Below are 58,690 nucleotides of genomic sequence, written 5' to 3' on the forward strand. Positions count from 1 at the left end.
GTGAGAATTGAGTTTTGAAAGTTCTTGGAGTGCTCAACAAGAACTTGTGTCTGAAACTCCTGTGGCAGGTGCTGTTTTCCTGCGTCTGACTTCTCCCATTGCTCCAAATAATAACAGGCTGCAAACAAGTGTTCTGCATCCCCAGGGATTTGAGAAGTTCAGAGGAAAGCAATAATTAAAGGAGTTAGGATTGTTATTTGTGTCAAAGGCTGGAAAAGGGAAATTATTATGTATGTAGATATCAGAAAAAGGAAATTCAGAATTTCTGTTACTCTAGGTCTCACAACCAAACAAGCAACAGGCATTCAATAAAAAAGGCAACAGTATGTCACTGAAATGTAAAAATCAGCAAGATCCCCCTCAAATGGTCTTTTATAGAGAACTAAACCATCAAAAATACATTAGCAAATCACTGTTTTAGGAGGAGCAGGGCCCCATGTCTTGGGTTTCAAATGAATATTTCAATATTATATACCTGGATATTATATGCTCCTATTTCTAGAGCATCTAATCTGCCTGCAAGGATATCAGATCTCATTTGGTGCCCAGGTTTCAGCTGGGAGTATCACATCCCTGCTGAGCAATTTGAAGCTGAATATTTCTGACACCTCAGCACCTTCATCTGTTCAGCAGGTTCTGCCCATTCCACCCCTCAGCAGGTCCTTGCAGGAGCAGCATGAGAACCTCTGAGGACTTTGATTAGATGAAGGGTTCAAAATAATTAGTTTCTTAATATAGATTCACTTCAAAAATCTTTCTACAGCATGGTAAAGTTGCTGAGAGTAGTGTTTTACTGAGCCTAGTAGGAAAGGAATAAAAATAAAAATAAAAATTAAAGTAATAATAATATAGTAATAAATGGGATCTGCAGCCAAAATTCAGCTTGTTCAGTATCAGTAACATGAAATCCAAGCACTCAGTTGTCCCTTTTATGCACCTGCAGCCACCTGACAGCATCCATACTTACTTTATTTATTCAATTTCCCTGAAAATCATCAATGACATGCTTGAACATGTGAACAACAGCTTATTTATGAATTTTTAAAATCCCTGCACATTTCCTGCATGTCATTCCCAGCAGGATGCTTTTAAGAAAGGCCAATTACAGACTGAGGTTCCCTCTCCAGTTTTCTGGTAATCTGTAGCTACCCTAAACAAGATTATTTCAGAAGAATCCTGTAAATTTTGTGTTCATTCATCCAGCAACTTTTCCAGGAAAGGAAAAATAAAAATATTACCATCAGGCCAGTGTCTTTTGTTCCCCTTCTTCCCCAGCTTAGTGACCCTGAACCCAAACCACAGCAAGGACAGCAGAGCTCTCCCCTGGAAGAGCTCGGGAAGGAAACTGCAAAAGCAAAGTTTGAGGATGCTGCCCTTGCTTGTTCCATTCTGCTTTTCCAGCTCTGGTAACAGCCCTGGAAGGGAACAGGAACAAATCTGGCTTTGGGGATTCAGCTCAAGGCAAGCTGAGCTCTAGGATTGATTTTGGAGCTGGTTTGGGGGATACAGTTAATTCCTCAGGATGAGTTTATTCTCGTTTATCATCATTTCACCTTTGATCTGTTGTACAATAGAGTTCAGCACGTTTTCAGAGCCAGAGCAGCACAGCCCTTCCCTGTGTGGGGATGAATGCTCGTGGGTACAAAGCACGTCCCGTTCGTGCTACTCACTCTCCTAGGAGGAAAAACAACTGTCCTGATGCAATAAAAATGTGTCCTTGTATCCCTGGGTCCCTGCCAGCACTGCTCCAGAGGAGGGACTGCTCCACACAGAGCCTGGGGAGATCTCATGTGGGCTCTAAAATGTGGAAATCCTCTCCACTCAGGTCCTAAGGAGCAATTTCCAAAAACAGAGCAACATCTTCACCATTTTAGACACTGATATCCCACTACCAAACATCTGTATACAGATTCAGTCGTGGAACAGCATCATGACAAAATCTTCAGTCAGTGCTACGTTAGTGTGAATATGAGACAGAAATGTGAGAGTCCCTATCCCACCCTGCATATTCTGATATTTACAATATGCACCTAAGCCAAGCTCAGGTATGTGTATGCACAGGGATGTGGTGTCAAATACAAACAGTGTGAACTTGTTAAACAGTTTGTTGTGTGCTTTGCCCCAGTGTGAAGGCAAGAGGAGCAGCCAGAACCTCTCTGCTGTGGTTGTGTCAGAGTAAGAAGTGTGAGGGAAGAGGCCCTTGGTGAGTCCCTGCCTCAGCTTCATTACATCTCCCCATCTCATCTCTGTAGCAAAGTTTTAAAAGCTCACTTAGGGATAAAAAAAGGAAACGAGTTTGGAGATGATGCTCCCTGATTAACACCTTAAGAAAGATCTACTATTCCATTCTCACCGTCAAAACAAACATATTTGGGGGGATATTTTGGAACCACAGGACAGACTTAGCAGCAAATTTTGCCACATTTGTCCAAAATGAGCTCAAGAAATATCTCAGCCATATGGAAAATACAATGAATTTATCTCTGCTGATCACAGTGCTTTGACAGTAGGAGATGGAAACTGCACATAGGCACAGTGAATGAAGATTTTACTAGACATTATTTATGCTTGTATATACTTTTTTTCACTTAAAACCTTTTAGCTTTCCCTAATTTTGAAATACATTTTGAAATAAAATGTCCTACAGTTTATATTTTCCCCCCAAAACTGAGTTAATGCTACAAACCAGCCAACTGACACATCTCAGGTCTTCTCTATTCCTCAAAGAGAAATATAAATTAAAGGTGCAGGATCCTGTCTCCACACTGGCTGGTTTTACACCCATGAGGGGGCTGGTTTTACCCCCATTATGGGGCTGCTTTTACACCATGAGGGGGCTGGTTTTACACCCATTATGGGGCTGCTTTTACACCCATTATGGGGCTGGTTTTACCCCCATTATGGGGCTGGTTTTACACCCATGAGGGGGCTGGTTTTACACCCATGAGGGGGCTGGTTTTACACTCATTAGGGGGCTGGTTTTACCCCCATTATGGGGCTGGTTTTACCCCCATTATGGGGCTGGTTTTACCCCCATTATGGGGCTGGTTTTACCCCCATGACTCACACTGCAGGGATGGACACTCAGCTTTGTGGGCCCTTCTGGAGTCTGAGCAGAGGAAAGCCCAGCAGACACCACAGGAATCCTGCAGCCTCCATTATGACTCAGTGAAACCCCAAGGCCCAGCTTTGTCCAAGCTCCTCCTAAGGACTCATAACAAGAATTTCTTTGGTAATTCATCTCTTCCCAAAAGCCACTGACGAAAACATGACCAAGTGTATTTCTGACAGGAACTCCCAAGGTTGGCTGAGCCAAGTGCAGTCAGAAAACGTCATTGAATACTGAAATAAGTCACTGCAGCAGTGTGCACACACCAACAGATGGCAAATCTACCACAAGCAATTGATCCTTTTTTAAAAAAACTGAATCTCACATACTTTTGTCTTTTTCCAGAACTTGCTTCGTTATGGTTGTCCAAACCTGATTTATCCTTGAAGCTGAAACCAAGCCTGAAAAATCCAGCTGGAATTCAGAGCGAATTTCGCCTCGGAGCGCAGAATAAACCACCATGGTGTTCCAATATGCAAATGTATCAACAATGATGAATACTTAAGGGATTGATTGCATCCAAAATCATCGTGATCTCCATCTTCAGGGTAGTTCTTGTGACAGCAGAAGGTGTTACTTCTGCAGCGAGAGAGAGCCAAAGATGTTGCCAGTGCCTAACTTTAGCTAGGAGCCCACATACCATGCCTCAAACCAGTATCCTAATCATCCCAGGTGAAAATTCTTCCCGTTTTGGAAGATTATAATTAACTTCCTACTGAGCCATGCTTAGAAAAATGCCTCAACCTGAAAGATTAAATAGGAACTTAGTATCTGTCAGAAATAATTCAGCAGTAGCTGTTTGTGTCTTGCAGTATAAAGATACCAATTTAAAATTATATATTTAGAAGTTGTTTTCTCCTTATTGTGTAACAAAAGGACTTGACTGGATGAGTAATAGCTGCACTGCTGGAGCAGGGAGGAGGCCCTGAATGCCACTTGAGGGATATCAGTTTGGCTCTTCAGGTAATTTCTGCAGCAGCAGGGAGTGCTGAGAGGGTCCCATGCTGGAAGGGCAGAGATCCACAGTGACACGAAATGCAAGCTCTCACTTGCCAGCCCCTGCTGCTCTGGGGCTCCTGGGGGTCACCACAGCTCCTCTGCTCCCTCTTCTCCACCACAATCAAGGTTATTTTCCAGCCGCCTTGACTTTGCTCCTGCTCCAGTTGGGGCACAACTTGACTCATCAGTTCTTTATTTGGAACACACATCACATTTCTGCACTTCATCAGTTCTGCTCCCTGTGAGGTCACTCGTTTGTGGCCATTCAATACTTCCAGCTCTCAGTTTCACCCTTTCCCACTGCCCTGAGGCTGGAGCCACTCTTCAGCCAGGGATGCTCTTTGTGGCCCTGTGACTTTGGGCTCAGCAGGACACAAGCTGAGCACATTCTGGAATGTTTCAGAATCAGTCTCTTAAGCCCAACTTCTTTTCCCATTAACTCTGGTGACAATATTCATAATAACTTCAATGGGAGCATGATAATTCTGTAAGTAATTGCTATCAGGAATTTAATTTAAACCTCATTTGACTGACATTTCTTGTTTGCAAGATATCTATTTTAGGAACAATGTCTTGCTAGTATATCTCTCTTCATCTTAGTCATGACTGATAACAGAATAATCATCTCAACCACTTTTCTTTTCCTGCATAATGGCTTTGCTGCATTTTTACATAGCAAACACACAAGAATAGAAACAATTAGACAAATAACAGTATTATATGCAGATGAGCAGGTAAGTGACTAGAACTAACTTGAAACTCTTTACTAGGCTGAGAAGCCTCTCGAGCCATGATGGGGCTGTTGAAAAGATTAAGGAATGATGCAAGTTGTGTTTCTCTCAGCTGGGCTTGCCAGGTGTATTAAATACAGGATGTCATCATGCCAGAACTGCAGCCTGCTCCCGATTTCACTGCCAGAAAGACACTGAGGGGCTGGAGCATGTCCAGGGAAGGGGATGGAGCTGGGGAAGGGGCTGGAGCAGCAGGAGAGGCTGAGGGAGCTGGGAACGAGAAAATGAGGCTCAGGGGGGACCTGGTGGCTCTGCACAGCTCCTGACAGGAGGGGACAGCCAGGGGAGGCTCTGCTCCCAGGGAACAGGGACAGGAGGAGAGGGAACGGCCTCAGGCTGGGCCAGGGGAGGCTCAGGTTGGAGATCAGCAGGAATTTCCCCATGGAAAGGATGCTCAGGCCTTGGAACTGCTCAGGGAGGTTTGGAGTGCCCATCCCTGGAGGTGTCCCAGGAATGCCTGGATGTGGCACTCAGTGCCCTGGATCGGTCCCAGGCTGGATTCCATGATCCCAGAGGTCCTTCCCAGCCCCAGGGATTTTGGGATCCTGTGCTGCTCTGCAGGAGTTCACTGCCCATCCTCCAACTCTATCCAACAGCACAGCAAAGTCAACGCTGTCCCAGCCACATCCAGGACAAACCTGAGGCAGCAATTTCCAGGCAATGGATCTTTGATCAGTGTCTTTGCTACAGGGAAATGCCACAAAACACTTTGCAGGTCATTGCCTTGTTCTCAATAACCAGCAGCAGCCACGGGGGAGTGCTGAGCAAGGAGGGACAGGGCTCTCCACCACTGCCACTTCTTTGTCAAATTTCCTCCTTTGCTGAAAACCTGCAGGGATGAGCCAATTATGAAGAGTCTTCTACAGGTTGACTTTGACACTGGAAGAGTTGCTTCTCCTGCCACTGAGGAGCTGTCCCAGGCATAGGTGGAGCTGTGAAAGGGGTAAAAATTTGAGAGACAAGCAGACTTCCAGGGATCAGGAAAAAATCCAGTCCATGCCTTGTGAGAGGCAGATCCTCACCGCCCTTAATGGAAGGGTTTTTAGTAGATGTTGTGAGTTGGCTTCAGTGAGAAGCAGAGCACTCAGTGGAGGAAACGTCTCACAGGATGAGGTCAGGCTTGCAAAGAATGGCTCAGCCACAGCCCAGCCCAGCAGCATGAGCAGAAATCACCTGTAAGCAGCAAGGATAATTCCAGTGGGGCATCTCAACCTCCCTAATGAAGCTACAAAACCCCAGCTCCAGCCTAATTGCATTTCACCACTTTTGGGTGTTTTGAAGCAAGTTCAAATAATTTAATTCTGAGCATCAATATTTACCTTGTAAAAGGAGGAGGAACAATCTTTGATTTTTCTTCCTGCAACAAGCACAGTGTAGTACCTCCCCTGGCAGGCCAGCAAAAGCACCAGGGCAGGACTCTTCCAAAGAGGAGGATCTGCTATTTTAACACAAAAAATTAATAAACCTCACTTTAAAAATCTGCTAACAGTAATCTCGAGGAAAAAAGAAATAATGCTGGGTTTGTGTGGGAAGGAAGCAGATTTAAATCTCAAATGAATGACGTACCTTGTAATTACAGGAGCCATTGAAAGAGATAGTCAGAATTAAAATACTTCCAATATTCACAGCGAAATATTACTTAGAAAATTTTCAAGGATGGATAACTGCACATAAACAGAGGCAGATGATCAAGGGCTGAAGATCAAATTAACTCAGAGAAAGGAGTCAGCCTTGTTAAATAATGATATCTAAAATTGTCCCTGAGCTCAGCAGCCAGGGCTGGGGGAGCAGCAACTTGGATTTACTGGGAGACTGAGCCTTTGTGAGTGCCACAACTGCCTTCCAACAATGCCTTTCAGCAGCACATGAACTCTGAGAATGCCTCGAAACTTAAATTAAAACACCTTTCCAGATTTTCAATCACCAAACAATGGGTGATTAAGCACAATCATTCAGCTGGCAGCAACAGAAGTAATGTATTTCTTCCGTTATGACAAAGTCCTCATTGCTTAATGCATTTTAATAAGACAATTATAAAGTGTTTTATGTTGCACCTAGCTATTAATATTGGTTCTTTAGCACTCTAGGTGGAAGGTGTTTTCACTCAGAGATGATTCCATCTGTATTAATGCTACAAATAAAACTATGAACCCATTTTATATCAATTAATGGCAGTTTTTTGGACTCACTTGGCCCAATGGACTCAATTAATGGCATTTTTTTGCACCCAATGGACTCAATTAATGGCATTTTTTGAGTGAGGGAGATGATTACCTGAGCACAGAACCAGCAGGAGACCCCCAGACCCCATAGATAAGATTTTAATGGGATAAAACACATGGTATCAAGTTTCTGTACAGAACCTTTTGCCATAAATATTTTCTCCACAGAGGATTTTTCCTCCATGAAATGCCACACTGATTGCTCAGCATTTCCCTGTGACTCCCCTCGTGTCACTCTGATGGATCTGCTGAGAGCTGTGCAAAGCTCGGGGGAGCCCAAAATCGTCACTGCCTGTTTGTCTGCCCGTGTTTCGCTCCAACCCCGCCGTTCTGGCTTCCTCCAAATTCCCTTGCAGACTCTGGGGGAGCTTTCTCAGAGCTGCTGGCTCCTCACAGTGACACCTCTGCTCCATTCTGCTCCTTACAGCTGGAAAACAGGGAGAGCTCCATGCACACACCTTGGCTGCTGCTCCCGTTCCTGGTGAGGAGCTCACACGGGCTGGGAAAAGCTCTGTGGGAAAAGCTCTGTGGGAAAAGCTCCTGCCAGAACAACTGCAGCTCGACAGCCCTGAAATATCCCAGCGTGGTCAGAGGGATGGAGCAGCTCTGCTGAAGGAAAGCTCGGCAGAGCTGGGGTTGCTCAGGCTGCAGGAGAAATCTCATCGTGGCCTTCCAGAGCCCCCAGGGAAGATGGAGAGGGACTGGATGGGCCCGGAGTGCCAGGACAGGGGGAATGAATGGAATGAAAGGCTTCAGACTGCCAGAGGGCAGGGTTAGCTGGGATATTTGCAAAAGCTGGGATATTAGCCAAAAATTCTTCCCTCTGATGGGGGTGATGCCCTGGCACAGGGTGCCCAGAGCAGCTGTGGCTGCTCCATCCCTGGCAGTGCCCAAGGCCAGCCTGGGCAGCGCTTGGAGCAGCCTGGGACAGTAAAAGTTTTCCCTGCCCATGGCACTGAATGGGCTTTAAGGTCCTTCCCACCCCAACCTATTCCTATAGACCCCAACCTGTCCTACAGACACCTCCCAAGGACCCGATTCCCTCCTCCCTCAAGATGTTTTTGAGCTGGAAATCGTGGTCTGAACTTTTACAGGTGCCTTTAACCCCTCACTGCCCAGCAGGCTGATCAGCCCTGAACACGTTTATAATCCTCACTGGTTATATTGTAAATGACAACACACCTTGAAGCAGTTCAAGGAATCACCCCAAAAGCATGAATTAAAGTTATCAAAGGTCAGAGCTTGGCATGAGAAAGCTGGAATGACTCAGTTTATCCAGAGCATGAGTAGGATCTGTTCAAGCTCTCATACACTGGACTCTCATACATTTTCCAGCAAAAATACTCATCATTGTAAAGCCTTTAGGATATAAATAAAAAGAGTAACTCAACATTATTAGTAGATAAAGGTAAAAACAGCTTTTAAAACCTCTTAAGCAGTGGATTTTCTAATGAATTGTATTTTAATTTTTGCTTATTACTACACTGCTTTTAATACAAATCATCACTTTGTGCACAGAGCTCCCTTTCCTCGCGTGCATTCCGCTCCTAAAACATCCCAGTGAAAACTCCACAATATGCAGCTCATAGTGAGGCTTGAAGCAAACAAAAAAAAAAAAAAAAAAAAAAAAAAAAAAAAAAAAAAAAGCCAGGTTGGGTTTATTTTTTTCCTGGTTGAGCTAAAAACCACCCGTGATGGCAGCCCACAGCTCCTCCCACGGCAGCGCTGGCAGCGTCACACATCCCCAGGGTGACACCAAGGGACACCGAGGGACACCGAGGGACACTCCAGGTGACACCCAAGGACACTGCAGGTGACACTTCAGGTTACACTCCAGGTGACACCAAGGGACACCTCAGGTGACAGCTCCGAGCCCTCCGAAGGGTCAGCCAGGGCCCCCCCAGCCTCGCTGGGCTCTGCTCCCATTCCCATTCCTGCTGCTCCTCTCTCCCCCAGAGGAAGGGCAGGGACAGCAAACACAATGACAAAATGTCCCTCAGCTGGCTGGACCAGTCACAGCCCCTGGGTGGGAAATCTGGAATCACTTGTGGGGGGAAATCTGCCATCAGTCTCTGGGTGTCCATGGTGGGCACTCTGAGCCTTCCCAGCTCTCCTCCTTGTTCTCCAGTTCCCCTTTCTGTTTCATTTTAACCTTTGTCACCTGCAGTTCCCCGCTGGATTGGTCCTGTTCTCTTCCTGCTGTGGGCTCCTGAGGCTGCACACAGCCAAGGGATGGATGAGAGGGAGATTTCACAGAATCCTCTAGGCTGGAAAAGAGCTCTGAGTCATTGAGTCCAGCCTTGGGCTGATCCTGGCTCCTGGATCCCCCTCTAAGTCCAAGTGGCAAAGTTGGGAGGCCACAAATCCAAGCCTTTGTTTTATCTCCGTTCTTGGTGTATTTCACAGCTCGTTTTGGGCTAAAACAAGGAAAGCTCTGCATTGCCCAAGCCGGGCTCATGCCAGGCCTCAGGACTGGGGTGAACGCTCCTCTTGCTGAAGGAGCCCAAAGCAGGAATTTGGGAACTCTCCAGGCCCTTCCAGTCATTGCTGCTCAGAGCCACCCCAGGATGGGGCGAGCTGTGTGTCCCTGTCCCTGTCCCTGTCCCTGTCCCTGTCCCTTCCCTGTCCCTGTCCCTGTCCCAGCCACCTCCCAGGGCACCTCTGCCCCTCCTGCCTGCTCAGAGCTGTCCCCTCTTGCACATACACAACTTTTCTTTCCAGGCATTGAAACCCTGAGCTCACAAGATGTGTGTGCAGCTCCAGGGCTCATAATGCTCAACCAATTTCACCAATATTTCCACTTTTTTGGTGACTCAGAGGGGCCCCACTGCCAGAATTCCCCCTCAGAATTCCAGCCACACACACACCCTTCCCTGGGCAGCCCTTCCAGAGCCCATCTGAGCTGGCTATAAATACACACCCGGCTCATCCATCGACATTTAAATTTAAATATAATACCCTGCCAGGGAGAGAGAGGGCTTGGAAATATCTGAGGGATGTGGTATCTTGGAAACCGATTGCCTCGAGCTGCCCAAATCAATTTCACAGTGAATCAACACATGGCTGCGGCGTGGGAGCAGCGAGCAGCTGCTGCTGCCACCCCTCCCTGTCCCTGGCCCTGTCCCTGTCCCTGTCCCCAGCCTGTCCCTGTCTCCAGCTCATCCCTATCCCCAGCCCGTCCTTGTCACCAGCCCTGTCCCCAGCCCTGTCCTCACATCCATGTCCCTGTCCCTGTCCCTGTCCCCAGCCCATCCCTGTCCTCATCTCTGTCCCTGTCCCCAGCCCTGTCCTCACATCCATGTCCCTGTCCCTGTCCCAGCCCTGTCCCTGTCCCCAGTCCTGTCCTCATCCCTGTCCCTGTCTCCAGCCCCATCCCTGTCCCCAACCCTGTCCCCAGCCTGTCCTCACATCAATGTCCCCATCCTGTCCTTGTCCCCATCCTGTCCCTGTCCCCAGCCCTGTCCCTGTCCCCATCCTTGTCCCCATCCCTGTTCCTGTCCCCAGCCCTGTCCCCAGCAGGGAGGGCACATCCGTGGTTTTATATCAGCTCAGCTGCTGAACTAAAGAGGGGAAAACCCATTGAAAATAATCTGCAAAGGTGACAGGTGTCACTGACACATTTGATGAAAAATCCCTTTGGCCAGGATCTTTTCTCCTGAGAAGCTTCATCTTCTCCACAATGTGATTTGGAGGATTGTTTACCCAGCATGTGAATTGTTTTTAATTGATGGCCAACGACAGGCACCTGTGTCGAGGCTGTGAGCAGTCACAAGATTTTATTCTCTTTTCCCTTTTCCTTTCCTTTCCTTTCCTTTCCTTTCCTTTCCTTTCCTTTCCTTTCCTTTCCTTTCCTTTCCTTTCCTTTCCTTTCCTTTCCTTTCCTTTCCTTTCCTTTCCTTTCCTTTCCTTTCCTTTCCTTTCCTTTCCTTTCCTTTCCCTTTCCCTTTCCTTTCCTGCCTTCTGATGAAATCCTTTCTTCTATTCTTTAAGTATAGTTTTAGAATAGCATTTTCTTTTAATATAGTATATATAATAAAATAATAAATCAGCCTTCTGAAACATGGAGTCAAAATTCTCATCTCTTCCCTCATCGTGAGACCCCTGCGACACCACCACAGATAGGAGTCTTAATTTGGGAATGTTTGCACAAATTGGGAATTTATTTGGGAACATTCCCATTTATTTGGGAATGTTTGCACAAATTAGGGGGGTTTACTGCTAATTGCTGGTGTTGTTTTGTATTTTCTATCTGTCTCCAGGCCATCAGCAGCACTCTGAAAATTGCCAGTCCTGCTTCTTGCTGAGGCCACAGATGAGAGCAGCCCTGAGCCAGCTCACAGCCTCCCAGGGCAGCAAGAAATGGCATTTTCAGCCACACACTCTGGGGTTTTGTATGAAAAAAAAATAAATAGATTAATTAATTAATATTTTAAAGAATGGAAAATCATATATTTCTGAAGTGCGGTTGTAGAACATGCAAAAATGTGTCCATCTTGTTCCCAGATGAGGCAAAATCCCATTCCAGTGGGATTTTTCCCAAAAAGGGCCAAACCAGGGAGCTTGGGCTGGGGCAAAGACTGCAGGTGTCTCAGGAGGAGCCACAGCCAGATCCCCACCCAGGAGCTGAACTCCTGCAGCTGCTCCATTCCTCCTGATCAGCTTTGGTTCCTTGGCCAGGCTCTGTAAAAAGCCTGAAATTTTAAATAATGGTCCAAAAATGGGAAGATGTAGCTGGGAGAGTGTGGGCTGCTGAGAGAAGAGAAGGCTGAGCTAAATATTTGGCAGAATTAAGCAAACCAGGAAAGACATGTGGGCATAGAGAAATAATTCAATATTCAATTTCTGGCAGAATTCATGAAATCTGTTTATAGTTCAGATCACAGTGAGCCATTTATTGCTATTATGGGAATGAAGCCTGGGGGGGTTGGTGGGAATGGGTTTGTAACTGTGAAATGATTAACAGAACATTAAATTCAGGTTAATTAACCCGTGGTCCTTGACCTGATGGGGTGTCTGTGCCCAGGTGCCACTCCAAGGATTTGGCCTTCCCAAAATGGCTGTGGTATTTTGGAAAGGTGTGGTTGCTGCTCCCCTTGCTCTGTCCATCCTTAAAGGCTGGGACCTGTTGGGTGACTCCTTCAAATTCACTTCAAATTCCCCTGAATTCTGATTGAGCCCAAAACCTTCAGAAGAAAGAGGGGGTATAAGCCTTTTAATTGAAAAATTCATATTTAACAGAAAAGATGAGACTGCCAGGGAAGATTGAGGCTGGGCAGAATTTTTCCTTCAAAGAAAGCCAAATGAGCTTTGTCTAGTGAAAAAAATTCCACACAGTCCCAGATTATTCCAGATTTCCAGGAAGAAATAACCAAAAAGCAAGATCAAATAGTAGGTGAAATGTGAAAATTTTCCCATTTCTTGCCCTTTCCTCCCCCTTCCTTCCCCACTAAAATAAAAACTACAAGTAAATAAGCAGAAAACACCTTTTTTCCTCAGTTTCTTTCTCCTCTCATGGCTCTTTCCTTTAATCCTTGCAGCAGGAACGTGGATCTGGAGGGGCCACCCCAGCTGTCCCTGCTGCTCACACATCACCTCATCCCATGGAGCAGCTTTGGTGCTCCCGAACTTAAACCCACATGGGGAAATTAAACTGGAATATGCTCCCGGTTTATGGCTGCACCTTCAGTCTGATCTCAGTCTCCTCTTTCCTAAATGCCAGATTTATTTCAATATTTGATTTTTCATTGAGACCAAAATAGTTGTTCATTCTGAAATATGAAGTTATGGGGACAGTTCAAGGCATTTTTCTCCAGTTCCTGGGGTTTTTGCCACCAGGTGGCAATGGAGCTGCAGCACCACCCGACTCGCTTGGCTCCCAAAAACCCGACTCGGTTTTTTCCCAAAACACCCGAGTTCAGGGTCCCCGGAACGTTTGTTAATAAATCTTTAGGGTCAGGCAGATTTAACTCCTCTCCACCTATGTCCTCTCTGGTTTGATTCTCTCTCTGCAGCCGGAATTCCAAAGCTGGGTGGGCTGAGCTCGGAGTTTGGGTGACTTTGGAGCGTTCAGAATTTAATGAATTAATCGGGATTGTGGAAATCGGCAGCGGAGGAGAGGAGCCAGGGGAGCTGCTGCCACCAAGGGCGGCCGGGAGCTGCGGGACCCGGGAATTGCGGGATCGGGAATTGCGGGATCTGGAATTGCGGGATGCGGAGATGGCGGCATGTGCGAGTAGTGGGATCAGGGAATTGAGGGATCCGGAAACTGGGGAATGTGGGAGCTGCGGGATGCGGGAATTGCGAGACCCGGGACTGCGGGATGCGGGAATTGCGGGATGCGGGAATTGTGGAATCCAGGAATTGCGGGACCCGATAATTGCGGGATGCGGGAATTGCGGGATATGGGAATTGCAGGACCCGAGAATTGCGGGATCCGGAATTTGCGGGATGCGGGATTTGCGGGATATGGGAATTGCGGGATGCGGGATTTGCGGAATCCGGGATTGCGGGATCCGGAATTGCGGGATCCGGGATTTGCGGGATCCGGAATTGCGGGATCCGGAATTGCCGGATCCGGGAATTGCGGGATCCGGAATTGCGGGATATGGGAATTGCGGGATACGGGAATTGCGGGATATGGGAATTGCGGGATCCGGAATTGCGGGATCCGGAATTGCGGGATATGGGAATTGCGGGATATGGGAATTGCGGGATGCGAGATTTGCGGGATCCGGAATTGCGGGGCCCGGGAATTGCGGGACCCGGGAACTGCGGGATGTGGGAGCTGCGGGATGCGGGGGCTGCACCTCGCTCCCATCCCTGCCCGCACCGGGCCCTTCCCGTGCGCTCCCTCCGCTCTTCCCCAGCGCTCCCGGCTGGAATTGTTCCGGTCCCAGCCCCGGCTCCGGGGACTCTCCCCAGCCCCATCCACGCGCATTGGGGCACGGGCTATAGGTCACGGGATTTCGCTCTGGAGATGATTAATTTAGGGAATGCCAAGGGATGGGATGAACAGAGCACAGAGAGCTCAGGTTTAGCTTTAAAAAACCCCTGGGGTGAGCTGAGCTGAGCTGGGCCAGCGCTGGGTGTGCAGCGCCTCCATCAGCAACAAATCCCATTTTGGGAAGGGACATTCGCTGCTCCTGGGACAGAGGGCTCCAAGTGCTCTATAAAATTCCAGTGGTCTCTATAAAATTCCAATCCTAAAAAGCCACTCCATAAATAATAATTTATATAGTGAGAATAGAAGAATTAAGGCTGAGCCCCGATGTGTATTTAATTCTTGTTGCTCTGAACAGAACCGAGCATTTATAAAGTCATTAATAAAGACAGAAACAGAGAAGTTCATATAGGAAAAGGAGTTAGTTCACCTTTATTTCATTTCTCCATAGTCCCAAACTTGACAGACGTAGAAAAATATCCTTGAGTCAGTAGACAAATTTACCAATGCTAAATAGCCCTTTTCTCTGACCATCTGGGCCACCCTAAATACATTTGTACAAGCATTACTTCAGGGGGTTTCAATAAAAGGTTCTTCTAAACTATAAACAATAAACTACAGAGGAAAAACTTGAGCTACCAAAGCATGCAGATGAAGGGATCTTCCAAAAATTAAAAAAAAAAAAAAAATTAAGAAAGCAAACCAACCTTGAGATGCATTTGGAGGAGAAAACAAATCAGGACAATTTCAGGAAAAAAAATTAATTATTAATTAAGAGAAGTCAAAGCAAACTCTGTAAAGGATCTGTGGATAAGTTAAAATATCTATGGCACAACTTTTCACCAAAAAAAAAAAAAATTAAGGCGAAGACCAACGTTTTATATAAAAATAGCTGAGCAGGCTTCTAAAGCAGGAAATCAGCATTTCCAATGATGACTCTGTTAATACAAGATTATAAATACCCTTTATATACAGAAAAGCAACTCAATACAAACGTCTGGACTGTTTCTCTGGGCACCTGGCACTGGCAGTGCCCAGATCAGGAGTCCTGGACCATAGTGGAGGTATCTCCGTTGAAGGTTTGTAGTAGTTTCTTTGCTACACGTTCTGATACAAATCAGAAAAATGAAATATAAATAGTGATTTTCACACAGAAACTTAGGAATATGCTCAGGTTACAAAGCTTAAGGAATTGGCCCAAAAGGAAATGATAAAAGATTTAAAATCATCAATTATTCTGTTTTGCAGGCGAAGGAAAGCATCCAAGTCATACAATAATATCTAAATTTTCAGAATATTTTTTTAAAATGAAACGGATTCCTACAGTGAAAATAAAGCAGAAATTATCATTATCTCTTCATAAATACAGCAGTTGGTTTATTTGCCAAGATAACTTCAAAATATCATTATTATGGGCATTTTCATAAATTTCCAAGCCTAAAAGTTACCAGTTGCAAGGACATAACCAATAAACCATATTTGTATGGGTGTATTTGACTAATTTTCAGAACTATGCAATTGATATGCAGCAAGACACAAAAATAAGAGCAAATGAAATATATTTGAGAAGAATTCCATTAACATTTCAAGTTAAAATACCTTTGTAGAGCTACTGTGATCAGTGTATCTGTGCACATTGTAAATCTGCATCTGTGTGTTCACACACACTCAGTAATTCCAGAAATAACCCCAGAAATGATAAAATTCCTACTGGAGAACACAATTTTCCCCCAGTACAACTCAGTGGATTTGCCAATGACTTTTTGACCTGTATTTCACAAAATCTGCAGATAAAGCAGAAGCTCTTGTTTTCCACAGCACAGAAACCTTTTAGTTTATTGAAATTTTCCTGATTAAAACCCAGAACCTTCATTTCTGCCTCCTTGTGCCTCATTCCCTCCATCCCCCTCGTGCATCCTCCACCCTTCCCTGAGCTCCAGGGAGAGAAATGTGATGGGGGAAATTCAAGGAACTCTTTTCAGATGAAACTTGAATACAAACATGGTCTAAATCTACATTTGACCTCAGTTTGTTACTGACCCATTTTCATTTAACACTTCAAAATTCTTTCTACAAGGTCTCTATAAAGTTATGACAAAAAAGGGAAACAAGTGAAACAAAAATCTGTGGAGGTTTTTATGAACTGGGATGTCTCAGAAAGTGTAAAACCTTTTTCTTACAGTGCTGAGATCACTGATTGCTCTCTCAGATTAACTCATCTGATGCACTGAGCAATGTTCCAACAATCATTAATACCAGAATTAAGGATTTCACTCATTTCTCACAGGAACTGCACCAAAACCAGCACAGCCACCCCATCCTTCAGCTGTAACAGAAATATTTTCTCCTATTAACACATGCTAAGCTTTTCTCCCTAATATTCCATTATTTCCTTCTCCACAGATTGTGATGAGCACAAATACAGAAAAACAGCATTAAAATAAAAGCAAAGTAATGGCTCACACTCAGCAGAAACCAAACACAAACTGAAGGATGCATGTTGGGAATAATTTATTGCCTATAAAAGGTTAAAAAAAATTTCCTAAGTTCACATTTTCTGTGTAGGTTTAAGGGGTGTCACGTTTCAGAGGTAGCATTGTGTAAAATGTAAAACAGAGCTGGAAAAGAGTTCATGACTTAGTTCAGTGACATGGGGAACTGTCCCAGAGCCAAAGCACTGACCTGAACTGTTTCCCTTCCAGAGCATCCTTGCACAGCTCCTTCAGCCAGGAGGATTTGCTCCTTGGTGGGAACAGAGCCCCACAAGCCCAAGGCTCTGCCCGGTTTCTGTTGCCTTCTGACCAAAGCAGCTGCTGTTTCTCAGAGCAATGAACACTCACACTCTAAACTCCTGTTCTTCCATGGAAAACACCCGTTCTGCAGTGCTGCTTTGACTATTTTTATCCCCCCAAACTTTTCAGATTTCACATTTGGTCATTGTGAAAACATTCTTGATTAAAGGGACCAACCACCACAACGCAGCCAGGTGGAATCTGCTCACTGACCAGCCCAGCCAAGCTGGAGGATTTGGGGCAGAAAAGGCAGAACCTGGCCAGGCTCCAGCCCTGCAGCCCCTGCTCTGGGGGAGCTGGGCAGGGCTGGAGGTTGGACACCAGGCTTTGGGTGTGAATTGCTCCAGGAATCCTGTGCTGCTCCCTCGGGGCACATTCCTGTCCCCCCTCACAGGCTGTGCTCAGTGCAGGGACACACAGCACAGGGCAGATCCATCTGCAGCACAACTCCCATTCCCCATTCCCATTCCCATTCCCATTCCCCATTCCCATCCCCATTCCCATCCCCATTCCCATCCCAAGCAGGATGCCCAGGGTGCTGCTGGTCTGTTCAGGACTCACCTGAGCCTGCAGCACCCCCAGCCTCTCCCCCTGGAGAACAGGCTCTCTAAAGCTGCTGCCCAGCTCAGGTGAGGACAGAACCAGGACATTCTTCTCCTCACTCCCAGGGCTGCAAAGCCCCACACTCCTCATTTCACACTTTTTATTGCCTTAGTGAAAAGAAATACTTGGAGAGATTAAAGTGCAGAGCTGCCTCCAGGGCTGGGGACTCCAGAGACCTCATACAGTTCATCTGCTCAGGTGCCTTTAAACCTGCCCCAAATTCACCTGCTGGAGTATTTATTGGAGTATTTCCTGCCACTGTTACTCCTGTCAGACCTGTGGATGTGACTGAAGCATCAGCTGCAGGGAGAGGAAAGCAGGCAGAGCTCCAGGAAATGGGAATTTAACCATGAGCAAAACTTCCAGCATCCAAACCCCAGGGAGAGCCTGTGCTGCCTCTGGTGAAGTGTCTGCTCTGGGCTGCCTTCCCACCTTCAGAAAAACATCACTGATGCTCCCATGGGTGCTTTAGGGATGAACAATGCCAGGGAAGTCACTGTTCATGGACAAAGAGACTCTGCAGGATGGTCAAACATTGATACCTGGCCACAGAAAGGTGATAACACCACCAACAGGAGGCCCCTGATAATTCACATTACAGTCACTCACTGGGACAGACAGGGGGCTGATTTCTGGCACCCTGAGAAGCACAGCATGAGCTTCATCTCCTGTGGAAGGTTCTGGAATGATGAACTGCACTTACTGCAGGTGTTTGTCCATCCTACAGACAGGGAAACACCCTGAACCCAAACCCACCCCAGAGCCACCCCCATGCTCTGCACCAACATTGAACCACCGCTAATGGTCACAGTCATTCAATTTCTGAAATACCCACTGCTACCAAAAAAAAAACAGCCAAGGAGCTGTGGAGCATCTCCCTCCCCACATTCTGTTATTCAAGGATAGAATTTATACTCTTTTTTTTGGTTTTTTTGTTTTTTCCTGGCTGTCCTGTGGTGTTGTCAAGTGTGCCAGGCTGTGTTTTGTCCCCCCACAGGCCATCCCCAGGAATGGGGTGGCCCTGGGTGCAGCTCACCTCAGCTGCAATCCAAGAGGATCCCAGCTCCCTGGAGAACAGGGACTGACATCACTGCTTGTGTCCAGCAAACATCTCATTCAAAATCCATCCCTTCCATTTGTTTGGGTATGAAATAGCAGCAAGACAGCAAAGTAGGAATCATCAATGGAAGTTTTTCCTGCAGGAAGGCAGATGATTTAATTGACCATGAAATTGAGAACTCCTGTTAAAGAGTGTCCTGCTCTCTGTCATGGGAATTCAAGTGGAAGAGGCAGAAAAACAGGGTCCAAACAGTGGCAGCTCCCAGCACTATTTTATGTTAATTTCACAGAAAACAAGAGGTTTCATTGTCAGTGGCACAGATTTCCTGTCTAAAGAGAACAGCAACAGAAACCATAGCATAGAAAACCCTTTATAAATGAGTTTTGCAGAGAATTCTAGCTCAGCCCTGTGTATCTGTGCAGGACAGCACTGTGAGCTCTGCTCACAAACCTCATTCCCACTCTGAGTTTTAATGCCCCAGCTCACACACAGGCCTGGAACTCTGGATTTCCCTGTGGGAGGGTGGCTCTGCTGGGAACTTACTGAACTGTACAGGGGGCAGAACTGTGAGATTTTGGTTTCTCAGAACACCTTTTAAAAGCATTCCTGCCCTTTCTGCAGCTGGTGTTTAACAGTATTGCTAAAACCTCCCCGTGCCCAAGGAGAGGAGAGACTGAAAACCTGAAAGATCAGAGCTCACTACTGATAATAAACAGAAAGAGCTGTACAAGTGATTAGGGAGGAACTGATCAGGCTGAGAAAACCCTAAAACCTGAGTTTAATCCCAGTATTAAAGGAAAAAAGGTGTTATTTCCCCAACACTCTGATTTTCTGAGCTACACCTTGGACCTCCCACTGAAATTAAGGGAGTTACTCACTGCATGAACAAGGATTCCCCAGAGTCAATTATTATTTGGCATAAAATGGGAAGATCAGGTTTTTTACCAGACTGAAGCATCTGTGTGTAAAAATGCTTGCTGAGGGATATCCAGGTTGGAATTGGAGCATCAATGCCATGGGCAGGCACCTGCAGCATCCCACAGACCCACCCTGGAGGAGAAGAGCTCCAGGACTGACCCTGTCAGCTCAAGCACAGCACCCCTGCCCTGGCCAGGCATTCCCTGGACCCCAACACACCCCCTGAACCCACCTGGACACCTCTGCTCAGCCATCCCACCACAGGACTGAGGGGATTCAGTGCCAACAGCTCTGGGAAAGAAGAAAATTCAGTTCAGCCCCTGCCTGCAATCCAGATCACAGTTTAGAAATGGCATTGGCCAAAAAATGCACCAGGCAGGGCTTCAAAGCAGATCTGCAGAGCTCACCTCCAACACTGGGAAACCTTGCAGGGTGCAGTGACAGCTGGGGAATTCTGACAGGCTTGGTAAACTGGAGCAAAGTTTGTGGAGAAATATATACCCAAGAATTAAAATAATAAGCAGTACTTTAGCACTGAGGCTTTGACAAATAAAAACTGAGACTACAATCATTAAACTCTAAAGAGTATAAACATCCAATCCCATTGCTACTGTATTAGGAAGCTGTGTCCTGCAGCTATCAGGGTTCCCATTTCCACCTCATTTCTTCCAACACTTATCACTGCTTCTTTGCATTAATAATTTATTCATGATAATTCAACTTTTTCAGTTAGCCTTTCAAGGTTTTTTTCAGCTATTTTGGTCAGAAAAATGGAAGATTTAGCAATCTCAAATCAGAAAACAAAAAACACTTCAGTTTAATTTCAGGTTTTCAAGCACAACTCAGAGAAAGCCCGTTATTCTATTTGGATCCCCAATTTTTAGTCCACCTACCTGAGTAAAAATGGGGAAAAATATAATAAACAGGCCTGGGGAGCACATGGAGCTGGAGAATTCACTGGGTGTGTTTCCCACTCTTGCATCCCTGCTCAAAAAAGACTTTGCTACAGAGCCAGAGTTGTTCTGGAGATCAAAGTTAATCCTACCCAGGCCAAGCTGCTCCCGGTGCACCCTTCCCTCACCTCTTCCATTTCCCAAAGCCAGCACTGCCAACTCCTGGGCACTGCAAGGCTGTGAGGAGCCAGGCTGAGAACACTGCAGAGCAAAGCCTCTCTGTGTCTGTGTCTCTGCTCTGCACCTCCCTGGGGTTTGTGCTGGCTCTCCAGGACAGAGCATCACAAACTGTCTGAGGCGTTCTTCTCCGACAGCGACGAGAGGCTGAATGAGGTATCGTCGGGCTCCGGGGAGGTGTGGTTGAAATCCATCTCTTCCAGCTCAGGAGGTAAGTCTGAAAGCAGAGCCTACAAGGGAAAAACACTTCTCATATCTGCTATAGACACTTTTAGGTGTGGTTTTTGTGTTAGCAGTGATTTAAACAAAGCGTGAGAAAATTATTTGAGTTTTTCCATCATAATTTGAGCCTCTGGAATAAACCCAAGAGACGGACACGACACAAAAGGACAAACATCTTCTGATATTAAAGACAGATATTAAACCTGCTCCAGGATTTACCTGCTGCTGTTCCTTATCATCTGCTTTAATTGCAAGTATCAAACTGCGGGTGAACGTCTGTAGCTCAAAGTATTTCTGTTTGTGGCTCTCCAGCTGACTCTCGATGAACCTGACTTCTTCATTCTGTGGGGAAACCAGAGAGTCTGGGGATGATCTCAGAACCAAGGAATCCTTTGGGCTGGAAAAGCCCCTAAGGCTGAGCCCAGCCATCCCCCAGCACTGCTAAGGCCACCACTGTCCCCTTACTTGGGGACAATGCTTTGTCCCCAAGTGCCACATCCTTGTGTCTGTTAAATCCCTCCAGGGATGGGGACAGGACAAAGCACTGGAATAACCACACATGCACAGCCCTGGGTTAAAACTCAACTATTTTTAGTGACAATGACAACCAAAGCCCAGATCTCTTCCTAGAAGTGATCAGGGGGCTGTGAGGAGAGACAGCAAATAAATTCAATTATTACAGCAGAAGGCTTGACACAAAAATCAGGGAAAATCACTTGAAAATTCCTCAAAGCTACCACGAATTAAAAGATAACATCCTCCAGCAGCTGGTTTGATGTGGATCAAGTGTCAGCTCACCAAGCTCCTCAGCATCCCTCAGGTTACAGAATAAACAGGAATATCTCAGAGTGACAGAACAGTTTGGAAGGGACCTTACAGATCATTCAGTTCCAACCTCCAGAGTTGTTTATGTGGCTGGAACTGAATGTAGTATATTACAAAGTAAGGAAATATCAATAATTTGTGTGCTTTGGCTAAAAAGCATTTTCCCAATCTATACTTGCAAATCTCTTAATTAAAAATTCAGACTTGTTAATTATTTCAATTTATTCCAAGTATCTCCTCTCTTTCAAACTTATTGGATCAAAATGCTGAACCTGTTGATTAGTGCAGAGCTAAAATTCATTTTCTCTGGTTACTCACTTTTGCAAAGATCATGAAAATCAAACTGTTTATTTAGGTTACAAGATCAAAGGCATTTCTCATTTTTTACAGAAGGGCTCTGCTTAATAGGACCAACTCATGAGAGAATAATGAAAAAATATGGTATTCATGGTCACACTGGCTGGAATTCAGCTTTAGGTGACATGAAAAGCTGTGACTACACGATGCTCTGAAGGTTTGCAACAAACCTTTAAAAATGGTTGTATTTTTGTTGTTTTTTCCCAGAAAATTCTCATTTTTTCAGTGAAAGCACTGCTCACCACACTGTTCCAGGTGATAACAGCTCTGAGAATGAGAGAAGAATATTTTGGCTGCAATTCTGAAGCTTCTATAAAAAATCAGCTGAGTTCTTCCCTACGAATACTTTGCAGTTGCCTGTTTAGCTCTGGATTTTGCCCAGCCCAGGAAGAATTCAGATTTAGGCAGAAAACTCAGGGAGTAATCAGTGCTGTCAAATAAAGGACTGGCTCTGCAGGGCACTGTCACAACAAGGCTCTCACTGTGCTGACAGGTGACATTAAGAAAAGGTCATTCCCTCTCCTGATTCATTCTGCACTGCCCTTCCCAGGAAAAAGGAGGAATTTCTCTTCTGAAGAGATGATCTGTTCATTATTTTGGTAATTGATTATTATCAGGAGAACAGATCTGGTTTCTTAGGGGAAAAATCAGCACTGGAGGTGAAAGCTCAAGGAGAGGTGGAATTGTGGAGACTCCTGGGAGAGCAGCACAGACACAACCCCAGCCTTGGGCTGGAGCTGGCAGGGTCCAGCTGCTTCTCCTCCCTCCCACAGGCACCACTTCCAGCATGTCCTGGGGAATCCTTCTCCTCAGAGCCCCCCAATCCAGCAGAGGATTCCTTCCAGCTGTTCAGTCCCTTCCAAGCTGGCAGCACCACACTGCAGGAAAAGTGTCACAGCATTCCCAGAACAATTCCAATGGGGTGGCTCCATAAATGCCTTTGTCCATAAATGCCTTTGCTGGGACACGGGGATGGAGCTGCAGCTCTGTGGAAATGGGGTTTTCCTGCCTCCATTGGGGTTGAAACATGGATAAAGTGGCTGGAGGTGGGATGAGGGCATGATGTGCCACTGGGAAAACGGCAGAGCAGCTCAGGATCCCACAGGCTTTTGCTGAATTCCTGACAGCTCCACCCCCTGAACTCCCTGGGGATTGTCCCACTGTCCCTGACGTGGCCCAACCACTCACCTTGTAATCCAAAAGAGAACTCATCTGATCCACTTCAGAATTGCTGATCAGATCACTCTCCTCATCATCTAAAATTTCTATTTTCTGAAACAGAAACAAACAGTTCATTCCAAGACACAGAGGAGACAAACAAACGGGGACCTACATCCCAAAGGGGCAGGAGGGAGGAGGGAGGAAGCATGAAGGATAAATGAAGGAGGAAGGATGAAGGAGGAAGCATGAAGGATAAATGATGGAGGAAGGATGAAGGAGGAAGCATGAAGGATGAATGAAGGAGGAAGCATTAAGGATAAATGAAGGAGGAAGCATGAAGGATAAATGAAGGAGGAAGGATGAAGGAGGAAGCATGAAGGATAAATGAAGGAGGAAGCATGAAGGAGGAAGCATGAAGGATAAATGATGGAGGAAGGATGAAGGAGGAAGCATGAAGGATAAATGAATCAGGAAGGATGAAGGAGGAAGGAAGGAGAGCTCAGTGCTGGCTCCTGAGCAGCTCTGAGCCATGCAGCCCCATTAGATGGCAATCATGCACCTCAGCCAGGAGAGCCAGCAGGAATCCAGTGGGAGCTGCTGCCATGGAGACTCAGGCTGTTTACAGAGGAGGAGCTCCCTGGCCCAGCTTTCTGACTTTGAGTGCCACATTTATCCCCTCACAGCCCCTGCTCTGCTCTGTGGTTGCAAAGGAGGGTTTGGAAATAAACCTCTGGATAAACCAGCAAGTCCTGAGCTACTCCTGCCTAAAGAAATCAAGGATTCTCCTCTGACCCTGCCTGGCCACATCCCCTCAGCTGTAGGGGTGCTGATCCAAAGGACACTTCCAAATGCATAAATATGGACATTTTTACCTAATTCACAAAAATTTGGGGAGCTTTTTATACTGGGTTTCTAAAGATATCTAAAGCATGGTGTTAAGGCCAAGCTTAACACTAAGACTCAGAAATACATCCCAAGTTTTTTTACTGTTTTTAATTGTTTTGACAGTTGTGAACATTTATGAACCTGTCCATAATGAGTTACAGCAATTTTCCTGTTTTTTAGGATGGAAGGGCCCCCACTGACCCAATCCATGTCCGTCCATGGGTCATTCCTGAGGTGTTAATTCAGGTTTTTCCTGCAGCATGTGGTCCCTCCTGCCTGCACACCCTGAAATCACTGAGGAGAAATCCTTGAAATCCTTCCAGGGGCATTCCCAGCTCTCCCTGGCAGGACTCACCCAGCTCCCAAGCCTGTGCTGAGGGCAGGGAGGATAAAGCACATTTTGTGTGCTCAGTGTCTGCCAGCCCAGCTGAAGTGACAACACCCAGAGCTTTGATGTCCCTGAGTTCTGCTGCTCCCTCAGACCCTCAGGAACACTGGCACTCAAATATTTTTGGTTTCAGACTCAGCTTGAGGAAAAGAGTCCCTAAATAACTGCCAAACATTCATATTCCCCTTCTCAGACACACTTTTTAAAATAGGAGGGGAAGGAACAGATTAGAATTTCAAATAGGAAAACCTCTTATGCAAATACAATGTATTTTAGTCCAATTTTAAGTGCATTTTAAAGAAGTTTTGTTACAGTGTTTCAGAACAAAGTATGCAGAAACTCTTCTTTGGTTTTGTTCCATTGTTGTATCAAAAGACAAAATTCAGGCAGGTTGGGGAGCTGAGTCTCTTGGGCACCATCTCTCCAAACCATTTCTACTGAAGGTTTCAGGGTTTTTCCTGCCATGTTTTAGAATTTTTAGTACATCTTTAAAGCTCAAATAGGAAGGACTTTTAACACACACAGCTGAAGCTGTCACCTAGTGAAAAGCACAAATGCTGAACAACAACCTCAACATTAATTAAGGAGTTATTAATTGGTGGAAAAGGAAAGGTAAACATACCACATTATCAGTGGAAACCGGATTCTGGTCATCATCTTTGTGGCCAATTTCTTCATTTTGAAGAGCTTCATTTGTCTCTTCTGCAGAAATAAATTGGTTTTGTCAGGTTTCATTCCCATTTTATGCTGAAGGACCATTAATGGTGTTTACCACTAAATGTCACAGCTGCTAAATCCAACAGCAAAGTCATGGTATCAATGTCTAATCATAAACAGAATATCTGCCTTATTAAAAAGACATCTTGTCACAAGCATTTCAGGCCAACATCAAACCACCTCCCCCCTGAAACAACAACAAAACTCTCAGTTATTCTCTGCACCAAAACTTTCCAATTTTTTAGGTTCAGGCTGGAATATTCAAAGGTGATGCAGAGTTTCACATCAGAGATGTGCAGAAGTTGGGTTTGTTTAAATGAAAATGAATTCCTACGTGAAAAATCCTGCATTCTCTGAAATTCTGGGGTACATACCTAAATCCCACTTGCCCCTTGCAGACACTGATGGGTTTTGAATGAAAACCTGATCAGATTATTGCAAATTCTTATCCCCAGTAAACCTAAAGGATTTTTTATGTATAAACACTTGAAAACAGAGCAGATTTTATCCTGGTGTTTCAACCACAAAGCATGAGATGATTCCACTGACCTTAAAAGCCAAGAAGAACACAAACCCCAAAGAAAGTTAAGTTCTATTTGCCCCGAAAATTGAAGTTTGTTTCGCATATTTACTTGACTTCTGCATGTTAAAACATAAATCTATGATACATGTTAAATATAAAAAGAGGGAAAGGGCAGCAAGGTTCTGGTGACTCCAGGGTCTGTCACCTCCACACAAACACTGGGATAACAGAATTTCCCTGGGACTACCAAAAAACAAGGAAATGTTTAGGCCAGACCATAGAGAGCCAGTTCATGGTTTTAAACAACTTTGAAGTTAAAAATCTTTACACTGAGCAAATCTGCTTGGGAATTGTTTCAAATGAGCTCAGTGTGCCACCAGTCACAGCTCCATAGGACAGACTGTGCCAGGAGCACACGGGATCACAGGGAGCAGGGAAGGGAGGAGGTGCCAGGGTGAGGTCACAGCTCAGGGACATTCCAGGGCACAGGAACTCTGTCACCCTGCCAGTCACCCCCTGCATTCCACAGCTGAAGGAAGCAGCTCCCTACAGCATTCCCAACCCCTTAAATATTCATCCTGAGCTCACAGAACCAGCACAGCCCTAATGGCCTCCACCTACACACTGTGGATTCAATTAACACACAATTAAAAAAGGTGAGGCAATATGAGAGCTTTAGTGATCCATTTTGCATCAGAGCAGAGCTTATTTTTTTATATTTATGCACTACATTTTAAAAGCAGAAGCCATCAACTTTAATCACTCTAATTAGGTGACCAAAAATTGCTTTTGTCTGTCTTTCAGAGTGGTTTTTTGCTGTTGTAGTTTTGTTTTTTTAATAAATTAGGACCAAAAGTTACAGTTCTCAAACACTGGAACAATTCCCTATCTGGGACTGAACATAACCCATGGCTATTGGGGGAAATTTTTCCAGGAAGTTCAAACCCAGCTGAGCTGCAGCAGTGGAACCTCCTCCTCTGAACTGGAGAAATGAACAGAAATAATTGTAGTGGGAGAATAGAGGATTGAACGTGGGATTCCTGGATGCTGGGGAAATCCTGTTGTTTCTTTGCACTTCCTTAGGCTTTGGCACCAATAATGCTCCCAAATGCTCAGCCTCACCTTGCCTGTGAAAGCCTGGCTCAGCCAACACAGAGTTATTCCTCACTTGATCTGCAGACACTTCAGACTCTTCCCTGTCACCATTTCCTCTGAAGCAGATCAGACTTAAATCAGCTCCTTCCCCACCTCAGGCAAATCAAGGACTCTGAGATTCCTCATCTCACTTGGCTTTCAATCACTTGACCCATTTCTTTACCATCTTATTCCCTCCACACTCGAGTGTGACAAAGCTCCCAAACTCATTCCCAGCTGTCCCTGTTCCCCTGGCTCTTCCCTTCACGTTCTGAGGACATGACAGGACCAGCCTGGCACACTGAGAGCACAGCAGCAGCCCAAGGTCAGACTCTCTTTATCCTGCAGAGCAAAGGCCCCATTGATCTCTAAGCACAAGCACTGGCAGCAATCAGTGAGTGGGGATGTGCTGGGCTCAGGGACAGGAGCACAGGGAGACATCGATCCCATGGGCTCCTGGGGGGAAAGGGAATTCAGCTGGAGGCATTTCCCACTCCAGACCCTGCAGTTTTCTGAGGACACCCCCTGTGTGTGCAGCTCCAGGGCTCCTGGGCTGTGCCCTGCTCCTGCTTTGATCTGCTGCTTGTGTTTGCCTGTCAGACAGAGCAGCAGGGGCCAGGGCAGCTCTGTGTTCCAGCTGAGCTGAGGGGTTCCCTGCCAGCAGAAATGGGAATGCACAGTCCCAGCAGCTCTGCTCAGTCCCAGCAGTGCCTGGGGTGGCTCAGGATCACAAGGATGAACTGTGGAATCATGGGTTGGGATGGAAGGGGCCTTAAAGCTCATCCAGTGCCACCCCTGCCATGGCAGGGACACCTTCACTGTCCCAGGGTGCTCCAAGCCCTGTCCAACCTGGCCTTGGGCACCTCCAGGGATGGGTGTCAAATGGAACAGCCATCCCAGCTGGCTGGGGAGAACTGAGCAGTTGGCAGAGAGCAATTTCTAAATCTGGCTCTCAATTGCACCAGCAGAACGTGAACTCTTGACTTCGTTTCAGGTGAATCTGGCAGAAATGGGGCTCTTATGATCAAAGGTTTCTCCAATTCTTGTACAACAAACCCAACAAAACTCAGAGACACAGAGGCAGAAGAAAGAGACCAAACAGTACCTTCAGCCCAGGCAGGGTGGAGCACTTGTGACTCTGTCAGACGTGTTTGAATGTGTACAACAGAATCCAAAGCATGCACACTGCACAAAATTGAAAATATAGGCACAGTAGTAACTGCATTCCAAATACCTTGTGAGCTTCCTTCAGATAAGCAGATTGATACTTCATCATTCCTATCATTATCATCCCCCACTTCAGTAGCAGTTTCCTCTCCTGGATTAAGTGCTGATTTAGAAACAAATTCAGATTGATCAGAGAAATCAGCAGGACCTCCTCTAGGGGGTGGGACCTCAATCCCCATTAAACGATATTTCCGTCTTCGATTCCCAATCCAAGTCTTGTAAGAGAAATAAACATGAATGATATCAGAAACTATGACAAAAGCAACAGGCCCCCAACCAAGTGACATCAGCACCTCAGGCCTACAGGAGCCAGGGTGCAGCCAGCAGCTCAGGGACTCAGCATTCCCCAGTGTGTCACCCTCCTGAGGCTGCTCCCCAAATCCTGTGCCAGGTTCAGCTTTCCAAGGGAAACAGGAAGGTGCACAGCAAAAGGAAAAGAAGCAATAGGCACAAATGGCAGCAAGGGAAGTTCTGATTGGAGTTGAGAATATAAAAGAAAAAATGATGTTTTACAGTGATTCAGAGGGGCAGTTTGTCCATAGAAGCCTTGGTACTCCAGCCTTGGAGGTACTCAACATTTCAATGGACAACATCCTGAGAAACCTGACTTGATTCCAAAGTAAATCCTGCTCCAGACAAAGAGCAGGACTAAGTGACTTTGTAAGGTCTCTGCCCCTCTAAATTATTCAACAAATTTAACAGAAGATCTTTGATGCAGGTTCTCCTACTCTGCAACTTCCGACGACCCAAACACGTCCCCTGTTCTAGGATTTCCTACAGCACAGAGGGAGCTGGCCAAGGGGACAGATCCACAGCACTTCCCTGGGAGGACAGAAAGGAACCTGGAAGGACAAAGCTCAGCGCAGCTCATCCTTCAGTCCCCTTTGCTGTAAAACAGAGCTTTAGGAAAAGCTGTTTGCAGTGTGTGCAGGGGAGCACACTGGGAACAGTCTGGGAGATGAAACCAGCCCAGGGAACCTGGAAACCCTCCCATGGTGGATGGAGATGGATGCTTTAAGTTCATCTTGCATCAATAAAACTGAATTTCAAAGGAGAAAATAAAAAGAAGAAAAGACCCACATTCTAAATTCTCCAAGTGGATCTGTACACCTGGTCATTAATTTGCCTTCTCTGATGAAGAATCATTTACACAAAAAATTATTAAAGATTCAGAGTTTAACACGATGTAACAAGAATTGTCTGCAACTCTTCACCTCCTGAGGCTCTCCTGTCCCTTGTGTCACTCAGGCTTTTCGACTTCTCATCTCATCTCAACTCTGCCCAACAGCCCCTGTACCCCAGACCCTGCATTCCACCAAATCAGCCTCCACTGGCAACCAAAAATCCTTCCCAGAGCCAGGAATCCACTTCTTCACCAACTGCTCCTCCCACTCTCCTGGGGCTGGCTCTCATCCCCTTCCCACCACCCACAGCCCCAGAAACAGCAGCAGCTCCTGGGTTTGGAAACATGACCAGGCCATGGCAAAATGCTCATCCTTACATCCTGTCCATGAGGCCTCTGTTCCAAATGAGTAACCCAAGACATTAAAATATTTCAGGATTTTCTTTAAAGGCACACTAAGCATCACCCTGGCCTTATTTCAGAAACACCTGCCTTGTTCCTCTTCCTAGGGTTCTGAGAAAGTTGAATAAAAAACTTTTTGCTTATAATACCTTGATTACCAAAGAGAAAAAGTAAAGGAATATTAACAGCAGTCCCAAGTACTAAACACAGTTTCATGCTGTGCCAGCCTTGGAAAAAAAAAAAACGAAGCCTTTTAAAGCTGCATCTCTAACAAGCTAAAAGATAACATGCTGAACACTATTTTTAGCAAATCTTTTTTGTTGGCTGGTATTTGCTTTCCCAGCTTGCTGATTTTCCTATTTGAAGAATGCACAACAGGTATGCAGAGAACTACCTAGATCATTTTTTTTTCTATTACCTACAGTTTGGGGAAAAAAAAAATAAAGAAAACCCCTACACAAGCAGCCCTTTGAGATCTAGGTCTCTTTTTTCCAAGCAGTGTATTGCCATTCTTTAAATTTTCCCATCATCTTGTGATTTTACCAAACAGTGCTAACAAAATTTAAAATTCAATCTATCTCTTTTTTAGTAAAGAAGGCACTTGGGAAAGGCAGATCTTTTCACAGGCTTTTCAAAGCAGAAAATCTTTCATTCAACATACTGAGAATGTCAGAGAAGATGAACATGTTTTGATAGTGTCTCAAATTAAATGGGGAAGAGAAGGTTCCACATCCTGTGTGCTGTGCTGAACAGAGAACATTCTGGAACAGCAAAACAGTGAGGGCAAGAGCAGACTGGGATTGCCATGTGGGAAATCAGCTTGAGAGCTCTATTCCTAAAATATATTCTCCTTAAACCCTTCCAGCAAGGTCTGTGAGTGGATGGGATCACTTGTGGTCTGCTCTGGTGCAGGTGATGGCAGAACCTTCTGGGGTGTCCTGGTCCCTGCCCTGGGCACAGAAACATTCCAGCAGGAGGAAAGGTTTGCAGAGAACCCCACAGTGACACCCTGGTGTGCCAGTAAGGATGTCCCCAAGGGAACACACCAAGGGTGTCACTGTGCTGTGCAGGAGGTGCTGCCAGGGGAAACAGCTTCACCTTCAGAGAGCAAAGGGAAGTCCTTGGAAAACAAGGAGCAGCTTTGCTCTCTGCAGAGAAAATGATTCTCTACAGCTTCCAAAAGTACAATTGGGATTTTTAGAATTCCTGTGCCCACAAAAAGAAATACCCAGATTGGTGGTCAGCCCTGAAAGCAGCTTTGGGACCATGTGGATGCACCAAGGCAGAGGTCTCACAGCAGGAGAGCTTCACTGAGGGCTCAGCCCTGCTTCTGCAGCACTGCCAGGGATTCAGCAAACAGGTGCAAAAGGAGGATCAAGCCTGGAAGGAATAATCCCAATTGTCACACCTGTCACAAGGGAAAGGAAGGCTCCTGTCCTTGTCTGACTGCAAACAGTGGGGACATTTCCTGAGGCTGGGATGGGCAGAGACCCCAGAGGTGCTGCTGGGTGGGTGCTCATCCAGGACACAGTGACACAACACCCCAGCCTCTGGAGGAGATGATGAGCAGATTCTGGGAGCCAGGTCATCTCCAGCACACCTGGGCCTCCCTCAGCCTCCTACAGCAACCATCAAACCCAGCTGACCCACAATTCCTCCATCACACCTCAACCTGCCCTCAAGACAGTCTTGTAACACAATTTTTTTTTCTATTTTGGAGCATTTTCTTTCATACAATTTTCCCTATAAGCATGAATGAAAAGTATTTTCCCTGTATCTTTAGAAAAGCCCTTTTTTGGTATCTTATTAGCAATGTAAATAGTACCTTTCAGTCTTCTAGGATCTCCCTCAAAAATGTAACACTTCTACTTAAAATCTTCCTCAAGAGAATGTCAAACAGCTCCTAGTGCTGCTTCTGCTGCTGATCAATAAGACCCTGACCTGAGGGCTTTTACTAAATATAGACTGCAGAAAGAGCAGGAGAGAACTTCCCAACATGGTCATTCATTATGTAATACATGAAATCTATTTCAAGCCTCCCCATGAAATTTTTAAAGCCTTTCATCTGTCCTATTTTTGCTCCTGCGACAAGATAAGGGAAGACTCTGGATTTCTTACCCGAACTATTTCACAGTCAACATTTAATTCTGCAGCCACAGCTTCAATTTTCTCTCTGCAGACTGAGCCCAGGCTGGTCATGCCATTGTCCCAGTATTTCTTTAGGGTAGCTAAGTCTCGGTCACTAAATTGTGTGCGGTCCTGTAACTGCAAGATAAAAAAAATACTGTTAGATTGAAAAAAAATCTGCTCATCTGAGCATTCATGTCCACAGGTCTCCCACACAGTTACACACACGTTCCACTGTCTCCACAGCTCTTCTTCTCTTTTAAGTCTCCCTTAAGAATTTAGGATTTTTTTGATTTCTTTTTTTTTATCCAGGGCACTTCAGAGTTCCCTGGGATTTGCTGTAAAGGCAGTGGCAGCATTAACACAAAGTTTGAGGCACTTCAGCTTTGTTTCAACTCCACCTGATTTCTTTGGTAATTTGTTTTATCTCATTCTGTAAGGCCTTACTGAAAATAACTTTTTTCCCCCTTGTGCTGTTTACTCTCTCCACCCAATTTATGCAAATTACTCCTTAAAGGCTTTTCAAGTTTCTCACCCTCCCCCCTAAAAGTTCTTTTATCTTACTGCAAACTACAACACATGCATAATTCAAAGGATTCTGACTTCCTAAAGGGAATACTTTAATGTTTATGTGGTGAGCTTGAGTTTAAATTGGTTCCACTGTTTATCTGCGGCTTCCCAAACTCTTTGTCTGCGTTTATCAAAACATGTGATAGTGGATCAGTGATAAAAGGAGTAACACTGAAAAGGAATTCCTAAACATCTTACCACTATTTGAACTGGTGTGAGCACAGAAAGTATTTCTCTGGTAGAGCTTCCAAGCTTTAACAAAAGCTTTTTATACAGAATTTTATCTAAAATCTACAGTTTCATTGCACCAACCCATGCTGTTCACTTTTCCTGCTATTCAGAGGACAGAAAATCAACCACAAAGTCTGCACTGGTAACTTGAGCCCATGTGCCACACGTGTCATTATTTCAGTAGCTGAATTGTGTTCATCATTTCAATAGCTGAATTCTGGGTTTGCTCATTTAAACACCGTTAAAAGTTAGAAAGAAATAATTTCAAGTGGAATAAAAAGTAATTTTACAGAACTGGGATCATTTGACAATCTTGTACGGTTCCCAGTTCTAGCTTTTGTTAATCTTCAGAATATTGTAATTGTTGCAATTTTCCTCTCTTAAAAATTACTATTTCTCAAAATGTTAGAAGCACTTGAGTCTCCTCAATGTATGAACCCAAAATAGGTGCATCAAACTTTTCTCTTCCTAAACTAATCCCAGTAAAAAGAAGCACCAGATAAATTCAAATGTGATCTGGTTGCACTTGCTGACCTTGGAGGCCTTTTCCAACTTTGATGAATCCCGAATTAATTGAGTGTCCACCAGGCACTCAGAGCTTTTCCTGGCTGTAGTTCCACCACCTCATCACTATTCAATGGTTTTCACCTCATAACTGCTGTATAATGATGTTAATGTAATTTATATTTTCTGCTTTGGAGTCTCTGTCTCATTTTAGCCATTTTGTTCTCCCAAGGCCAGCACTGAAGAGCCCCAGTGCTCTGCCAAGTGAGCAGCAGCTCTGTGGGACCTCAGAGATGCTGAAGGATCATCATTTACACACCCTGCTCTCAATAGCTGCACCAGCATCATGAGATCAGTGTCACTCCTAAGCTCAGCAGATGTAAATGACACTTGAGCATGGCCAAATCTCAGCTCCAGATTAGCTGCCTTCTGTAACACGCTGTGCCATGGGCCTTATCAGCACTTCCTTAGGGAAATCACAAACTACCTTCAATTACAGGATCATCCCTTGACATGGATCATGCCCAAGTTTGACTCCTGCATTATAAACTGCTTAAAAATTACATAATGACTTTTGTCAGAAAATAAAGGATAGAATTTCTACATTGTGCATGTAACTAAGCTTCCATCATTTTAGTTAATAACCTTCCCATGCTTAATACCATCAGAGGAAATGAGGGACCAAGAGCAAAACCTCAGAGCCCTACAAATATCATAATATTCATCATTATAGGAGAAAATATCAGAAGATAATGTTGGAAAGCTTCATATTTATGACAATACTTAGAGGTGAAGGCAAGCCAGTAACTCAGTTCTTGTTTTTTACGTCATTAAGCTCTGAATACAATTCTCATTTCCTCTCTTCAGATAGCCAGCTTGCTAATTCAAGGCTTGGCTTTGACAGTGCTGGCTGTTGGCTGAATCCTTTACATTTCCCACTTCTGTTGGCCACAGTTTAGGAAGCAGCAGAGGCTTTGTCCAGCAGGATCCAGCCTATGCCTTCCCAAGGAAAAGCAAATTGAATCAGCAGCTGTGCCGTGCAGGGTTAAACCCGGCTTATCCCCGACCTCCCAAGTGGAACACCACCATCCTTGGAGGAGATGACCCAGTTTATCAGAGACATTCCTGGCTCCTTGCCAGCCCCTCATCCCCCACAGAGCAGCAATTTCTGTGGTGCAAATCCGGTGTCTGTAATTGGGGTGAATAATTGCACACAGTGGAGTGTCCTCATCCTGCCTCTGCTCAGAGCCTGCGCTTCCACAGCGGCTCTCACGCAGCACTTGAAAATGTTTCAGGCCACGTGCACAAAGCTACCCACAAATTTCAGATTATTAATCAAAGACATGCTAAAAAATGGAAGAACTTGAGGTTTTATACATAACTTGCATTTATGCTGCAGCTGAGCACTGTGTGTGCTGTTCATTTCAATTGCAGTGAAATCATATGAAATCAACATTCAGTTCTGATACTTGCTGATGAATTGGGCTGAGGTAATGGTTATTTTTAGCAAACAAACCTCTCACAAACAAATTTGCCATGCCTTTGATCCCTGTCACTGCTTCTCTGTTATATTTTCGGAGAATGGGAAGATCAGAAGCACTCAAAGTATTCAAGGTATGAACAAATCCCAGATTCATCTGTACAAGCACAGTCTCATTTTGCCTTATTCACCTTTCCCAGTGACACCAGCATGGAGCTCTCTGAACCCTGACATTTATTAATACCTGTTTTCTTCAGAGATTATCAATTCCCATCTCAAGATCTTATTTGCATGTATTGACAGTGATTTCTGAATCATTCCACTACATTTCTCCTTTCCCATCCATGCTATTCAATATCATTCTTGCTTTTCAGTTTATCATTTCTTGATTTCCCACATATAAATTCTGAAGGCCTGCATTTTCCCTTAACACACCCAGATATTTAACCTCATTAAAGCTGTTCCAGATTACACATTCCTTCATCCTGAGGTTTCAGCTTCAGGTTTCACCAGTGCCACAAAGCTGCCCCCTGTCAGTGACAGCCATGCTGAGCTCAGGCTGGACACTGCTGCTCACACAGCTGCACAAACTCAGGCACGGAGGTGTCTGAGGGCAGCCTTCCACTCCTCCTGCTCACACACTGCCAGGTTCCTGCAGCAGAGACTTTCTGCATCCCTCCCCACTGGCTGGGTAAGCATGAAGTTTGCTCTGATGGAAGCAGAGGTGATAAATATTTCATAGCATCCCATTGTGAGAAAAGCTGTAACTGCTTCAGCATGCAGCCAAAATTACAGATATTCTGTTAATATCTGTTTCTAAATCAAACTCAACTAAAAAGATTTTAAAAAACCAAAAAGAGATATCAATGCAATGAACAGTCTTGCAAAGAAATGACACTCTGAGCCCTATCTATCAATGTATTCCTCCCACTGGACCAGACAGTTCTGCAGTTCAGGCAGGATGCATTCCTTGCCTGCAGGCTCTCAGCCCAGTGCCACAAATCACCCTGAGGTGCCCTGACTGCAGGAGTTTAATGAATCCCTGCCAGGGCTCTCTGAAGCTGCTCTGAGGTGTTTGCTCTCAGCTCACATTGGTTCTCCTGAGCCCTGCACACCCCAGGCCAAGGAGGAGCTTTCTTTAGGGTTGTTCTGATGTGTCTGCCCCAAAAATCCAGCTGTGCTCCCATGCCCAGAACAGCTGGGGCAGCTGTCACACCTCAGCCCCTCCACCTGTCCAAAGTGTGCCTGCACTCCTGTGACAGTTTATTCAAATAGCCAATGTGCAAACAACGACACAAAAATCCAAATCTAGCACTCTCCACCCATTTCAGTATTCTCCTGTCCCCAGATACAACAGCCTGAGAGCCCAGACACCCCAAAGTGAAGCTCAGGGCAGACAAGCTCCCCCTCTCTCCCCCAAAATGGAGCTTCACCACTATAGCCCAGCTTACCCAGAGCCAGCACCTGTGTGATAAATGTTCTCCTTTAAATATACCCCAAACAAAACCCATCCTGCTCAGACCCCAGCTGACACAGAACTGAAGCACAATCAGTACACTCAAGACCTAAGAACAGAAGTGAAGATATTTTCTCCCTTTTAGTTCTCCTTAACTGGTACCTTCAGTGCTATTTTTGAATCCTTGTTATCCTTCCACCACCCTGTGATAAACCAAAAATCAATGCATTCATAAAGGCCACTGCACATGCACCAGGACACAGAACTCTGGCATTCCAAAGACACTCTCATGAGTTACTGACAGGGTGATATTTCTAGACTAATATTCATTAACAATCAGGATTACATCATCCCACAGCAGAGCTGAGCACACAAGAGTTTCTGCAGAACTGCACAGCTTTTATTTCTCTCCTGATACAGTTGAAGGACAGGGCAAGGGAAACAAAACATCAAGGCAGAAGATTAAAAATTCAGAGCATCTAAAAGACAATCTTCTCCATTTTAACCAAAATACAGATTAGCCCTTTTCCTGTTTGAATGGCAGTAATTGCCATAATGGCACTTCTACAACTCCATCCATTCTATTTCTGTTCCCTCACACTCTTTATTCAGAAGAATTTCACAGTTGAAATCAAAGTTTCTAGGAAGCAGGAGCTTCTTCTCCTTTGCTTGTCTCACCCCTGTGTGTACACAGCAGTTTCAGAGTGCCAAGTCCTCCACTTGCCCCCTGAAGGAGGCTGAATCTGCACTCAGGCTGGGAAAGTGCAGCCACAAATCTGGACAGAGATGTTGTCAAACAGATTGGATTAACCAAAGGGTTTTATGCATTTTATTGATTAAAGAGACAAATGAGTAAAGGTTTAAGGAAAAAGAATTCTCTAATTACCATCCTTAATGGTCTCTCACTGCAGGGAAGACATTGAGAGGATGGGGACAGAGAAGGGAATGGAGCTGGGAAGGGTCTGGAGCACCAGGAGCAGCTGAGGGAGCTGGGAAGGGTCTGGAGCACCAGGAGCAGCTGAGGGAGCTGGGAAGGGGCTCAGCCTGGAGAAAAGGAGGCTCAGGAGGGACCTTGTGGCTCTGCACAGCTCCTGACAGGAGGGGACAGCCGGGGGAGGCTCTGCTCCCAGGGGACAGGGACAGGAGGAGAGGGAAAGGCCTCAGGCTGGGCCAGGGGAGAATCAGGAAATATTGGATATTAGGAAATATTTTATCACTGAAAAGGTTGTAAAGCATTGGAACAGGTTGCCCAGGGCAGGGGTGGAATCACCATCCCTGGAAGTGTGGATGTGGCCCTTGGGGACACAGTTTAGTGGTGATCATGCTGATGCTGGGCTGACTCAATGATCTTAAAGGTATTTTCAAAGCTCAGGGACTCTATGATTAATGAACAGGCCCCTCCACATCCTTGAATGTTTAAATTTACTCCAGAAATGCCTTCTACTGCTGGGGTCAGGTACCCAGCATGACCACAATGCCCAACAACCCCCCCGTGCTGCAGGCAGGGGCCAAAATCACCCCAGTCCCAGCCCTGAGCTCCCACTGCCAAATCTGAGCTGGCTCTGGCACACACCTGACCCCAGAGCAGCACTGAACTCTAAAAACAACCTCAGCAGCAGAATTTGTACCTGCCAGGTCACACACCCCACCTGGATAACCTTACAACTGGGTATTGGCTAAAACCTCCCCATTTAGCTGTGAAACTCTACCCAGGACACTCCCCAGCTCCTTGGTGAGATGCTCTGAAAGGCCATTAAGTGATAGAGGGAATGAGCCTTCCACAAAAGAGCTGCATTTTAAAAAGCCTCCTCAAGAGAATTAGCACTTAGGAAAGAAGGAAGATGGATTGAGCACAACAGGATTTGTACAAAAGTACCAGTTCCTCTGGGAGATGCTCTTATAAAGTGCTCTCTGTACAAAAAGAAGTCATTGTACCAAACCCTGCAGAAATGGGAAGTGCTTCAGCTGAGACCTAGAAAACGTCTGAGAGAAAACACCATTAACTGATGGTCCTCAGATTCCTACTTACACAGAAACACTGCCACACTCACTTTTTGAGGACTAAAGAACTGAAAATAATAAAGGAAAAAGTTCTGATACAGCAGGAGAAAGCAAGGAAAGGCTCTTCCATTGCCTGGACCTCATCTCCAACAGAGCAGACACAGCCAGGGCACTGCCAGGGCACTGCCAGGGCATTGCCAGGGCACTGCCAGGACACTGCCAGGGCACTGCCAGGACACTGCCAGGACATTGCCAGGACACTGCCAGGGCACTGCCAGGGCACTGCCAGGGCATTGCCAGGGCACTGCCAGGACACTGCCAGGGCACTGCCAGGACACTGCCAGGGCATTGCCAGGGCACTGCCAGGACACTGCCAGGACACTGCCAGGACACTGCCAGGGCACTGCCAGGGCATTGCCAGGGCACTGCCAGGATATTGCCAGGACACTGCCTGGGCATTGCCAGGGCACTGCCAGGACACTGCCAGGGCACTGCCAGGACATTGCCAGGACACTGCCTGGGCATTGCCAGGGCACTGCCAGGACACTGCCAGGGCACTGCCAGGATATTGCCAGGACACTGCCTGGGCATTGCCAGGGCACTGCCAGGACACTGCCAGGACACTGCCAGGGCATTGCCAGGGCACTGCCAGGACACTGCCAGGACACTGCCAGGACACTGCCAGGGCACTGCCAGAGCATTGCCAGGGCACTGCCAGGACACTGCCAGGGCACTGCCAGGACTCTGCCAGAGCATTGCCAGGACACTGCCAGGACACTGCCAGGGCACTGCCAGGACTCTGCCAGGACTCTGCCAGAGCATTGCCAGGGCATTGCCAGGACTCTGCCAGGACTCTGCCAGGACTCTGCCAGGACACTGCCAGGGCACTGCCAGGACACTGCCAGGGCACTGCCAGGACATTGCCAGGGCACTGCCAGGACACTGCCAGGGCACTGCCAGGGCACTGCCAGGACACTGCCAGCTCCACAGACTGAGGAGTTTGGTTTCCATGGCAGACTCTTCCCCAGCTGCTGCTTGTGACAGAGCTGGGGTGGCAGAGCAGCCCTGGAGAGCCTGGCTGTACCATCCCACCTGAGGCTGGCTTTGCTGCTGAGGAGGCAGAACTGACACCTATTCAAAGACAAGCTGCAAATGCTGAAGACTAACTAAAGAGTTGGGCAGGGTTTTGGGTTTTTTTTTCCCTGACAAAAGCTGTTTCATACCTTGTGTTATGGTTTGGAGTTGCCTGTGAATTGAGGACACCAAACTGGCTGATTCTGCTACTGTGAAATGACATTTATGTGGATAAAATTAGACTTGATCAAGTTCCTACAGCCAGCACTGACTAATTCTGTGCATGTGCAGAGAAGCTGCAGAGGGAGTTACTCTCCTAAGCATTCAGTTACTTCAATTAACAACCACTTCACTTTCAATATAAAAAACACATGTGAGCTCCAACCACTCAGTCCTGATCAATTCAGATGTTGTTTGAGCTAAGAGCATGATTCCTACCTGGGCATCACCTCACACTGAGCTACAACCTTGACCTGCTTTTAAACACAGACATCATCTTCACCTCAACTGAAACACTGCACCTGCAGATAATGTTTGTATCAAAGGAAAAAGGAAAAAAACCCACCCAAGGTAAATAGAACTAACATTTTCCACAATGCATTTTTATCAACTTTTCATTGCTTCACTTGATGCATTAGATACTTAAATGGAAATGTACTTACTGCTCTCTTTCTGGAACAACCTGTAATCCAAGGCACAGTAAGGTTTCCTGAAATCTGCAGAGGGGAAGGAGGAAACAGAACAGAAAACAAGAGCAGCTTAGGTTGATGTGAGAGCCAATACTGAGACTTCAGCACTGTGCATTCAATTCTGACACCAATGTCTGTAAACAGGTTAAGACTGAAAACCAAAGTCCCACTCACCTTTACTGCCAAGAATAAAACATTGTTTCTTTGGGTGAGGGCAAGATAGCACAGTGACAACTGGGGTGTTCCTGTACTTTTGGTACCCCAAAACTTTTATTTCACAACAGCAGTTTCCCTTTCCATCTGGCAGGATGAGCAGACTGGAGTCAGGCAAGGGCTGAGGACTGAGCTGCCCTCACATCTTTTCCAATTGCTTCACTTCAACTTCCAGAAAAAATGCTCTCGTGTTTGTCACTGAGCTGTTCAATGTCTCATGTTAAAGATCTGAGTACCAGCAGAAATTACAGGGATTTCAGGATGGAGAAGGAAGGAGAAGGGGTGTGAAGGCAAAGGAGAACTGCTTCCATTCCTGCTGCTTCTCCATCATTCCCAGAGGTCAGACTTCATTAAATAAAAATCTCAGTGTTTTCCCTAACCATCTGAGGGGTGTCATAGCCTGGAATATTTTAGGCTTATTTAAGATTCCATGTTCATCTTCTGCTGCAGACAAGCAATGCTTGAGAGACTAAACACAGCTCTGGAGAGATCAATCACCTGTGAGGAAAAAACCTGTGCACTCCTGACTGGCCCAAAGTGCTCTGAGAGTTTCTGTACTTGCAGAGTTCCTCACTGATGGCTCCTGCAGCATGAGCACAACAAGCACAGCAGCCCTGCTACAGGTGGCTGCTCTACAAGTACATAAAACACTTTTATTCTTTAAGCCTTTAGCTGGAAGCACTTGGAGGTCCCCCAAAGTCAAACACTTTCTCCTGACAGCACAAGGAGGGTGGAGGGGGATGAAAGGAGCACCCTCCCCTCTCAAGGACCATTAGGGTTTGAGCCTAAAATATTAATTTCTGCACTGCACACACTTTGTCTATTGTAACCCTGGATTCCACCAACAGCTTCACACCACAGAATCCCCTGCAAAGGCACCCTGAGGAATCACCCAGGCAGCTCCTTTTCACTCATTTAAAGGGGGCTACAAAAAAAAAAAAAAAAGTGATTTTCTATGGGAATAAAGCAACATCTACCTGGCAGAGCTTTAAGGGTTGCTGGGAAGACAAATGCACTCAGTTCTGACAGGGACAGGGCCAAACCCAGCCAAGCTCATCTCAAGAGAACTCCCTGGAGTACAGCATGCACAGCACTGCTCTGAGCTGCCCTTGTCAAGGGCTGGGCTTGGGAACAGAGTAAATCAAAATACAGATTCTCAACAGTGTTCCTGTCCCTTAGGGTGGGGGGAAGAAAGCAAGACTAACTCCCACCTCAGCCTGGAGGACAGCACAGGAACCTCTGCACTCCAACACACTCAAAGTCAAACAGACAAGCAAGTAGGCTGAAGAATTTGTTTACTGAAACTGCTCAGGCATTAAAATTGATCACTTAATTAAATTTAGTCTTAAGTTACACTAACATGAATTTGATTAATTGAACCAGTAAGGAAGCTATAACTAATTGCTAATTAGATACCCCACCAATATATGACAGTAATTGCTTCATCAAAACATGAATCACATAGTCCTGACTTTGAAAAAGCATCTGCTTGGATGTTCAACTACTCCAATAATCATTTAGCTCAGGTTTAATCTATTTTTAAACTCAAGAAGATTTCCCCAAGTTTAAGGATTTTCATCTCTGTGCTGATGGATAAATTAGCTAAACATGGGCACTAAATTAACATAAACTGGCTACAAAAAATGAAATGTCATCCTGTACAAGCCTAAAAGGATTCAAGCACCTTAGGAAGTCTCTAATTCCCAGAAGTGTCACCTCAGGGGCTCACAGGGTGTGAGCTCACAGCAATAAGGGCATTAACAGCTTCCTGCTCAGCTTTCCCAAGGTTTAAAACTCTGGAATGACAAGGGGTATGACAGAAGCTCCCTCCATCCACACTCCAAATCCAAAGAGCAGGGTGTCAGACAGGCATGGAGCTCAGCTGGGGTACAGATGAATTCCTCACTTATCAGAAAACCAGGTGTGTTGTTACAACAGGGGGAAGTAAAAAATACCCCAAAACAAAATTCCAGAGATCTTATTCCGATCCATAAAACACCACACAAGCAGGTAAAATATCATCTACCATGAACTGTTCTAGCTCTTCAAAAAGACTCAGTTCCTACCCATAAAACCCACAAAAAAGTTATTCTTAATTTCACTTAAAAAAAATTAAAATAGATGAAATCAATCTCTCTGATGCTTTTTCAAGAGTGAAATAAAGCACCGTGAGCACACAGCTGATGGAGGCATCAGTAATGGATTTCCCTTCCTGAAACTTTATAAAATGCCTTTAACTCAATTGTAAGCACTTTCACCAACCCTTTACTGGACTGATCTGCACATTTACAGCTTTTCCTCTCCGGTGAAACTGGGGTGGCAAAACTAAACAGCATTTCAGGAATTCTATAACCAAGTTATAAAAGTAACAGCAAACACTGAGAGACTGAGTGAGAGTAAAGGAGAGAAAGGCACATTTGACGTGCATCTACTCCCCAGAATTTACCCTCTGTCCATCAAACCTCTGCTTTACCCAGAGCAGTAATAATTCAGGTGAAAAGTGGCACTGACTTGGACTTAGAAGTTTTCCTTCAAATGTCACATGAGATAGGAACAAGTCCAGAAAAAAGGAAAAGAAAATTTAAAAAAATCTAAAAAAAACCATGATTCACAAAGTCTCGTTCTCTACCCTGGTGAGCAAAGCACAGGGAAAGCTGATATGCTGTCGACATGGTTTATTTTCAGGAGAAAATAAAAAGGCAATAACAGGCAAGTGCATGCAGGTGACACACACAGAATCACATTCTGTCAGCCTTAAAAGACTTTTAACTCAGTGTCTCCAGGCTATGTCATGCCAGATGGTGTAAAAATCCATGAAAAATACCAATTTGGATGTTTCCTGCAAGTATCTCTCCCCTTGTAATACCAAAAACTAAAAAAAATGTGTCAAGTGCTGCAGTTTCTCCTAAACATCTTTTAGTTCTTCAATGATCTGCATTTAATTTCCCCTCAGTATCACTAAAGGGATTTTAGTACAGGAAAAGGAATAAAGGGATTGAATGTAAAACTGATTATTTGAATTAGATGCTGTGGGAAAGGAAGCTGAGTTAACTCCATCACAGGGGATCCTAATCCCTGACAGAACACAGAGGCTGCCACCTGCACAGGGGGTACAGGATTCTAGGCTGACATCAATGGGGTGAGCAAATGCACAAATGTCAGCCTGAAACCACGTCCTGTGCCACGTGTGATGTGTTCTTGTGCCACGTGTGATGTGTGCCCACAGGACAACACCCAGGGAATGGCCACGGCATGTGCTGGAAAGCCAGGGCAGCACAACCAGCAGCTCATGGGTATGACCCTCTTGCAGCCAAAATTTAGCCTGGAATCCATGAAATCCTCACTGATCTTCACCATATGGCTACCAGGGGTTCATTTAGACAGGCAGAAGTGCTACCACACTGCAGTGCTGCCTGCACTGGGTTTGAGGAGGAATTATCTCCACTGGAAGGCATAAAAGGAGCACAGCCTGCAGAAAGGTGCCAGCAGCTCTGAAACAGCATTTATGTACAACCTCAGCTCTGAGGTTTGAAGACAGAGAGAAACTGATGGATTACCTGGTAATTATTTTGGTTTTGTGACAGCCTCAGTTGACTTGAAGATGTAAAATGAGGAGAAAAGGTACTTCTGGCTGCGTTGGCAGGGTTATAAATCGTGCTGGGTGCGGTGTGCAATGAGGTCCGTGCAGGCAGGTGGAACTCTCTGCTGTGGTAGAGGAGATTGTCGGGCCCGTCGCGGGCAGGGCCCAGCTGTGCCCCGCAGCCCCCGCTGCGGCCCGGCCCGGCCGCGCTTTGGTTGTCCCCGCTGCGGCCGGAGCCGCTGCCCTCACAGTAGCGGGAGTAGCTCTGGATCTGCGCCCCCATGGAGGCCAGCTCCTCCTCGCGGGCGTACTCGTCCTCCACGTCGCCGGTCTCCATGGCGATGGACAGGCAGCTGCCCTCCAGCGAGGCCGCTTTCTGTGCCGTGCTGCCCGGCACCAGGCGCTGCGGCTGGTCCGTGACGGCCAGCGAGAACACCTCGCGGATCTCCAGGTTCTGGGTGCCGCAGCCCGGCTCCCGGGGGTGAGCCCTGGGCCCCGGGGGAACGTGCGGCGCCAGGGCCGCGGGCTCGGCCTTGTGCAAGCGCTGGCACGCCAAGGGCTCGGCCCTGCAGGGCCGGTGGCAGATCATGGGTTTCTGAGGTAACACCAGCTCCGCCGTCTGAACCGAGGAGCTGCCGTAGCTTTTCTTCGTGTGACTGTAGATGGAGTTTGCGGAATTGAGCACGCTCGTTTGCCTGGATAGAATAATGGTCTTTTCCCCTACCAAGAGGGAAGCGTTTTTACAGTGGGGCACCTGCCGTCCCAGAGGGATGTGCTGCTGCTGGAAGTCCGCGTCGCTCTTGCCCGGGAGCCGTGGGATGGAGGTTTTGTGCAGCTCCGCCACGGCGGCGTTCGTGTGCTTGGCGGCTCCCGGGCGGCCCGAGGAGCCGGCGGGGCTGTAGATCCCGGTCACTATCACATCATTGTTAGAAGAGGTCCAAGAGGATTGCTGGCTTTGGGATCGAGCAATATTCACCACGTTTCTCACGGCTGCCTCCGGGGGCACGGAGGGAGTGGCGGGGGCAGTGCTCGGGGGGGTGCCCCCAGATTCCACGGCGATCTTGCTGCTCATCTTCCGCCGCTTGTTGCCAACCCACGTCTGCAAACGAGACAGCAACGCCAACAAACACAAAACGGGGTGTCAGAGAGGCAGAAAAAAATTAGCAATTCCATTTTTAAGCAGGTCTGATGACATGTTAAGTGTTCGAGTTGAGATGTAAGTTTACAAATATGTAAATCATGTACTGATTATGCAGTGAACATGACAGGGTGGAAATACAGGCCTGAACAATACAGGGTAGAGATCCAGGCTCTCCTCTTTGGGATCCACAACTCATACACAGGACAGGCCCAGCCTCAATTCCAAAACCCCAGCTTCTCAAAAATCCTGATGCCTCCTGTCTTGAAGTGTCAAGATTTATTTAATTGACACCACCGTGACTAATTTCATACAGGAAAAAAACCATAAAAAAACCATCCCTGACATACACTATTCTACTCTACTAATTTTTTGCAAATTTTACAAAATGTCTAATTTGAGGCACAATTTGTAACATGCAGTAAAATGTCAGTTACTGGTCAGCTTTGCAGTCCCATTCTCCTGACCAATTGTACTTAGGGAATTCATGTGCCTATTATAATCCTATCTGCAAGTGCCAGCTGCAACTCAAGTATCATTTTGCAAAGAACTCATCACTGACCAAGAGTTTTATAGGATAAAAAGAAAAAAAGGGAAAAGGGGGCATTTAGGAGAAGCAGAAATGATGGGTGTAGAGAAGAGAAAGGTAAGATCGTGCTAAAATGCAGGACAGACACTGGATCTGTTTCCATTCTGAAGTAAGAAAAAGTTGAAGTGCTGCAAATCAGGGCTCAGGAAGAAAACAAGGAATGATCCTTGATTGCAGGAAGGGAAATGGAGAGGGAAGGGAAACATGAAGATGGAGAGAACTGCAAGGAGAGGGGAGCTGGGCTGCCTCCTCTAGGACACTCAATCAGCACAAAAATAGCAGAGCAGCCCTGGCTGCACCATCAGCATCCAGATTCCTGTTACAACTGCCTGCCTGCCCCAGGAGCCTGAACCCCTGCCTGACTTTCACAGCTTCTACCACCTCCAGCTGAGAAAGCAACTTGTAATGTTTCCAGAGTTCTGAGAGAGGGGAATCCAGGTAAGGATTTAGGAGCAGGGTTGTTATTGTCAATGTGCCACTGTTAAATCAACTAAAAACCAACCTAGACTGGCCCCACTTGCTCCTCCTCAGTGTCACAGCAGCTCCTGGGAGCTCCACTGCCCTTTGTTATTTTTCCATCTAATGCCTCAGGATTTCTATTTCTGCTCCCTCTCGGACAACAGCCATTTTGTTGTCTAGTGTTTCACAAAGGGATTATTATTTCCCTTTCTGTGGAATTCATAGACTCTGGAAGAGCTCCTGTTAGCACTGGGACATTCTTGTTTTATAGGAAAAGAATGTCCCCACTGTGAATAACCACAAAGGATCACAATATTTATGATTGTGATGTGGAATGCAAGTGTGACAGAGTGCATCAAAAGAAATATTTCCACAATTGTTTCCCCCAAAATTATTAATTTATAGAAACTTATTTAGCTTAAAAATAGTTTCTTAATAACATGACCTTGCTCTGATATAATGTATCATACAAAGTTTCTATAGGGCAAGCCACCCTATAATTTAATAAATAATAACTTAAAAAATAATAACTTTGAAAATCCCAAAAAAAGGCAATAAAAATCACTCGTTGTGCAATCCAGGCCCCTGCTAAATTCAACAGTCATGTGGAGATATTTCAGTGAAAACAAACTCTAAATAGGCTCTCTGGGTATAAATAAATGTCACACACACACACTGAAGTCTGATCTACGACAAGGATAAAGTTAGAGACTCCAGACCTCTCTATATTTTCTGTAAAGCAATAAATGTGTATGCTTAACAAATCTGGAAGGCCTCAGTACTTACCCTGACCACGCTGAAATCCAGTTTAGTTTCTTGTGCACACTGCAATATGAGCTGAAAGCAATTTTTACTTTGATTTGTCATTCCATTTTCATAGTAACGCTGCAATATCCTTTGTTGTTCTACAGTAAACACAGAGCGCAGATTCATCTGAAAGGAAAAGGAGACACTGAAAGCTGGGTGGGAACTGAGCTGAGCAGGAGGCACAGCTCTCATCTGTGCCTGTGATAACACTCAGGACTGACATGTTTTCTCTACAGAACCTTTTACCAACACTTCCTGACTTTCCAAGAAAGCCTCTTGCAGTCAGAGTTGTGTCAAGCTCAACAGTGAACTGGATGTTTGGAACAACAGAGACTGCTTTGCACAAATAAATAAGTATTACATGGCATTGCTAAGCCCATGAGGCTCTAGTTTGAAAGAGAAAGTTTCACCCTTAAAAATGTAAATGAAATAAAGGCATTAGGCAAAACAGAGAAACATGAGCAGCTCCAATATTGGCAGGGCGGTTTCCCACCCCTAACAACAAAAACCAGATACAATCTGCTATAAAATGAAGGTGACGGACACGAGTAAAGTTTCCACTGTCTCCAGCAATTCCTGCACTCCACAAGAGCCTGTCCTTCTGCTGTGTCAATACTGGCACCTCCAGCTGCAAAGTCACAAGGATCAAGGACCAAAGACCAACTTGGGGGAAAGCTCCCAAGGAGGGGCTTTGGGGATCCCTGGTGCTGCCCACCCAGTTTAACAAACACCCCAGTTTAACAGAGGAGGGACACCCATGTCCCTGGCTGAGAAAGGCTCTCTGCTGTGACACCCCATGAAGACTGGAAATCTGGATGTTTAAGAACATGTAAGGGTTGTTTTGCTGGGATATAACCAATGCTGGCTTCAGGACCTTGGGATGTGTTTCTGCTCCTTGGCTCTGTCCAAAGTGGTGCTCGGCAACAACAGCAGAGGTGAATAACGATGGGTATTCAAAGTTCCAGCAGCAAAAACCCCACTTTAATGTTACAGCCTATTTTTATCCTGTTTTCCAAGTTATCGTGTTTAATTCTAATTGGTTAGGAACTTTCTCATTGGTTAAGAACTTTCTTGCCACTCAATTCATTGGTGCTTGTGTGTGCACAAGCTAAGGCTCTCTCTTTACACAGGTTTACATCTTTTCTTTGTGCATTCTCATGGGGCAGGCTTCTTATTTTTCATAGATGCCTTCTTGCAAGAATAGACTGTTATGCAAACTGATTCCCATTCTTATGATTCTTTCTCATGGGAACTTAACAGGCTAGTTGTTAATTCAGCTGAAATAGCAAGGGCTGATTTTACAAGGCCTTTCTTTTATAATGTTTTACCTCTACACAACAGTGCTCAGAAGTCAACCAGGACAAGAGGCCTGGGTTCCTCCCGGGCCAGCAGCAACTCCTCAGGTCAGTTCCCAGCACTGGGTCCCCCTGAGCTTCACTGTGAGGACACAGGAGCTGGCCTGGACAGGGCAGCACTTTGATGAACACATTAAACCAGACATTGCTTTGTTATGTGTGAAAATTCATGCCCTGGCTTGGGAAAGGCAAACATTATTGCCAATATTATCAACATTATCAAGCACACAGAATCCTAACAGCAAACTGGAGCTTGATGCTCTTGTTACACAATCTACACAGGCAAAGAGTGCAATCCTCTGGGCAGATATCAGACAAGAAGAGCCTCATCATCACAGATTTCCAAGGCAGGGCCTTTTTTTGTCCCAGACAGGAGGCCAGCAGCTGAGACAATGCAAGTGCCAGCAACAGCCTGCAGCCACCATGGTGCCTTGGGAAGCAAAAACGTCACCAGCCCCAAGTTATTTTAATGCAGTGCATAAATCACAAGAATACAGAATGAACCAAAGGAGAAGAAATCTGCCAACATCCAGTAGGAAAATAAAGGGGATGAGGGAACCCTTTGTAGCCAAGGAGTTTTGAAAATTCTGAATGGAAAGGAGAGGGATGATCTACTGAATCTTTGCACAAGAGCTGCTCCTAATATAAAGCAAATAAAATTATCAGGGGCTCAAAAGCATAAGCAGACATCCAACTGCTTTCACTTTATTCTCCAAGATGATTATACTATGTAATGGTAATGGATGTTAAGAGTTCAACAGGCCTGTATAAAGAAAAAGATTGATATCTAGAATTTGGAGTAAAATGCTTGTAGGCCAGAGCTTTGACTTCAGAGTTTACTTTCCTCTCTATGTCAACAGGCAATAGAAAAATCAGTAATTACCAATTTGTATAATTTGCCATTTCTTTGAAATAACAGATAAAATAGAAGAGGATTTTTCAATTACATTTTTTACCTCAGTTCTCAACTCTTATTCCCCCTCTCAATCCAGTGCATTATTAAACACAGCACCAGCTGCATTACAAGTCAGGTTTGCCCAAGTTCTGCCTCCCCCTAACATTTATTCAGTCACAGCCAGAGCTGGCCAAAGGAGACTCTTGCTCTGAATAATCTACTCCTTAAAGAAATTTATAGCAAGCAACAGAGGAGACAATTATTAGTCCATTAACAAATCAATAAAGTTCATCATAATCTACTTTATCATGTTGAGAGCTGCCTTCAGATCTCCCATGTGGATACACAATGACAAGGCCACTGAATGATTTACATCACTCTGAAAGAACACAGAAGAGTTAATTTTGTGATTCTTTTTCCTCCTGCACAATTGGCAGCTCCCAGCTTCCACTCTACTCCTGTTTCAGCGCTCCTGTTTTATTTAGTGGAGCTCAGTTCCCACAAATGACCTCATCAGAAACAGTCCTGAAACTTCATCTGTCCACATCCTGCTGAAGTCACCCCCAAGCTCCAGCATTTCCATACCCAGGCCCACCACACCACACTCTCCAAACAATTCACAACTGCACTGGAGACTCTCCAATGGCAAGATGAGTTTTTAAAGCCAGACCTGATGACCTGCGAGGGAAGACCCCTGTCAGGTCCTTGACATGTTTTTTAATTATGTGGATTTCTGTATCCAAGGTCACTTCTGTGTTAAAATGCTTTCACTGTTATTTTTGACATCTGTAATTTAGATAAAGACAGGGTGGAGCATTTTGATTAAATCACTTGAACTTCAGATAAACCCTTGAGCATTGCATGACAGGCTTGGCCTAGCTAAGCTCAGGAGAGGTCATGCTCTGCTTTAATAACTCATTTTTACAGTGCATTTTAATCACTCAGGAACTACACCTGCCAACCAAAGTCCTGGTAAGATTCCTTGGTAGCCTCTGCCTTGAATCCAGTAAAGCAGAACTCAAAGGTTTCCTGCAGAGACCATTAGAAACTGATTTGAATAAACAGATCACAGGATCCTCCAACCACAGAGTTATGAACTGAGTCATAACTGCAGTTCACATTACAACATCTAAACCTTCAAACAAGCAGGTGAGATTTATTAAAGCTTTTTGTGTCATGGATATATCAAACCCTCAGTCAAGAGACAGCTCTGTACCATCTTCCACCAATTTCACACCAGTGTGAAGGACATCTAGCAATATTCTGTCCCTGGCAGGTTCTGGCAATATTCTGTCCCTGGCAGGTTCCAAGCTCTCTGATTAATATTATGTCACCTGTAAATGCAGATGGAAATCAGTTCACTATCAGCAGTTCCTAAGTGCTGATTCTGAATATCTAAAGCAGTACCCTGTTTAAAAAACCAATTGATAAATGTTTGGGAGCTCCCCTGGAAAACCACGGACTCCAGAGCCATCCCAATAATCCAGGAAGAGCTGGATTGTCTCTGCACATCCCACCTGCACAGGCAACAAGTTCTGCTCACTGCCTGTGCCTGTGGCACCTGGGAATTCACCTACACTGAGTATTCACACAGCTGTGAGAACAGAATGTTACTGTCTCTGAGACAAATTAATGCAGGATATGTTCATCAAAGGATTACACTGATTATTTTTTGGGGAAGTATTACATGTTCAGCATCAGTTTTCATAATTAGAACAAGAAATGAGCTCTTACATTTTCTTTAACACAGGAAGTAACTTGCGAAGTGCCAAATTAACTGAGCATTGAGGCATCAGAATGAAAGGAATGAGCAGGTCATTCTCCTCCATCACAGACTATTATCCAAAACAACCTCAGGAACTTCCAAGGGAATAAACTCCTTTTCCCAATCTGTGCACCTACAGAGCACTCCAGTCTCTTCAGGATTTCTCACCTTTGTCTTGAACCTCAGACTCCAAGTTAGAAATCCACATGGATTTTTATCATAATTTCATTTTGATCTTGACTTGCCAAGCTTAGCAAACAAGCCTGTGAGCTTTTGGGAAGCCAGGTGTCCAGCTGGTTGGCAACACATTGGCACTGAAAAGAGAGTTTGTTACAGAAAAGAACTCTGTGAAATTTAATAAAAATCAGGTAAAGCATTATGCAAACAAGTTCCATGAGCGTAAGTTGAATTTTCACTTTAATAAAAGAGGTGGCAAAGCTGTATTTAAGGATTCAACATCTGCCTGTTCTAATAAAATAAAACAGCCTTGACCAAGTGTGTTGGTGTCTCTGGCAGTGCAGAGAAGAACCCAGGACAGCTGCAAAAGCAGGGTTTCCAAAGTTCCCCTTGCTCCTGCTGCTTGTCCCAGGCCAGCCATCACTGGTAACTCTGCGCTCCCACAGGCTCACCCCTCAGCCTGCTGTGAACTCAACAATATAAAGATGTTTTCTCACTGCCTTTCTGAACTGAACGCTAATTTAAAAATCTGCTCATTGTAAGATCCCTCTGCTGTGTTGTGGTTTGGGAGGTGTAAATGGAGCCCAAGTGCTGTCAGGCACTGGGGACACGGGGAGATCCCAGGCTGTGACTGAAAAGGACAAAGAGGGAACTCCATGGCCTTCAGTGTGTCCCAAGGACAATTCCATGGACACCCTGTGACCGTCACCAGCTCCCCAGCAGATGGCATTGGGGTTGTTCTTACAGATGAACTTTTTCAGCCTTCTTTAGTGGCTTGAGCAACTTCTCCCCAGTATTTCCCTTCCCTCCCTTCTCTGGGAATGAGTGGAGAGGGGAGATCGTGCGGAGCTCCAGCATGGCTGCTCCTGAAGCCGTGCTCTGCCTCATGGAACAGGGACTCAGCGCACATCCAGCCCTTCCAACCCATTTACTTCATCCAACATTCCAAAATCAGCAATCTCTCCAGGGAGACCTGGTAAAGCCAGGTCATTCCTTTTTAGCAACTAATGGAAACAACTCAGTGTCAAGGAGTGCCACCAAAAAAGAACAGCTATAAGGAAATGGAGAAAAACAATGTAACCAAATAATTCAGGAGTTACTGAGCTGTTCTGGAATTACTTGAGAGATCTTGGGGGAAAAAATAAAGAGAAAATAAAGGACCAGCATAAGAAGGAAAAATAATTTTTGCCTACAATGTACAGAACTATGGTCTTAGCCTCCAAAAGTCCCTAAATGTTTGCATTCCTGAATCAAGTAAACATTTACAAGGTAAATCTTTATGCTAATACTAATTATTTGAAAAATAGGAAACAAACCCATGATTATACTCACTTCAAACAGCAATAGAAACTAGTCTTGGGTGTCAAATAAATAATAAATAAATCAATTAACTCAAGAATACAAGCCACCAAGAAGTAACTAAAATATAAAAATATTTATGGTACAACACATTCTAAAACTGTCAGGGATTAACACAGAATGATAAAAGGGAACAATCGGTTTCTGAGAGTTTTCTTTTTTAACTTCAGCTCCAAAAATGCATTTTCCTAGGAAAAAAGTCACCTTACAAAGACTATTTCTCTTTTAGTCTCTCCATCTGTAAGAGGTACAAGAAAATTGGCACACTCCAAATGTATGGGGTTTTTTTTGTTCCCTCCACAGATCTCCAGTGGCAAAAAATAACAAGTCTTAGTGCCAATATAAATGTGAGACAAAACTGGAACTATGGTAAGAAAACTACTATAGACATAAATAAAACAAGACTGCAGTAGTGACACTATTCCTCCAGCTTTAGAAACTTGAACTGAAACCATCTCATCCACTTTCCACCTTTGCCAAAAACTCACCATTTTTTGCACAACCCAAATGGAAAGAAAACAATCAACCAACCAATCCCCCAGCTTACACACTATGTGGAGATACTGGACACACATCAAGGAACAACCTTTAATAATGTGAATTTGTAGGTTGGTGCCTCTTTCCTACACAGGCCAAACCAGTTACAAGCACTCACTCTCAGGGCAGGGGATGAGGCTGATGCTTGGGTGAGTGTAATGTACACACCAGCTTGTAAAACTGCCTTTAAATATCCGTGACTCGCAGCATAATTGCTTCCCTCTCCTCTAAGTACAGCGTTTGCAGGATTGTATTACAGCCCTGCCTATAAAATGCAGCCCTTTATTAGGGACAAATTAGACAGCCCTCAGTAACTTAATAACATAATAACCCATGACCACAACACTGCAGGTTTATGCATCCCATCCTGCTGTATTGATGCAAATGAGACTCCTGACTGCAGCTGGATTAGCCACATGTTTTAAATAAAGTGTGTATGTGTTTGTGAGACCTATGTCAGAAAAAAGGGAAGAAGCATTACAATGCAGTGTTACTCTGAACATGTGGGCTGCTTCAGGACTGCAGCTGGGAGGACACAGCACAGGTTTAGGTGAGTTATGTGTGATGTTATCCACAGAATGAGAAACCCTGGGCTAAGCGGGCAGGGGACAGGGCTGGGGCTGCTCAGGCAGGTGAATGCCACACAGGCACTTCCAGGGGTGAGACCTCAGGAACAGCACAGCCAAGGACACATCCTCCTCTTCCTCATCCTCAAACACCTGGGGAACAAAAGCGTGGCAGCACAAGGCCCCTCTCCAACTACCACTGGCTGTGCCTGGCACCACAGCAGGCCGATATCATGGAATCACAGAAGCGTTTGGGTTGGAAGGGACCTTAAAGTTAATCTTCTTCCACACCCCAGCCAACACAGGCACACTGAGCCACTGGGGACACCAGGCACTAAGGACTGAGGCACCCATGACACAAGAGAACACAGTCTTAAGTTTTGGCAAGGTAGGTTTAGGTTGGACATTAGGAAGAAATTCTTCATGGAACAGGCGGGAAGACATTGGCAGGGGCTGCCCAGGGAGATTTGGAGTACCCATCCCTGGTGTTCAAGGAAGGATGGAGGTGGCACTCAGTGACAAGGTGGGCATTGGGCAGAGGTTGGACTCGGTGATCTCAGAGCTCTTTCCCAACCTCAGTGATTCTGGGATTCTGTGATTCCACCAGGGAATGAGGAAATTAGCAATGGCAGGAGCTGTGCCAGGGGAGGTTTAGGATCGACATTATAAACAATTCCTGCACAGAAAGAGTGCTCAGACATTGCAAAGGTCTGCCCACGGAGGTGGCAGAGTCCCCGTCCCTGAAGCGTTTAAGGCAAGGCTGGACATGGCACTGAGTGCCTGCTTCAGCGGGCGATGTGCTGGGGATGCCGGGGTGTTTCCCAGGCCGTGTGCCCGCGGCGTTTCTGTCCCTGCCATGTCCCTGTGCCCGCGGTGTTTCTGTCCCTGCCTGTCCCTATGCCCGCGGTGTTTCTGTCCCTGCCGTGCCCCTGTGCCCGCGGTGTTTCTGTCACTGGCACGTTTCTGTGCCCGCGGTGTGGCTGTGCCTGAGGCACCCGCTGCTGAGGGGCCGCTGCCAGGCCCGGCGCGCACGCGTAGAGCGGTCCCAGCCAGCGCAGGCGCGCGGGTGCCCCCCTGGCGCGCGCTGAGCGGCTGCGCGCGCACGCGCAGTTCCTGCGGCGGCTCCCGGCGCGTGCCCGGCGCTGCCCCCCCCGCTCGGGGCCGCGCCGGGGGGGGCGGGAGGCGCAGCAGCGCCTGCGCGCGCCGGGCGGGTCCGCGCGCGCGAGCCCGCGCGGGCCTCCCCCCACCCCCACGGCCGGGCCCGGAGAAGGGGGGGGCATCGCCGGCATCATCATCACCATCATCATCATCATCACCATCATCATCTTCCTCCTCCTCCTCCCCTCCCGCCGCGCCCCTCCGCTCGGGGCCCCGCCGCGCTCTCCCCCCGGGAGGACTCCCCCGCGCTTACCGTGTAGCGCGGGGCCGGCGCGGGGGCTCCGGGCTCGGCCGGGCTCGGCTGGGTCGGTCCCGGCGTCACACAATGAAATCAGCGGCCCCGATCATTAATTCTCATCATGATCGTGACGTGCGCGCAGACAGCGGCCAATGGCGCGCTGCGATCAGCGCGGCCCGGACGGCGCCCGCCCCCGCCGCCCGCCGGGGGGGCGCGCACGGGAGCGCCGGCACCGTGAGGGGACGGGGCGGCCGCAGGGCCGGCCCCGCTGCGGCCCCGGAGCCCCGCACCGCCCCCGGAGCCCGCACCGCCCCCGCGCCGCGGGCCCGGCCCGCAGCACCCTGCGAGTGCTCCTGTACAGCCATCCCTGAGAGCTGGGGGCAGAGACGGGGAGGGAGCCCGCGATCCGTGTACATGTCCCCAGAGGGTGGTGCCGGCTCTGCCCAGCGACAGCGCAAGGGGCAGTGCCCATAAACTACAACGCGAGAAGTTCCACCTCAACACCAGGAAAAACTTCCTTCCATGAGGGTGGCAGAGCCCTGGGAGGGTGTGGAGTCTCTGGAGACATCCCAAACCCACCCGGACAACTTCTTGTGCCACCTGCTCCAGGTGACCCCACCTTGCACTGGGTGATCTCCAGATCCTTCCAACCCCATCCATCCAGTGATTCTGTGGGTGCCCATCCCTGTGACCCCATCCATCCAGTGATTCTGTGGGTACCCATCCCTGTGACCCCATCCATCCAGTGATTCTGTGGGTGCCCATCCCTGTGACCCCATCCATCCAGTGATTCTGTGGGTGCCCATCCCTGTGACCCCATCCATCCAGTGATTCTGTGGGTGCCCATCCCTGTGACCCCATCCATCCAGTGATTCTGTGGGTGCCCATCCCTGTGACCCTATCCATCCAGTGATTCTGTGGGTGCCCATCCCTGTGACCCCATCCATCCAGTGATTCTGTGGGTGCCCATCCCTGTGATCCCATGGCAAAGGGCAAGTCATGAGGAGACTCCCCAGTGAAACCCAAAAAGCTCCAGGGTCCTGACGGACCAGGACTTGATTTACATCAATATTATGGCACTCAAGAAATAAACCTTTTATTTCTCAGAATGGATACATTTGGTCTGGGAAGGGAGGAAATGCCAGTGTGTCCTGGTGGACAGTGCAGGGCAGGTGGGGCCAGACACCTCCTCAGGGCCATGGCCAGAGTTGGTGACAGCACAAACCTCACACCCTCACTCCTGTGTCCTTACAGGGTCCAGGTACTGCCAGGTGCATCAGTGCCAGCCCTCCTTTGGGCTCCATTTCCCCTCCAGATGGAAATCTCCTGAACAAAGAAGCAGGAAGCGCCCTGCTGGCCCATTCTGCTGGATTCTGTGGTAGACATCATGTGAAACCACTGTTTATTGGCTCAGCTGTAGGAGCACCGAGAAGTCAGAAGCAGACTTGAGACCTGTGTTCATTCCAAAGCCTCCAGACAGGCCACATCCCTACTCCAAATAGTTTCCTCTGAAAGTCACAATGTTAAAATATTAAACAGGCAATTAATTTTGTAGGATGCTTTAATCAGAAGTTCCAGTAAATATTTCTGCAGGACTGAAATGAAAGAATTGCTGCTGGTTCTCTGTAGGCAGGGAGGAGAAAAGCAGACAGTGTTTATGTTTATTTTAAAATTGCAAGAAGTTGTTTACATTGTTTAAAAATTTTAACACGGAATCTGAACTAGTGGTGGCGTCCCTTTGGGGACTTGGGAACAGATGATCTTTAAGGTCTTTCCATCTGAAACCATTCTATAATTCTATGGTGTAGTAAACATCCTGAATTTAGTAACAGGATTTTAGGGAGAGCCCATACATTTAAACCCTAAATCTTCTGTTGTGCTTTTTTGTCTCCTGGATATATTCCCTTCCTCTGTGTGCCATCAACACTTGCCCTGTAAAAATCAAATACAGCAACCACAAAACTTCTACACCACTGCTTTTATAGAAAATAATTGGTTTGGAATTAGCTATGGAACTATTCCTGAGAAACTTGCTATGTTTTGTTCTCATAATATCTGCAGCTTGGGAAACAAAAATGGTGAGACAGTCTCTCTGATATCCCTTGAAAAATACAGTGGTGTTTGATAAAATGCAGCCTATTAAACTCCTTTTAAATGGTGAATAATAGAAAGTAATATTTCAAGGGCTCTAATTTGACTAACAATGGGCTTACAGGTGCTTTTTCTATAGTTTTCATCAAAAAACTCATAGAATCGTTCCTGAAGGAGACATGAGATGTGTATTTAAGTTGTCAAAGAAACCAGTTTGCAGACTAGCAGCCCCAAAAGAAGATTTATTGATCACAGTAATGTTCTTTACAATGTAGGAGGCTGAACATACAGGTTAACAAAGCTGCTGCTGTTTGCAGCACAGGAGTGACAAGCTCCATAGAGTCTCATGTTATGTATTTCCCTCCCTGGTAATGCCTCTTAAGGAGCCAAACCTTGAGGAAAAAAACTATGAAAGGATGAAATAAACCAAATATTCCTCTCCTGCTACCAGATCTAAGTGCTTCCTCCTTCATTAATGACAGATTTAAATTAGCAGGGGCTGGCAGATCGGTCTGGTGGTTTCAACAGCAGCCTGGAACATGAAAGGAGCCCTTCCATGAGGGAGTCAGCATCAAAGTGAGACCGTGCTGCTACTCCTGTGCAGGAGCTCATTAAACTGATGAGCCCAGCTCACCATTAGTGACTGACCCCGCGTGGTTCTGCCCTGGGGCCAGGGCTGGGTGTGGGCATTTCCTGCCACAGCTGGGAACATCTGCATGGCTCCCTGGAACACCAGGGATTGGATTCCACCCTCAGGAACCCAGCTGCAGGATCACACCAGTGTTCCAGAGCTTTCCCTTTTCCAGCAGCTCGTGGGTTCTCAGACCTTTAGCAGGTGAGAGGAGTCTGTAGGGATGGCTCAGAATTCCTGGACAAGGACTTGGGAGCTGCTGTGTGACTGCTTTGGTCACACAGTTTAGAGCAACGGCTGCTATTTCCATTTCTCTGCCTTTTTATGGAGCCTGGAAAACACTGAGGCAGGCACAGGGGCAAACCCACCCCACTCCACAGAACCCTGTCCCAGGACAGCTTTATTCACTTATTATGCCATTATTTAGGGGATGTTTTAAGGGATGCAGACTTATTATGCCATTATTTAGGGGATGCTTTAAAGGATGTAGCTCTAAGCCAGACCTTGGGCTCACCTATAAAGTCAGAGGCCTTTCAAAAAGGAGTGAAAACAGGGTGGAAAAGAGCCCATTTTCACCTGGAATTTTTGTATTTGCAATTCTCTATCCCACTGAGTAATTTGGCTCTGGTGCTGCTCCAAGGCATGAAATCATGGGGCTGCATTGCATCAGCCAAAAAGGGACCTGCATTGAATGTGTCCCCTTCTCCCCAAAGGGTCCAACTTGTGCTTGGGAAAATGTGTGGAGAATCCAATATGGAAAAGCCTGGAGTTGATCTGGTGCTTGACCAAGCTCCTTTTGGGAACTTCTTGCTATCATTCATCCTGAATCTTCAATAAGTTCAACCCTTGTAAGAGATTTATTAAACTTCAGGTTCAAGAGTGGCCACAGGAAAACCCCACTGGTCCTTTCATTTTGTTGGAGAAGGGTATCAGCAGTTCCCTGAGGAGCTCCTCAGGCAGTTCTGAGGCTTTGTCCCCTCCAAGAATGTGTCTGAGCATTCCAAAAACCCTGCTAAAGCCAAGATATGTAATATTTACTGCTTCATGTCTCTACAAGGCTCCTTATTCTGCCACAAAGGAAAGTTTGAAGTGATTTATTCTTTAAAATCCAATTTTTTTCCACCAATATATGTATGTCCTTCTTTTCCTATTGCTGCTATTCGATTTCCAGGGAAAAAAGTTGCTCTGGAAATCAAGTTCTTGGTTTAAGTTCCTGCTCTTTCCCAGTTTTTCTGCTCAATGAACACCCAAAATGACAACAGCAATGCTCATTTTACAGAAATACTATAAAGACCCACTAAATATGAGGAGTACAAGGCTGTAATTTAAAATGTACTAAATCAGGAGGTTCTGTGAGAAATGGTGATGGAGAAAGGATTATAGTGTGTAAACCTTAGGAAAAATGTTAATATGGAAAATTCCATGCAGCACATTTTCTGCATCTAAAAGCCCAGCCAGAATTAGTGGTCTTA

The 58,690-nt window shown here is 46.1% G+C and overlaps 1 protein-coding gene across 4 annotated transcripts; it reads right to left on the reverse strand.

Annotated features, from left to right (window-relative positions):
• Positions 1-14,464: 14,464 nt before the first annotated feature.
• HDX (highly divergent homeobox) lies at positions 14,465-54,612 on the reverse strand. 4 transcript variants are annotated; one of them, XR_010029772.1, is made up of 12 exons: positions 54,512-54,612; positions 50,630-50,775; positions 46,426-46,572; positions 43,431-44,552; positions 39,634-39,687; positions 31,647-31,793; positions 28,011-28,218; positions 25,025-25,104; positions 23,157-23,240; positions 21,006-21,128; positions 19,667-20,794; positions 14,465-18,845 (listed from the first exon to the last, which is right to left on the reverse strand). XR_010029772.1 is itself a non-coding variant. In XM_063170813.1 (11 exons), exons 3-11 carry the CDS (start codon positions 46,570-46,572, stop codon positions 20,669-20,671), a joined length of 2,091 nt encoding a protein of 696 aa, XP_063026883.1. In that variant the 5' UTR covers positions 50,630-50,775; positions 54,512-54,612; the 3' UTR covers positions 14,465-20,668. The 4 variants fall into 4 exon arrangements, 2 of the variants coding, with proteins under 2 accessions (XP_063026883.1, XP_063026884.1); XR_010029771.1 differs by having other exon boundaries at positions 14,465-19,566; XM_063170813.1 differs by having other exon boundaries at positions 14,465-20,794.
• Between the last annotated feature and the right edge of the window lie 4,078 nt (positions 54,613-58,690).

The sequence above is a fragment of the Melospiza melodia genome, chromosome 16, assembly GCF_035770615.1.
Source record: "Melospiza melodia melodia isolate bMelMel2 chromosome 16, bMelMel2.pri, whole genome shotgun sequence".
NCBI lineage: Eukaryota > Metazoa > Chordata > Aves > Passeriformes > Passerellidae > Melospiza > Melospiza melodia.

Coding starts and splice junctions, on each gene's coding strand:
- HDX (XM_063170814.1), bottom strand. CDS start 46,572: ATGAATCTGCGCTCTGTGTTTACTGTAGAACAACAAAGGATATTGCAG. Junction 39,688..43,430: donor AAAACCAAAATAATTACCAG/GTAATCCATCAG, acceptor TCCCCTCTGCAG/ATTTCAGGAAACCTTACTGT. Junction 31,794..39,633: donor GTTGTTCCAGAAAGAGAGCA/GTAAGTACATTT, acceptor TTTATCTTGCAG/TTACAGGACCGCACACAATT.